The 66,287-nt window shown below is 34.8% G+C and overlaps 5 protein-coding genes across 5 annotated transcripts; 2 read left to right on the top strand and 3 right to left on the bottom strand.

Moving 5' to 3' along the window:
• Positions 1–2,940: 2,940 nt before the first annotated feature.
• On the top strand, positions 2,941–5,530 carry LOC143551557 (cytochrome P450 CYP749A22-like). Its single transcript, XM_077041961.1, has 5 exons — positions 2,941–3,287; positions 3,367–3,590; positions 4,198–4,430; positions 4,501–4,882; positions 4,960–5,530. Exons 1-5 carry the CDS (start codon positions 3,014–3,016, stop codon positions 5,386–5,388), a joined length of 1,542 nt encoding a protein of 513 aa, XP_076898076.1. The 5' UTR covers positions 2,941–3,013; the 3' UTR covers positions 5,389–5,530.
• A 2,277-nt stretch (positions 5,531–7,807) lies between these two features.
• LOC143551556 (leucine-rich repeat receptor protein kinase HPCA1-like) lies at positions 7,808–14,682 on the bottom strand. The gene is made up of 19 exons (XM_077041959.1): positions 14,343–14,682; positions 14,113–14,239; positions 13,815–13,886; positions 13,654–13,728; positions 13,503–13,574; positions 12,334–12,495; positions 12,188–12,262; positions 11,711–11,782; positions 11,550–11,621; positions 11,401–11,469; positions 11,249–11,323; positions 11,087–11,158; positions 10,866–11,006; positions 10,165–10,664; positions 9,908–10,078; positions 9,520–9,656; positions 9,236–9,456; positions 8,841–9,093; positions 7,808–8,430 (listed from the first exon to the last, which is right to left on the bottom strand). The coding sequence occupies exons 1-19, from the start codon at positions 14,461–14,463 to the stop codon at positions 7,957–7,959; spliced, it is 2,961 nt and encodes a 986-aa protein (XP_076898074.1). The 5' UTR covers positions 14,464–14,682; the 3' UTR covers positions 7,808–7,956.
• Positions 14,683–23,247: 8,565 nt separating this feature from the next.
• On the top strand, positions 23,248–30,741 carry LOC143551537 (7-ethoxycoumarin O-deethylase-like). Its single transcript, XM_077041942.1, has 3 exons — positions 23,248–23,732; positions 28,470–28,861; positions 30,038–30,741. The coding sequence occupies exons 1-3, from the start codon at positions 23,249–23,251 to the stop codon at positions 30,644–30,646; spliced, it is 1,485 nt and encodes a 494-aa protein (XP_076898057.1). The 5' UTR covers position 23,248; the 3' UTR covers positions 30,647–30,741.
• Positions 30,742–36,125: 5,384 nt separating this feature from the next.
• LOC143551536 (uncharacterized) lies at positions 36,126–39,576 on the bottom strand. The gene is made up of 4 exons (XM_077041941.1): positions 39,455–39,576; positions 36,612–36,715; positions 36,378–36,516; positions 36,126–36,300 (listed from the first exon to the last, which is right to left on the bottom strand). The coding sequence occupies exons 1-4, from the start codon at positions 39,471–39,473 to the stop codon at positions 36,263–36,265; spliced, it is 300 nt and encodes a 99-aa protein (XP_076898056.1). The 5' UTR covers positions 39,474–39,576; the 3' UTR covers positions 36,126–36,262.
• A 4,450-nt stretch (positions 39,577–44,026) lies between these two features.
• LOC143551535 (agamous-like MADS-box protein AP1) lies at positions 44,027–54,666 on the bottom strand. Its single transcript, XM_077041940.1, has 8 exons — positions 54,269–54,666; positions 46,352–46,427; positions 46,114–46,178; positions 45,873–45,972; positions 45,746–45,787; positions 44,703–44,744; positions 44,499–44,620; positions 44,027–44,376 (listed from the first exon to the last, which is right to left on the bottom strand). Exons 1-8 carry the CDS (start codon positions 54,451–54,453, stop codon positions 44,259–44,261), a joined length of 750 nt encoding a protein of 249 aa, XP_076898055.1. The 5' UTR covers positions 54,454–54,666; the 3' UTR covers positions 44,027–44,258.
• Positions 54,667–66,287: the final 11,621 nt, after the last annotated feature.

Raw genomic sequence — 66,287 nt, 5'->3', positions numbered from 1 at the left:
GACATATGGACATCTGGTAGGTCAAATTAGTAATTCTATGGTATGCCAAACCAAAAAAGACTGAAGCATCAGTATTGATGCGGGCTGCTATCACGTAATATTTACGTGTCTAACTAGATATCAAATTTTGATCCAAACTAAAACAGAAAAAAAAAAAAACAAAAATATGTGAATTTGCTAGTGGAAATGTCACTAGCCGCTCGCTAGCGTTAAGAGTCAAGAAACATCTAGTTACTCTTCATAATTATTCAAACTTGATGTATTTGGCAAGACTGTAAATGATAGGTTAATCAAAATATGAACTTCAAAATGAATGTATGCATGCGTAAGGGGGTTCAATCCTTCCTCTTACACATACATACATACATATACACGACTCACATACACACACGTCAACATCTAGAATTTCAAACTTTCAAGCTCAATCTCAAATCAAGAACATCTAATCTAACATATTTAACCCTAGAAATCAACTTACGAACAAAACTTGTGTTCTTGAAGATTTTGGGATGAGGATGAGAATGTGGTGTGAGTGTGATGATCATTCCTCCTAATCTTCTTCCTAGTTGTTTAATCTTCAATGTTCTTGATCAAAGCTTGATTGTGAGTGTGTGTTTGATCAAAGAAGAAAGGGATAGGTTGGGTGAGTGTGATTATAGGGATTATGTGTATAATCCATGTTACTTACAACACAACACACTAGATTTGGGGTGCAATCATTGGGGCTTTGATGTGGAAGGTGATCATTGGAGGAAGAAGGAGGTGGGATGGTGAGGTGTAAGGTGGGCCGACCAAAGAAGGGGGGGGGGGGGTGGTTAGGAGATGAAGGATTGGGTTAATATAACTAATCTTGGTTAGTCGGTTTAACGTATTGCGAGATTTAGGTAATCAATCGGATCCCGATTTTAATAATTTTTGTCAGACTTTGAACGAAATCAAATTCCTGACAATATGGACTATAAAAACTATTTTTCTGAAAATAGTTCGTGTCGGGTCCTCTCCGGGTCCTATACTGGCTTTCGCTTACTTATTTCTCAGTTTTTTTTTATTTGAGCCTTCTAAAATTATATTTATACATTGTCCCCAACTTTTTAACATATATTTTAAATTTTTGGGATCATTTAATCATATTAATGATTTATTTACTTTCTGGCCCGCTGCCCAAGGTTATTTCGCGTTATGCTCGTTATTCATAAAATAATATTATGATGCTAATCATAATTACATTAGTGATAAATTTTGCCGAGTGTTACATTGTAAGCCGTAAAAATGAGTTTTGTTTGTGTTTTGGTGTTTCAGAGCAGTAATCGAAGGAATCAGAGCTTCAAATCATAACTGAGAGTAGTATCCAACGGAATTAGGGCTTGTTCTGCGTGCTTTGAACTTGTAACTAAGGGAATCGCTTCGATTGGTAATTAATTGGATCTCTAGCGTTCTTTGTTGATTGCATCTCTAGGGTTTTCGCTTTGAACTTGTATGTATGTACTATATGTCATGTTTATTAATTAGTGCGTAGAACAATTATAAAATAACCCCTGAAAATGACACACAAAAGTGTCTTCTGTGTTTTTTTTAACTTGTTATGATGTAAAATAATGACATTACAAAAATAAGTGTCCCTATTCCTTCACATCTTTTAAGAGATGACATTATTTGATGACACATATTTTTTGCATGTCATTTATTCAGGGAGTGTCATTAAAGGTTCATTTTATTATGGTGACGCGATTTATTTTGTGTCCACCTTAACAAAAATTTCTTGATCCGTCTCTGTTTAGTGACTCTTTTTTAATTAAACTGAAGCAATAGATAATAAATTAGAAGAAAAGAAATTCACGAAAAAAAATAACCAACTTTTATAATGCTTCACTTTTGTGTCAAATATAAGAAAATTAATCACTAAGTAATAAGTTAATCTATGTTTCATTTGTCATACATAATTAAAAATAAATCAACATTTTTATATATATACGAATTACACGAAGTACCTAAAACTTAGTGATTTTTGAAGAACATATTGATTGATTTAAACGAGATCCTTAGAAAATGGCTATATTATTCGACAGAAAGAAGACCACAACGAAAATCGTATTTCTTTTGTCGAACTTGATTTGTTTTGATTTCTCTAACGCGAATATTTGTCAGATTTTCTAAATTAGTGGGCGCATTCTTAGTCATCAGGATGGGACCACAAAGAAAGAAGTAAGCTTTGCAGTCTCTTTCACTTACTAGTCATCAAACCTATAATCTTTGAATATATTAAAGTTACAAAAATCTTCATATGCACATAACTTTACAAAGTGCTCACCTTCTGTTACCAAAATGGTGACTTTCTTGGGTGTTTTGATATGCACATAATCTATGTTTCATTTGTCATACATAATTAAAAATAAATCAACATTTTTATATATATACGAATTACACGAAGTACCTAAAACTTAGTGATTTTTGAAGAACATATTGATTGATTTAAACGAGATCCTTAGAAAATGGCTATATTATTCGACAGAAAGAAGACCACAACGAAAATCGTATTTCTTTTGTCGAACTTGATTTGTTTTGATTTCTCTAACGCTGAATATTTGTCAGATTTTCTAAATTAGTGGGCGCATTCTTAGTCATCAGGATGGGACCACAAAGAAAGAAGTAAGCTTTGCAGTCTCTTTCACTTACTAGTCATCAAACCTATAATCTTTGAATATATTAAAGTTACAAAAATCTTCATATGCACATAACTTTACAAAGTGCTCACCTTCTGTTACCAAAATGGTGACTTTCTTGGGTGTTTTGATAGGCCTACTATGAATTGAACTTGGACTGTGACATTATCTATTGTATAAATTGTTGGAGGACGGAGCCAGAAAGATTAAAAAAAATAATAATTTTTAAAGCAGAAATCTTCGTAGTCTCTTTCAATTCGTAGTCATTAAAGCTAATATATATACATGTATATGTTTACAAAAATTCATCATATGCACATAAATCTCCACACTGCACACCTTCTGTTACCAAAATGGTGACTTTCTTGGGTGTTTTGATAGGCCTACTATGTTCTATAGCCTTCTTAGCTCTATTCAAGTTCTTTCACAAGTTTTGGTGGGTTCCGATGCGCATAACACATGTAATGAGTTCACAAGGAATACGAGGACCTCCTTACAGTTTCATCTATGGGAACGCCAAGGAGATTTCCAACATGATAAAGAAATCAACAAGCTCTCCCATAGACATGTCACACTACATATTCCCGCGAATTCAACCTCACTTAGATTCATGGTTGCACATACATGGTTAGTAATATTCATTGTTCATTTGATGTACTCTTTCGAATAGGTGTCACATGTGTTTTAAATGTATGTTTTGATGCAGGAAAGAATATTCTATATTGGCAAGGTCCTCAAGCTGAGTTAGTAGTCACGGAACCAGAGCTCCTTAAAGAGATAATGAGTGTCCGAGAGATTTCGATGGGGAAACAAGACGCGATTCCTCTTTTGATCAAGATATTTGGAGGCGGTCTAGTTTTTTCTCAAGGTGATAAATGGGCAAAACAACGAAAATTAGCAACTCATGCTTTCAACGGTGAACGATTGAAAGTAAGTTCATACAAACCATAGAGATTTAATACCGAGTCAACTCATCGACCTGTGAGTTGAATGAGTTTTTGATAAGTCAAGAATATCTATTGGAGAAAAAAATATTGAGGGTTAATGAAATTCATAATGAAACATTGAAACCAATACTTTTATGCTGATTCACATGATCATTAGTCTTGATTTAGTATTTAAAATCACATGTAAAGTTATCAAAAGTCAAAACATATCATAGGAGTGTTATAACATCTATGCACGGATGTTTTTGTGCCACGTATACATGACCTTATCCTTGTGCACACATATGTTTTGAAATACAAAAAGGTATGATCCTTGAGTTGGAATATTATTGTCACGTATCTATGCTTAACTTTAATTAAACAATAATTTTGTTTATTAAAAAAATAGGTTGAGAGATAATCCAGTTTCATGATAAAAATTACATGTCAATGCATAGCCCATTTCCTTCTTATAGTTAAAGAATCAGGTATAAATGGACGAGTTGGGTCGGGTAACAATATCTGATTCGGGTTAGAACCAGCCAACTAAAGAAGAAGAAAAAAAAAGTTAATGACAATCAAAGTTACTTTACTTGTTTGTTTGGTTGTAGAACATCGTTCCAGCAATGGTTGAAAGCGTTAACTTGATGCTAAAACGATGGCAAGATGACGGAAACAAAGAGAAAGACGTCCATCAAGAGTTCAGACAAATGACATCTGAAGTCATATCAAGGATCGTGTTTGGAAGTAGCTATGAGGAGGGGAAGCAAATCTTCAAGAAGCAAGAGGCGGTAGTTCCGTTAGCAGCCAAACAGTTGTCCAAAACTCGGTTTCCTGGCTTTGGGTAAATCTACTTAATCATATGTAGGAAAATAACACAATAAAAATGATCATTTTTGTTTCAATCTTAACAGGATGATATTCAAAGATAAAGTAGATTTAGAAACCGACAAACTGCTAGTTGACATTGGAGATACCATTATGAAGATAATAAAAAGCAGAGAAAATATAAAAGCTTCAGGAAATGAAGACAAGTCCACAAATGATTACCTAGGGATACTTTTGAATGCGTATCATGAAGTTGATGACAATAATTACAAGCTTTCCATACAAGATGTTATTGATGAATGCAGAACATTTTACGTTGCGGGGCATGGAACAATCTCTCTTTTGCTCTCGTGGACTACTCTTGTTCTAGGAGTCCACACTGAATGGCAAGAGAAAGCACGCGAAGAGGTTCAAGAAGTATTTGGTAATCGAAACCCATCATCGGAAGGAATAGCAAGACTCAAGAAAGTAAGATTATTTATTAAAGGGAAACCTAAATTTCTAGTTTTGTTTACTAATTTTTTTTTTTTTTGCATATCATACAGATGAGCATGATAATCAATGAAACATTACGATTATACCCTCCATCAATATCTGCAAACCGAAAAGTCTTGAAGGAAACACGCGTTGGAGATCTGGTTCTCCCAGCAAACTTAAATTTACAAATACCAACATTAGCACTTCATCAAGACCCTGGAATATGGGGAGAAGATGCTCATCTCTTTAAACCAGAAAGATTTTCAGAAGGGATTGCCAATGTCGTTAACAACAATCCAGGAGCATTCCTCCCTTTTGGTTATGGACCACGAATCTGTGTAGGCTCCAATTTCGCGATAAATGAAGCTAAAATAACCCTCTCGATGATCTTACAACGTTATAGATTCACTGTCTCACCAAACTATGTCCATGCACCGGTTCAACTTATTACGCTTCGCCCAAAGTATGGTGTTCAGATAATGTTTCATCCTCTTTAAAACTTCACTTCTTGTGGCCACGGGCATACCCTAGGTGATCACCCAACGCCAAAGAAATTTCGTTTTTCATGTATAATATATATACAACCAAAACTCGAGTGAAACCCATTGTTTTTCTAACAATGACCCCCATAAAAATGAAAGAACATATTTAATATATCAAGAGCCCTGGGCTTGTATCTAAGCAACGTGTGTATGTGTTTTTTTAATATTGTTTTGACATATAATATCCTTTCTTAACGTAAATTTACATATAAGTCCTAATTAAGTTTATAATAGTTTTTTGAGCTACAATACTTTGTTTGGGGTGTTTGTGATTGCTTATTTTTAGCCTCCTTAGAATTTATTAGCTTTTTGAAAATATAAAAGTTGTTTGGGATCTACTTATATAATTATGAGGGTAAAAGTTGACTTAAGTCACAAAATTGTAATGTTAACTTTTCTCAAAAATTACAAGGTAAAATAAGGAATTTCAAACACGCCCCCTTAACTTAGTTTAAATCATTTATAATTTTATTATTGTACACTATATTATCTTTTCATTTTATTTGCTTCAATATTAACTAACATTTTTTTGTTTTTTTCTCTTTTTCAAAAGATATATACTTGAATCACATTTATCTTTATCATGTATCGAATAGTAGTCAAACCTGGATGTGTGTGTGTGTTATATAGGTGTGGAGGCTTGACTAAAACGAGAGTATTTTGTGAAAACCGTATAAAGACTTTAGATGATTGAAGGATTTATCATTAACCGGATAATTACATGAGAATCTCACATACACACACTTACACATAAGCCTGTCCACTTCTTAAGAGCTCTTTTCAGAGAGGAGACTCACATCATAAACATATAGGGGGTGTTTGGGATTGCTTATTTTTACTAACTTATAACTTATAAATTTTTTAAGAAGTAATAAGGTGTTTGGGATTGCTTATATTGTGAGAGGAAAAGTTTCATAAATTATACTTTTTTAACTTATTAACTTAATAAAAATTTATAAGAAGTAAAATAAGAAATCCCAAACACCCCATAGTTACAAATGAACCAAGACATTCTTTTTAATAGTAGAAGCCTATAGTCTTCCATGCTAGCCCGCTAGCCACCTCAAGTGAAGACTTCATTTAAGTGGGGTAAAATGACTTTTACACCCTCGAGGATAGATCATTAGTAACTAAACCTTTAATCCTATATATTGCCTTCATTCGTAGTTGCGCAACATTAGTAGTTGCTCGCATCATATCTATGAATGAATAAAATGTTCATTCATATATAGTTCCTTACTTTGCCGGATTAGACCATCATTCGCACATAGATAAGTACGCATATGTCACATGTGCGAATGACTATCTGCAACTACAAGTAGTCAAATACTTAACCAAATTCATCATCTACGATTGAGCATTTCCAAATGTAGCATGTACGAGTAAATTTGATTGCTTCCCTCAACTTTAGCTTTCACACACACACTTGCACGCGCGCGCACACAAACATATATTAGCTCCTCAACTTTATTTTCACGTATTTACTTTTTAGCCCCTCAACTTCGATAATGAACCTTTTGCTATTCTCACTTACATTTTTATTTTAGGTTCCTCAACTTTCATAATGAAACTTTTACGAAAACAATTTTACCACAATAATTAAACCGATATTGGTTAACTTCATGCTGCAACACGCAGTTGCTTTTGAACTTGTAATGTATTTAGCCTGCTCCGTCGAACACGTGGATAGAAATACTTGTTATTATGAATAGAAAACGTGAAAAGGTAAATGTGACTTGATCCTGAATGGCACGCATAATGGAAAGTAGAAGGTTTGTCGAACTCAAGAAATGATGTAAAAAACCTACATACTAAAGCTTTAAAAACTACAATTACTTTTTTTCTACTAGCAATCTAACATAGTGAAACACAAGTTGTGGTAAACAATATTTCTAAGAATCAATAAAATTGAGGGGAAAAAATACAATGTTGAATCAAATATTCAAATAAGATCATACAAACTCGTAATTTACTAATCACAATGACCACCCGTGATGGGTTTATAAATATGAACTTCATTATGCATAAGTGCACGCTATATTAATTGTTATTGTCATCTTAAGCTTACTTAAACCTAATCCAGTAGGATTATTGACTTTGTGAGTTTTATCTCATGATAACCGACAAGTAATTATGGATTTCGATTGAATTGCATAAGAGCTCATACATAAGCGCACCTCTTATACAGGAAACTGACTAAACGACCACCCTGTACTAGTACCTTAACCGAACATATTAAGTAGATTTTGTGGAGATAGTTAAATAACACCAAGATTTCTCTCACTTGCAATTACTCATGTGTAGAGGATTGATTATCTAGCAGACTAGCAACCTAATTCCAAGCAAAAGGTCTTCTTTTCAAGGTACAATTAGACAACTGATTGCAAGATACTATTAAGTAAGCCGATCGTACTTCTATTCACCACCAACAATAACAACCAATTATTCTACAAAACAACACAGACATACATATATAGAAATATATTTATACATATTGATACACACATGCGAAAACAAAGAATGCTACTTTGGATGCAATTTCGGTGATAAAGAACCTCCACTATAAGAAAATAGGCTATCATTGCTATAAGGATAGCTGTGGTCTTTACTCGTTCCTTCGTAACTTACTGAAGTTGATGATGATTCAGTTCCATGGCTAAGTCCCACCAAATCCATAATGCTCTCCAGCTCTTTCACGACTTCACTCATTGTTGGTCTTTGCTGTCCCGTATCTTCAACACACATAAGAGCCACATCAACGAATCTCTCCATCCCTTTGAGTTGGCTACTTAAACCAATAGTTGGATCAAGAACATCTTGTAAGTCATACAGTTCTTTATTCTTGTCCATTATAAGTATCACTTCCCTCACAATGTACCTGCCTTTTTCAATTGGATTTCTTGCGGTTATTAGTTCCAGCATCACAACTCCAAAGCTATATACGTCACTCTTTTCAGTCAATTGTTGTGTCATGTAATACTCAGGATCCATGTAACCCTGCATCAGTCAATACAGTCACAAATCACTAGAGGATGCAATTTGTACTAGTTTACATACAATTAAATTTGCACTAGTTTACATACATCTCTAACTTGTGCTAAAAGTCAACCACAACACATATTTAATTCAAAAGGGGGTGCTGACGTAGCTTGTTGCCCGCTTACCTGCCACTTTATTGTAATTGGATCCTTTTATTTGAAATGAAAATCAAAATTTAATTATTAAAAAAATCTCATAGCCACATTCCACCTCCAAATTTCATGTGTATTGACTAGTAATCCAATAAATTCATTTGTTCATATATATTATTAGAGTCTTTTGTTAACATATATGTTGAAACCACACAAGTATTAGGTGTGGGGATACTATACTAGAAGGAGCATTGTGTGTAAGAAAGAGTTACTAACCATGGTCCCTTTGACTTGAGTGGTTACATAAGTCCGATCAGCATCACTCAAGGGCTTAGATAGTCCAAAATCGGAAACTTTTGCAACTAGTCGTTCGTCTAGTAAGATATTATTTGTTTTAACGTCTCTATGTATGATCGGAGGATCAGCATGATCATGTAAATATTGCAATCCTCTTGCCGCTCCTAGGGCTATTTTAAGCCTTCGTGTCCAATCCAACCTAATGCCTGATCTCCCTGCACATATAAACGCTCTGAACCTATAAGACCAGAAAAATTAGGTGGACCTGTAGCCAATAAAACTGTTGAATATATAGAGTTTCTTTTAACCATAAAAAAAGTACAAATAATAAAAGCTCAAAATACATGAGTAGATAGGACTTCAAATATGTGTACCTGGAAAGACTATCCTTGAGTGTACCATTCACGATATATTCATAAACCAACATTTGTTCGCCTTGATCAAAACAGAACCCGATAAGACCAACCACATTCTTGTGATGAACTCTTGAAAGAAGCTCGATCTCAGTTTTAAACTCGAGCCCACCCTGTGAAGATCCTTCTTTAGCTCTTTTGATGGCAATCAACTGTCCATTCGGAAGACTTCCTTTATATACCTACACAATATTGTTTGATCATTAATGCATCTAAATCATTTTATAAAGTGTACTAACACTAACCATCCCGTATCCGCCTTTTCCTATGTTGTTAGTCTCTGAAAAATTGTTTGTGTATTTCTGAAGTTCTTCATAGGTAAAAGACCGTATTCCTTTTATCTGAGGAACAGCACCACTCCCACTGGCAGGATCCCAGAGTGCTGCAAGAGTTTTACCAAATAATTGGTCGTATGCCAAGAACACCTTTGGAGTTAATTTATTAACAAAAAAAAGATATTTGATTTATACAATTATAAGTGCAAACGTTATTTTTCATGACTACGACTGTGGGCGAATTTTGTCTAAACATGTAATTATGTTTACGTTTAAAGTGTTGACAAGTTAACAGCCATTTCTATGTGGCTAAGAGATATTAACTTGTAGTTTTGTTGAGTGTGTTTATGACAATTACCAAAGGGTTGGCTCTGTTGTGTCGCTCTTTCAACTCCATCTTTCCTACGAAAAGCATACATTCCTGCAAGAACTAATAATACCACAAACACACAACCACCAACTACTGAGCCTATGATAATTCCAGTGTTAGATGACTTATTTTTGGTGTCTTCAGTTCCTAATAGTATCCCTGCTAAATGGCATACAAGTACAAATTTAAACGCACTTCAATGATATTGTGCAAGTTTAAAGTGATAACATGAAGAAAGACATTACCTGAACAGAATTTATTATAGCTCTCAGCATCGAAAACGTAGGTGTTGAAATCTTTTTTTGGCTTGAATGTTTGATTGCTAAGTGCAAACCCGATCTCGAGAATCCCAGTCCTGTTGAAGCAACCTTGTGTGCCCAACGGGAAAACATCAAGACGGACCATAAGATAATCTTCCGAATTTCGGCTAAGATTATTTAATGATATTGAATCTATGGGGAGACTAGCGTTTTTAAAGAACCCCATCAATGAATCATGAAGGGAGATGTAAATGGTGGAATTTACTGTTGAAGAAAAAGAAGGAGCTTTGAAGGTAAAGAAGCCCGTGTATGGAAATGCACATTGACAGTTTGGGCTCGAAACACGGCCATCAACACATGAAGTAGGCGCGCAGTTGTTAAATGGTGTTGAATACGATAGATTCAATAGATCAGTGTTAGTTGTATTCGAGCAAAAGCTCTCATTATTCACACCAGATTCCGTACATATCAGATTCCCCTGCAGTCTGTAGTCACAATTTTATATGTTTTAGTCAAATAATGAGAAAAAGAAACAGAATAGATTGGAAAACCAAACCCTATGTAGTGAACTCGGAAGACACTAAATCACTTTCAAACCCCTCCTTGAAACAATATCATTTTTTTGCTATACTACCTCGAACTTTAAAAAAAAACAGAACGTACTGGTATGTAGTTACAATACTTACATTAAATCAATACTATTAAGATAATGGCGTCGTTGGGTAAAGTCCGTAATGTCATTTGTTTGAAGATCAACAAGTTCAAGTTGTGTGCTAGGATTGGAACTAATGTCCAAGGTGCCATTTATTTGGTTGTTACTTAAAACACTGTCAAAAGAACGTTTTCGAGTTATTAAACATTAGCAAGTAGAAACAATTTTTACCAGTCTAATAGATGATGTACTAACACATGTTGTAACTGAGGAAGGCGGAACAAGGCAACGGGAATTTCTCCTCCGAGGTTGGTGTTGTGCATCTTACTGCCACAAAAACATATTGGGATAAATCAATTATCCATTTCGGGCCAAGTTATATTCACTATATATCTTTAATCCAAGAACAATGATTACATGGTTGTCAAAGCATGTAGAGTTGAAAGCCATGAAGGAACATCGTATGGATCAAAAGAATTATCGCTTAAATCACTGCAGATGTGTGAAGAAAATGTGTTTATTAAGAATTTTCTTTTGAAAAACAGATGCTACAATATTTTGAGACTTACATATAGTTCAGGACGCTCATGCCTGTGAGATCGGGTATAGGGCCGGTCAATCGATTGTTTGACAAGAACCTATGAAACATAATTTATCAAACCCCATATTTGAAATGAGAACCAAAGTAAACTTATTGTTTGAGGTTACCGAAAGTTACATCTCGGTTGTATTGGTAAGATTGTTGATGTTTGACGGGACACTGCCTCTTAATAAGTTCTTATCAAGTCGTCTGATTACAAACAAGACATTCAATTAGCAGTCATATTCCAAATCGAATAGCGAATGCAAAATTAAAATCTAGTTAAAAAAGATACTCACACAACTGTAAGAGACGTGACAAGCCCGAGGGTTGAAGGGATAGTGCCGGTAAGGTTGTTGTTTTCTAGTAACCTGATAGATCAAATCAAATTAGTTCATTTTCTAGTAATCACTACATGCACTTTTCTTGTACTAATGATACGGATCTAGCTAATCGGAGAGCTAGTAAGACTCTTACTTGGATTGGCCGTGTAGAGGGAAACACGAAAGAAAAGTACCAAACACAAAGCGACTATAACTTGTCTATAAGCAGCGGATAGAAAGTACTCTAACTTAATTAACACGTTTATTTATGCCCATAGTTTAATTTGGAAAATATGGTAGTACCAACCAAGTTCAGAAAACCATATAAAAACCGCACTCGTATAATATTTTCCTCATTCAGTATAATGTCAACTTTTTTTAAGAATTCCATCGTGATTATTTTCATGTTTCCGCTCTATGCCAATTAATTATTTAAAGGATAAAGAAACTTACAGATGAATTAGTTTCATATTAGAGTTGAAGAGCCTAAGTGGAATATCACCTGAAAGCTGGTTGTCTCCCAAGTGACTGAAAAGGGTAAAACATTAATTAGTGACCATTTGTTTTACGATCAACGGAAAGATGAAGCTTAAACATACAAGTGTTTCGCGTGAGTTAGGTTATCAAGACCGGGCATTGTCTGGCTTGAAACTGGTAAGCTCTCATTGAGATTGTTCGTTGATAGATCTAACCAAACAAGATTCTTTAGATTGCCAACTGAAGGTGGAATGCGTCCAGTAAAGCTGTTTGAATTCAGAGATCTATGCAACACGTACCCATAGTCAAGACTTATGTATGAGCAGATAGTACTTACATAATAAACAGGTTGGATCAACTAGTTTCATTTTATACAAGTTTGTTTGAATTCATCTAAAATATTGTTTGTATAGTTAGTTTATTAATTAGTATGCATATGGTTGACCGACCTTTGGCAATGCCCACTGGTTGAAGTAACTACTTTTGATTTTTCTTTAATATATGACTTAAAACTATTGTACTTTTTAAATAAAATATGAATTCAAAATTAGTTTAATTCTTTTTTGTCAATATTATATTTTATAGGGTTGGGTCAAATACAAATGAAATTAACGTGCTAAACTTGAGAATCAAGTAGAGTAATTATATATACAAGTAGAGTAATTATGTAATTACATTATTTATCATAGAGTAATTATATAAATACTTACATAAATACTCTACTTGTATATATAATTACTCTACTTGATTCTCATATTTAGCACGTTAATTTTATTTGTACGTATGTTAACATTCCCCTATATTTTATTCAAAAACTAAATTAATATATTACGACGTGAAAATTATTTTATTTTGCAAAAAGTTGGTTATAATAAATTTTGAATGTTGATAAAAATAATTAACAAAACTATATGTTCAGATTTTTAGAAAGAAGTTCAATACTGTAAGTTAATTATTTTGTTAAATAAATTATTCAGTGAAAAAATAAATTCTATATCCGAATGTTGATAAAAATAATTAACAAAACTATATATTCAGATTTTTAGAAAGAAGTTCAATGCCGTAAGTTAATTATTTTGTTAAATAAACTATTGAATGAAAAAATAAATATTGAATTTTTAAGTATTCTTACTTTAATCTAAATTTAGTTCTCCTAAAACAACAAAATTCATTTATTTTGTGTATATTATCCATTTCTTTTTTGCTGTTTGAAATAAAACTCAGCCCCACCCCTCAATTCAATTAATTGATTTATTTTAACGGTTAGTAATGCATAAAGGAAATTTCTTACAAATAGACAAGACTTTCAAGGTTCCTAATGGTTTCTGGAATTGGACCATTGAAGCTGCAACCAACTAAGATTCTGAAAATACAAGAGTAAATGTTGAACTTTATTATTAACAAACACTGCTTATTTTTATTTTTAAAAACAAATTACATACAAGTTTTTTAAGTTCTTCAGATTTCCGATTTTGGAAGGGAGTAATCCACCCAAATCTTTATTGTAAGATAGATCTCTATATACCAAAACAATACAAAAAGATTGCGGAGATGATGACAATCGAAGTACCCGATCGAAACTACATAAAAACTTATGACTCACAGAATCTCTAACTCGGTAAATTGGTCGATGTCTTCTGGAAGCTCACCGCTCAATTGCATGCTCGACAAGGTGCTGAAAAGTTATGTCAACCAATAAATGAATTAGCATAATCACACTTTTGTTACTAAATCACTTAATAGGTGAATGTTAAAATGGCATCTCTTTGAACTATTTTGAAGATAATTCAAATGTCTAAAATCAAATATTTTTGCATAAGTTCTACTAAAATTATTACACTTATGAAATTTAACACATTAACTATAATATTTGCCAACTCTAGTAAAAAGAAAGGCTTCACATTTTAGTCACACGACCGTTTGTGCAAGTGATGCCTTTCCAACTGCCAACAGTGCACGGATCCGAATCATCATCCCAGGTGGGTGGTGTGTTCTGCCAAGCATTCAACAGAGTCTGAAGATTGCCAACTAAACCGTACGAGTATAACAATATTGTCATTCATCTAACTGATACTTGTTAAACACAAAATCGGTAAAACGAAGAGCAATAAAGTAAAAGAAATGAACTTACGATCGCTATCCTGAGCTGATAGTATTGGAATGATTATGCATATGATTAGAAGTAACTGCTCAACTTTTGCATCCATCTTTTGAAGTAAATGCATATTGTTGTAAGAAAACCTTAACCACATAGACCTAATAATGCATATTCCAAATGACAAGTTTTTGTTACTAACACTAGTTTAGTCCACAGAAGATACAAAATGGGAAAGACTTGGGTAGTCAGCTGTGTTGGCTTGTTGTAAGAATTTGGAACAGCCATTTGTGTGTTGACATGTGGTGAAAACTTCTAAACTTATCCCATGTGCTCTGGAATGTGTGGAACTTTGCTGTTTAGGAGTCATTTATCAATTATTTTAGGAATAATAAATTTCGGATTTGTAATAAGTGGTCATATTGATTTTTGAAATTTTATACATCCCTTTGAAGGATATAAATGAGTTAAATGGGAGGTCTAGGATATAAATCTCAAATAAAAAGGGTATATACTTCCATATTATATAACACTTATTAGATTACATAACAGATTTCTAGAAGACATAATGAATTGTAAAGATCCCCCAAATTCTTGATTACACCAAAAGAAGTTTTATGAATTGTAAAGATCCCCCAAAGTTTAGTGGCCTGACTTTTATAGCTCAAAATATTAATAAAAAGAAAGAATAATCGTGGATATTTGATTGCGGAGCCACCGATACATTGAGTTATAATTATCAGATTTTACCACACAAACAAAGCCTACAAAATCATGTATACATGCCGCAAATGGAGAAATAATGAGAGTAAAGAGCATGGAAACAATTGAAATTTCTTCAACACTTAAACTTCATAATTGTCTTTATGTTACTTCTAGACCATCACATAAACTTCTTTCAACAAGTCATGTAACAAAAGAGTTAAATTGATCGGTCCTCATGCATCCCACTTTTTGTATTTTACAGGATATTATGACGGAAACGATCATTGGGTGTGGCACTAAAAGACAGGGGTTATACTATGTGGATGAAGTGACTCAAAGTGGTATCGCAGTGTTATATCATGGAGCGTACAGTGTGTGAAGCCTTGCTATGACATAGGAGATTGGGACATCTGTCAACCAGTTACTTGCATATTTTATTTCATGTTTTATTTCCTTTTAATCATAAGACACGTTTTGAGACTTGTGTGTTAGCTAAAAGATAGATCAGAAAACTTTCAAATCAAATAATACAAGGGTTGGCTTACCTTTTTCGTTACGTATGGGGTCCAGCTCCAGTCATTGGGGAAAAACCTTCGTTCTTTTGTGATTTTTGTGGATGATTGTACACGAATGATCTTGGTGTACCTATTAGAAAATAAATATGAAGTCTTTGAGAAATTTAAAATTTTTTATACCATGGTCTAAACCTAGTTTACCTAGTTTAAGACAAATATTCAAATTCCAATCAGATAATAAAGGGAATAGAAGGTATAATCATCAAACCACATGCCCTCACTCTAGAACAAAACAGTGTTAAGGAACGAAATAATCAACTAATGTTGGAATAACTCGAGCCCTCCCAATAGAATCAAGGGTTCCAAAGGTCTTCTGGACTGAAGCTCGTGTTTCTGCCGCTTATCTTATTATCATCTTGCCACTCAAATCCTAATAAAAAAACCCGTTACATGTCTTTTCAGAAACAACTAAATCTCCTCCTATCCTTAATCTTGAACCCAAAGTTTTTGGATGCACTGTTTTCGTCCACATACCCGAATCCAAAATAACTAAACTTGATTCATGTGCTGAAAAAAGTGTTTTTGTTAGATATTGAGTAAGTAAAAAGGATACCGATGTTACAACCCAAAAACTCAACACATGTTCACCACTATGAACTGTGATTTTCTTGAAACCGAATATTTGACCCTAATCATGGGATGTAATGCAAATGATAGCCAATCTCGCTGACCCTTAAAATATTTTCATTGTTTCATCAACATATTCATTCCGAGACTCATTCTCCGTTTGAACCGCTTGCATGCTTTATCTGAAAATATATGTAATAAAATATTAGTAAAATTAATTGAGTACATAAGTTAGTTATTATATTTAAAAACACTAATATTAAATTGTAAATAGAAACACACAACAATGCCTAAAACTCCACATTTTTTATAAAGCCAATATGCCTTTCAACATACCATTATTGCACCTCATATATTTGCATCAGTTATGAGTTTATAATGAGTGTTAGGCAGTTCACTATCTTTCCAAACATTTCTTGATAAAACGACCATATTTCTGGCCTGGTTCTAAACATAATTCAATCAAAAACTTATATACACTTGCATAAATGAGAAAATAAATATAGAAAAATGAATCAAGAAGCATACAAGCCAGTACACCAAGAACTGATAGGTGCATGCTTTCCATAGATCAATCCAATGTCTTATTGAATGTTTTTAACTATTGGCTTCTTTCCATGAACCTAAAATAAAATAAATGCAATATGTAGCCTCTTTGATTCATTTGGATTGCTAGTCTGTGATTTATCTCAAAGAAGTCAAATCATGAAAACTAATGAGTATATTTCACAAATGGTCTTTGTAGTTTGAAGCAATTTACGAATTTGATCCCTAAACTTTAAAATTTAAGAATTTGATACCCAATTTCAACGGTTTTTTTTTTTTCAAAGATGGCCCCTTATACAAAGTTGGTGTCTAAACTTTAAATTTGGTGGATTTCCTCTGATTGTGTTTTTACTTTCAAAGATTGTCCTTGTGGTTTGGGGAAAACTACAAGTTTGGTCCATAAACTTCAAATTTCACAGCTTAGCCCCAATGACATCATTTTTGCTTTCAAAGATGGTTTTTACTAGGGGTGTTCAAAAGTATCTGAATTTATATCCGAATTATCCAATAATCTATCTGGAAAATTTATAAAAAGGTTGTTTTTTATAGGTTGAATATAGTTGGTTTGTGTTGTGGTTTTAATGTTTTATGTGATGATTGTAAGATGAATTCGAGCTAGGGAAGAAGTTGGGTGACCGAGCTTTTGGTGTTGTTTGGTAGCATTGAAGATGGTGGTGGTATGATGGTGGAGGTGTATGGTGGAGATGGAGGTGGAGGTATTGAAGATGAAGGGATGCAAATTAAATGTTTCAGTTAATGTTATATGGATGTAATACGAATGTGATAAAATGACAATATAGTCATTTCAGTTTTCCGTTGGATAGAAGTTAGAATGAGGGGCTCAAAGATACGTGCCGATAAACCATAGGGACTCATTTCGGTCATTTTAACTTTCATGGACGCAATGCGTGCACGCCTAAAAATCACTGGGACATAGTGTTTCTATATTTTTGTGATTATGTTTTAGATTTCTCTATGAACTTTATTAAGTTATATTTTAAAATTTATTTTTCGAATGTTTATAAGAGTTTTGCTATGGAATTAATTAAATTATTTTCAAAATATTATTTTCTAAGTTTTGCTATGAATATTGATATGGGAAATTATAAACTATTTTAAATATTGGTTTTCTCGTGTTTGCTACAAATTTTGCTACCTTATCATACAATGTTCAACCTATTTTGAAATATCAATGTTTTCGATTTAGTTACGAATTTTTCTACGGATAGTTACAAACAAGTTTCAAATATTAATCTTTTCAGTTTCACTACGAATTCTGCTACCGATTTTATTAATTTATTTTCATAAATTTTTATTTACTCACTTCAATACGAATATTACTACAGATTGTTATAAACTATTTTTAAAATATTGATTTTCTAGATCTTGCTATGAAATTTTGCTACAGATTTAGCTTGCATTTTATGGAATATTCGTAGTTAAACAGTAGCAAAATTTGTCCATGGCTAATTCATTACAAAATCATAACAAAATTTATGACAAACTTTTTATAACGCCTTTAACTAAGGGAATCTCAAAAGTTGGATTTACACATGCATCATAGTTCTTAAACTTTGAATTATACATTAATATAACAGAAAATATAACATAATTGTCATAAACTTGTCTGAAAGTTAACATAACAAAACTAAACACAATATAACACATTAACAAAATTGAAACGGCTAAAATTGGTCAAAAGTATATGAAGACACCGAGAATTTAAAAGAACCATGCTATGTACGTTTACATTTAGTCTTAATTAATTATAATTAGTTAATTAATATTACATCTTTATCTCTCATATTAAAGTAACTTTTAATGTTTGCAATTTCTTACAACCGAAAGTCTACGGCCTACTACCTAAAGACAAAATTTCATGAAGTACGTTTTTGACTATTCACCATTTTGAGCTATACCAGTAAAAAATTGCTTGCTATGTGGTCTTAAGTGACAGTATACTAAAAAATATATACATTTCATACATACATAGCAATGGTTCTTTCAAAATTAGCTATGTCTAAAATGTGAAAATACATTTAATTAATGAATCACTTATTTTTCATTTTTATACAATTTTTTCCTACATCTTTCAGGCTTGCGAAAACAAAAGAAACTTCAGGTTTACGGCAAAGTCAATCGTTTGTATTTGCAAGTGGCATCAAAATGGTATCGGCAAAAAAAGGATTGTATATCTACAGGTGTCCTATAATGGCAATTGTTTGTATTTGCAAGTGGTGTATTAATTGAATTGATTGAATTGATAAATCGTGTATGATTGAATATTTGAATATATAATGTATTTTTATTTACTTTGAATTGTTTAAAGAACTAGTTTGAGGTCTGCGTATTACACGGGTAATTGTTGAAAGTTTTAAACTTTAACAATTACATTAAGTGAAATACATTCAATATCATGATCATATATTGTTAATACAATTACAATTTACATTAATATTATAGAAATCACATAACTACGATTACACAAATATGTTACAAGAGAGTAAAACTTTCCTTGTACACTACATTTGTGATTGCACTGGTCGGTATGCACTGGTTATCAAAAATTAAAATCTTTAGTTATGTCTCTTTATAACTTTTGATAAGGTAACATATAGGTCTGCTTATAACTTTTCTGTGTGACAAGTAAGATTCTTCAAGTACACACCAATCCTAGATAAATGATAATGTGACAAGTAATATCCCAAATGATTTCTGAAAAACGAAAATAGTTGAATGAGACTGAAACGGATTTTTTGGTTTAACGTTTTGAATGCTTTTAGTAATTAATTTGTCTGATAAGGTATATTAAATTAAATATATTTAGATGTATAAAAAAAGTATAAATCAAGCCATAAAATATATATTTCTGAACCATTTTGATCTGAGTTATGGAAGAAAATATTGAAAATTTAATATTGATCTTTTTATTGCTAAACCCCTTTATACTACAAAAAGATATATAAATAAATAAAAAATAATTCATATAGTAAATCGTTATACATATGGATTATATTATAATGTTCAAGATATATATAATAGGTATTTTCCATGTTTGCAATATTATACATAGTGTTTGAAGAAAAATAAGAAAAATACACATTTTCCTGAGTTCAAATGCGTACGAGAAAAATTTAAATCCAAATTTGAAACCAACCATATAAAAAATTATGCACTGCTGTTCGAATCTAGTTTAAAAACTATTTGTAATTTAACATACAAATCCAAATTTTTCGACAACGATGCACCTTTACCTTATTTAATTTGCAGTTAGGTGTGAGTTTAAAATTTTATTCCAAGAGGCCTTCAACTTCAATTTTGATTTTTTATTATTTCATAATTAATGTTAATAAATGAATTGATTAAGATTTACATTTAATAAAAATATTGAATTGATATATTAAAATGATTTAAAAGATAAGGACCATATATTGAAATGGTTTAAAAGATAATAACCATAAATTAAAATAGGTTGAAAAAAATGTGAGGATGGCTAAAACATTGACAAGTGACAAGAATGAGGGTTATTTATTAGAATAGATAGATATTTGATTCCGCCAACTAACTGCCTTGTGCTAGCAATCAATATTTAACTAGCCTTGATAACATATAATACATTTTTAACATATATTTAACATTTTTTTACGTGTTAGGAAGGTTTGTTATATGACATGTCATTACCTATTTTAATTGGCAAATTGTGCTTAAAAAGTAAATTTTATGAGATTTTCTCATGTGGGGTATGTATTTTTTATTAACACCATATGTATCAAACATTTTCATATTGTTATGTCACGGGTGAGTGCTTCTCTCATAACTTTAAGTTTCATCAATCATACACTATCATGTCATTTATAAAATCTTTTAAACACAGATAGCACCGCTTTCAACTACTCTGACATCATTTCTATTTTTAAACATAAAAATAAACATATAAAATAAAATAAACCACTACTTTATTAATATTTGAACATTACATTCATTAAATTTTCGAATATTTATCATGTCATCAATCATAGCACAAGGCTATTATAAAATCTTTTAAACATAGATAGCACCGCTTTCAACTACTCTGACATCATTTCTATTTTTAAACATAAAAATAAACATATAAAATAAAATAAACCACTACTTTATTAATATTTGAACATTACATTCATTAAATTTTCGAATATTGTGAATTTCCTATGAAGAATGTTAGTTGTTAAAAAAAAAATTTGTTGCTTGAATTTTTATTTTTGCCATGAAAAATGTTGGTTGTGTGTGTATTATGGTTTGTGTGCGGAGAGAGGTAAAATTGTTAATTGGTTTTAAATAATTTTTTTTTTATTTGTATTACTCCGTAATATTCAATGGCTAGCAAATAGCAACCCAGCTCCAACGGCTATTACATCGAGTACATATACACGTTTTATATACCCGCTTAACATACTTGCAGAGAAGGCGCTTGACATGGTTATACATACCCATGTTCATAATTCATGGAGAAGCTCAACCCATGTTTTCATGCATGCACCATTAGTGCTAATTCTCAATTATAGGTAACGTGTGTTATATTAGTATAGCGGGTGGTTCTTTGTTTAGCCTATAAATGGTTTGTTCGATTAGGATTATAAAAAAATGAAAAATATGAAAAAAAGAATAAAAGAAAAAGATCACTATAAAAAAATTAATCTAAGGCAACATTTATTTCACAAAAAAAGTTGCATTAGGTGAAGTTGCATTAGATCTAGTGCAACCTTTTTGTTAGATAACGCAACTGTTTCTTACAAATGCAACACTTTTAAAGGGTTGCATTTGAAAAAAACAGTTGCATTTTCTAATAAAAAGGTTGTACTAGATCTAATGCAACTTCACCTAATGCAATTTTTTTGTGAAATAAAGGTTACCTAAGGCCAACTTTTTTGTAGTGGTTGTTGTAATCTCTAGCTTTTTTATTTTATTCTTTGGAAGCGTGTCTTATTACAAAAGGTCGTTATATACACCGTGTAGCTGACTCGGTTACATACCTGATTAGTGGTTACCGAATATGCCCTTCCTCCTAGTTTACTCCTTTCGTTCCATTAAAAGTGTTCATATTTTCTTTTTTGTTTGTCTCATTACAAATGTCCATTATTAGTCAATTTTCAAGTTTACCCTTTAAACCCACCCAACTAAGATTAATAAACAATATTGATGAACCCAATTTTCAAGGAACGCAAAGAGGATTAATTTAATAATGTGTCAAATCTTTTACATAGAATTATATTTGCTAGAATTTTGTTTATCCAGTAATGGATAATGTAAATCAGATGCTCGAAACTCAGTAATGAACTTCTGACCGCTAATATTTTATAAAAAAAAACATTTTATTATTACGATTAATAGAAAAGTCTGATTTTTGTTTAATTGCAATATTTGTTTTTATTCTGTATTAACAATCCCTCGTGAAAATAGTAACCAATAATGGTGCAACATGACATGGCATACCAATAATGGGCTATGCAACGGTTCAGATACGCAAGAACCAAACTAGAATCGAAACCGAAAGAATATTAAAACTAGAACCGAAACCTCTTATAGTAAACCGGTTTGGTTTCACAATGGTAAAGTCGGTTCTCGCTAATCAGTTCTGGCCAGTTACGGTTTCGTTGTATATTTATCAAATGAGTTGTGCAACATTTACAAATTACAAAACAAGTTTATATAATTGTATGTTCTTTCATAGTAAAATTAATTTAAATTACAACATGAACATTCGTTATGTTTTTTTATTAAAATCTGATTGTTAAACTTAAACAAATCATTAGCAACGACAAATTAAATGAATATCATATCATTTTATATTAAATTACCTTGATTGCTTAAATCAAAATTGATCATGGTTGCTAGGTCTTTAACTTAAAGAAATAAGATTTGAATTAAATAATGATTTAATAGATGCCGGTTGATAAGTTACTCTTTAAAAAATGGGAATTGGTAAATTTAGTTAAAACGTTTTTAATATTCTGGTTTTTCTTCCAAGTTTAGAACCGCCAGTTTTACCCAGACTCGAACGCGAACCATTTAATGTAAATTTTGAGATCTGAGAACCGTAAAGTAACATGGGTTAGCGATTCTGAGGTACCGATTCGATTTCGGTTCCTTGGTTCTGACGGTTACAAACCGTTTTTCTTTCACCCCAGCTACCTGACATACCATTTCACATTTTACTATTTTAGCACCACTTCCAAAAGGTTTTGGCATTAAATTGATAAAATAAAAACAAAAAACAAAAAAGAACAAACGCGTTTTTGGCATAGGAAACTAGTGATTAGCTCCATTTTCCAAAGGTTTTTGACTTTACTTGGTTAATAAACATTTTACAAAAATTAATGATTCGCACCATATAGAAAAATTATATATTTTTAATCACCAAATTACCAAGGTTTTTAGTATTTTATTGATTAAAAATGTTAAGAACGTCAGTGTCGGTGTTGACTTTTAATTTCCATTAATTTTTCGCTAATAAAAGTATACCAAAAACAACATCTTGCACAACACAAGCTGCAGCAATAGGACACCCCAAATATGGAGCTTCTAATTATTTTGTATCTACTCTTACTTTACATCCTTATCCGAGCCACTTTCTCACTTCTTGGGTTCCACAAACCCAAGAACTTACCTCTAGGACCGGCACGTCTTCCGATAATCGGAAACCTCCACTTGCTAGGAGACCAACCGCACCGGTCCCTAGCCAAACTAGCCGAAATTCATGGCCCAATAATGTCCTTAAAACTTGGCCGTCTCACCACACTTGTCATATCCTCGGCCACTGCGGCTAAACACGTGCTCCAAAAGCAAGACCTTGAATTCTCCGCACGTCATGTCCCTGACGCCATGCATGCCTGCAACCACGCCCACCACTCGGTCGCATGGCTCCCAGTCTGCACCGAGTGGCGCACCCTTAGAAGGATTCTAAATTCTAACATCTTCTCCAACTCATCCCTTGAAGCCAACCAACATTTAAGGAGCCAGAAAGTTAAAGAGCTAGTAGCATACTGTCGAAAAGCTAGTGTAGAATTGATTAATTGCCTGTCTATTCCATTTACAATAACCGTATATAAAGATACAAGAGGATCTCCTATTTTTGGAGATAATGCCTACCATAAAACATTGATTACAATACTATAAATATGAGCATGATTTTAGGCGTGATTTGAGGCATCCGTTATGTCCATTACACCCCCGCAGTCGAAGCAGGAGGCGAACGTATGCTTAGACTGGAGCGAAAATCATCGAAGAGAACCCGGGGAAGACCCTTGGTGAAGATGTCAGCTATCTGAAAACGGGATGGCATGTGAAGTATACGGACCAGGCCTATTTGCACGTGTTCCCTGACGAAGTGAATGTCGAGCTCGATGTGTTTGGTTCGTTGGTGCTGGATCGGGTTGCCTGATAAGTAAATAGCACTGACATTGTCACAGTAGACTAGGGAGGCTTTGGTCAGGGGACGGTGTAGCTCAAGTAGTAGGTTTCGCAGCCAACATATTTCTGCGACAACGTTGGCAACCCCGCGGTATTCGGCCTCTGCACTAGAGCGGGAAATGGTGGATTGTCTCTTAGAGGACCAGGAAATCAAGTTGTTGCCGAGATAGACACAATATCCGGATGTTGAGCGGCGAGTATCTGGGCAGCCTGCCCAATCAGCATCAGTGTAGGCACGAATGGAGAGTGCCGAAGAGGAGCGGAGATGAAGACCGTAGTCGGTGGTGCCTTGTAAGTACCTGATGATACGTTTAAGGGCGTTCCAGTGAGCCATGCAAGGAGAGTGCATGTGCATACATATTTGCTGAACGGCGTATGCTATGTCGGGCCTTGTGAAAGTCAGGTACTGTAATGCACCTGCAAGGCTTCTGTAAGTGGTAGGGTCATTAAATACCGAATCTGGTTCACTGGCCAATTTGCTCTGAGTGTCAACTGGTGTCGCCGCAGGTTTGCATGAGTCCATACCCGCGCGATGAATGATGTCTTTTGCATATGCTTGTTGTGACAGGAAAAGTGTGTCACCCGTTCTAATAACAGAGATGCCCAAAAAATAGGATAAGGGGCCCAAATCCTTCATAGCAAATTCGTCCGCAAGGACCGTCATGAGCCGTTGGCGGAGTTGGTCAGAAGAGGTGGTAAGTATAATATCGTCTACGTAAATTAGAAGATAGGCGACATCATGACCGTGGTGATAAATAAATAAGGAGTTATCCGTTTTGCATTGGGTGAATCCATGCTGAATCACAAAATCAGTGAACCGTTGATACCAGGCCCTGGGTGCCTGTTTGAGGCCATAGAGAGACTTCTTGAGTCGGCAAACATGATCAGGATAGTCCCGATGGCGGAACCCCATGGGTTGATGCATGTAGACAGTTTCCTGTAGGTGGCCGTGTAGAAAAGCATTTGTGACATCTAGTTGATGTATGGTCCATGAGTTAGAGAGAGCCATCGTGAGGACCGTTCGTATAGTGGTTGGTTTTACCACCGGACTGAAAGTGTCTCCACAGTCAACCCCAACTTGTTGACTCCGACCATCGCATACCAACCTTGCTTTGTAGCGTTCTAAAGAGCCATCGGAACGAAATTTGTGCTTAAAAAGCCACATACTACGGATAATGTTCATGTCGGGTCGTCGTGGTATTAATTCCCAAGTGTCGTTTTTAATAAGTGCACTAAATTCGTTTTGCATGGCATCGTACCATTCCTTGGTGGACAAGGCAAGGTGGGGATTTTTCGGGATCGGAACAAGGAAAGTAGTGTTAAGGTTGAATAGGTGTTTGGGTTTGGAGATACCGTCCATTGCTCTAGTACGCATGGTACGGGTCGGTTGTTGAGGGACCGAGGGGGGAGGGGTGGGTTGAGTTGGAGTTTGGGTGTTAGATGCAGAATTCGATGGGTGTGCAGGTGGAGAAGGGGCTATAGGTGTGGTTGTTGGGCCAGGGTGAGCAGATTGTGGGCCTGGTGGTTGGATAATGGATGGTGAGTGTGGTTGAGGAACAGTTGGGCCGGCAGAATTTGGGCCGAGAGGAGTGGTTGGGCCAGCATTAGTTGGGCCGAGTGGTGATGGATTTGGGTCGTTGGGTGGAGTAGTACGTGAGTGGGAGTGAATGTTATCCCACAACAGTGGGTTGAGAGGGGAGGTAAGAAAAGTGTAATCTAGGGTGGTATTAGAGTGTTGAATGGAGAATGGATAAATGGATTCTTCAAACTGGACGTGCCGGGATATAAATATTTGATTATTAGTCATATCAAAACATTTGTATCCGCGATGGTTTGAGGGGTAGCCAAGAAAGACACAAGGTTTGGAGCGGTTGGTGAGTTTGTTTATGGTGGTGGAGGGGGTGGTGGGATAGCATAGGCAACCGAATACACGAAGATGTGTATAGGTTGGGAGAACGTTGTATAGAAGGGTAGTGGGAGATAAGAATTGGTGAGTTTTCTTGGGGAGAATATTTAGGAGGTAGGTGGCGGTTTCAAGTGCATGGTGCCAAAATGAGGGAGGGAGTGAGGCTTGAGATAGGAGTGTACGAATCATGTTGTTGATGGTTCGTATTTTTCTCTCGGCTTTGCCATTTTGTGAAGAAGTGTGGGGACATGAGAAACGAAATTGCATTCCATTTATGTGACAAAAGTGTTTAAAATTGTGGTTGGCGTATTCGGTGCCGTTGTCGCATTGAAATTGTTTAATCTTTCGTTCAAACTGTGTGTGGATGTGATTATGGAAATGCGTGAAGGTATTGTAAACTTGAGACTTATTGGTTAGGGGATAAGTCCACAAAAAATCAGTTAAATCATCAAGAAATAAAATATAATAGCGGTGACCGCCGGTGCTTATAACCGGGGAGGTCCATAAGTCGCTATGAATGATATCAAAGGGTAAATGTGTCTTATTCATAGAATCATAAAATGGGAGTTTGACACTTTTGCCAAAGACACATGATTGACAAAGTGTATTGTTCGGTTTACAAAAATTAATAAAGGAACTAGACTTTAACGAATGCAATAAAGAGTTTCCCGGATGCCCAAGTCGTTGATGCCAACGGTCTTGAGTGATGCCGACTAAAGCAGTAGGTGTGGAGGAAGGCTTGATGAAATTGGTAGTAAGAGGGTAGAGGTCTTCCGAGCTATTGCATCGTAGGATAGGTTCCTTAGTTTTGAGATCCTTCACAAGAAAACCAAACGGGTCAAATTCAATGGAAAGTAAATTGTCAGTTGTTAGGCGACGTACAGAAATGAGGTTTTTGATGAGGTTGGGAGCATAAAGAATATTGTTCAATTTTAGTGGTGGGAAAGGCGGTGGTAAAGTTTTGTTGCCTTGTCCAACTACGGGAATGGTGGTGCCATTGCCCACGATTATTTGTTTATTAGTGCAAGTATTAAAATTAGACCGAGAATTTATACCGGGTTGTTCCATGTGGCCAGTAGCGCCGGTGTCCATGTAGCCTATTGGGTTAGACGGTTGGCTCATAGATAGGGTGTAAAGCGCCTGAGCTATATCAGTAGGCGTCGGGCTGTAAGTAGCCAAGTGGGCTTGTGCAGGACGTGGGCCCAGAATTCCTGGAGAGCTGTTTGGTTGAGGAGTGGATGGGTAGGGGCAGGGTGGTGTGTGGTTGAGTTGTGGGCTGTAAGTGTTGTTGAGTAGGGAAGCCCATTGAGTATTGGCCTAATTGTTTGGAAAGATGATGTATGGATGTTGTGTTTGGGCTGTGTAAGTTGTCTGCCCCCTGGAACGGTTTGGCTGAGAAGATGAGGAGCGGCCTCTACCGCGTCCGCGAGAACGGCCACGTCCGCGGGTAGAATCTGATGCGTTGTTTGGGGAGGCATTGTTAGTATGGTCTGAAGGGGGACGGGTGTGGCTTTGAACGTGAAGGGCGGTTGCGGCCTGTTGAGAGGAGTGAAGAGCTTGATTAGCTTTTGTAGTTTCATTCATGCATAACTGGGAGCGGACCTCAATAAACGTGGGCAAGGGTTTGGTGTTTTGGAGAATGGTGCCAACGGTTTCATACTGTTCGGTGAGGCCGGTAATGGTTTGTAGTACGAGATCGTGTTCGTCAACCGGGGCATCCACGTTGTTCAATTGATCAGCCAAAACCTTAAGTTCTTGGCAATATTCGTGCATGGAAGAGAAGTTTTCAAGACGAGTGTTTGTGAATTTTTGTTTGAGAAGGAGGGCTCGGGTGGCTTTGTTGTCTTGGAAAAGGTTCTCGATGACCTTCCAGGCATCATATGCGGTGGTGCTCTTTTTGATTACGGTTTTTAGGAGACCGGTGGAGATTGTGCCATAGATCCATTGGAGGACTATGGCATCAAGACGTTCCCACGAGTCGGGAGAGGAGGCCGAGGACGAGGTGGCAGCGGGTGAGGAAGGACGAGGCTTAAGGTGGTCGGCTACAAGAAACGGCGTACAATGGATCCGGAAGAGTTCCGACCATGTGTTGTAGTCGGAGGCTTCATTGTCTAAGATGATAGGGATGAAGGTTCTAATGTTTGAGACGGTGACGGCGGGATGTAGCTTTTGATCGGCCATTTGGAGCTTGAGGGAAACGATGACAGTGAATAGGAGAGGAGGGTGGGGAGATCTTTTAGGATGATACCATGTAGAATTGATTAATTGCCTGTCTATTCCATTTACAATAACCGTATATAAAGATACAAGAGGATCTCCTATTTTTGGAGATAATGCCTACCATAAAACATTGATTACAATACTATAAATATGAGCATGATTTTAGGCGTGATTTGAGGCATCCGTTATGTCCATTAGCTAGTCTATCAAATGATTGGGTAGACGTCGGTCGTGCTGCATTTAGAACCTCATTGAATCTTTTGTCCAACACCTTTTTTTCCATTGATCTAGCAGATCCCTATGAGGATTCAGGTAAAGAGTTTAAGGAGGTGATTAGTAACATCATGGTGGAGGCTGGAAAACCAAACCTTGTGGACTTTTTTCCGATGTTGAAGAAGATTGATCCACAAGGTGTCCGGAGAAGATTGAACCGTCATTTCGGGAAGGTTTTGGAGATATTTGAGAAGTTAATTGAAGAGAGGTTACGGATGGGGAGATTGAAGCAAGATGATGTGTTGGATGTGTGTTTAAAACTTAATCAAGACAACCCAAATGAGTTGAATCACACACACATAAAGAGCTTGCTTTTGGTGAGTAAATGATTACATTCTCTAATGTTTTTACCAGCATTTGTTATCGTATATAATTATATATCTAATATAATATTTGTATAGAGTAAATTGCATTTTTCGTTCTTGTGGTTTTTCCAAATCTATGGTTTTAGTCAAATAGTTCAATTTGTGATTTACGTCCATGTGGTTTTATTTCACTTGCAATTAAACCCGAATACACTAACCCAGTTATGTCCTGTCGTTAAACCCATCAGCGTGCCCCACACAGTTTTGTAGTTTTTCTCCCCAAATAATCCCCAAGCCCTAATTCGCAAGCCCCCTCACGTGAGGGGTTGAGGTGTACATTGAGGAATAACGACAAAACTGCCTCTCACGTGAGGGGCACACGCCGCACACTGATGAGTATAACGACAAGACATAACTGGGTTAGTGAAGTCGGGTTAAATTGCAAGTGAAATGAAATCACATGGACGAAAATCGCAAATTTGACACTATTGGACTAAAACCGCAGAATTGACGTATCATAGGGACGAAAACCGCACTTTACTCATTTGTATAAATTCCGGTTCCCTTAATCTCTCTCCATTTCTTACTTAACTATCTTAAATTTCACCGGCCCCTACTCTTGTAAAAATTTCTTTTATGCCTTACAATTCAACGAAATTAATTTTTACGCATTAAATTCGACCGGTTTGATTTTTCAGCTAAGGATCTGATGATGTGATAGCTAGTGAACATTGTCCCATTGTAGTGCCGATGAAGCCTTCCCTTCCCTCTTCCAATGCTCTCTTTGCCTTGATTAAGTCCTCGTTTTACAATATCGCCATTTGATCATTTTTTCATCAAGATGATGATGAAATCCAAGGAAATTTTAGTGGACGTTATTCACGTCATACACGCAAAATTGCCCCTTTAACAAAGAGTCAAGAAAGGGGTAATGGGTAGGATAAATGGAGGTCTAGGCTTAAGACGAGTCAAGATGTTTATCATATTTTTTGTTAAAAAATCAAAGTTTTGTTATAAGGCCCCGCTAAACCCAATTTAAACACACTTCAAAACTCATGTCACTTTTATGCCACAAGAAACATAAATATGAAATAAACTAATATATATTTTTGAAAGTTTCATCTATTTCTTGATATTTTTATCTCGTTGTCTTAGCTTTAACATATATATATCCATGTTATGATCTAGGATATGTTTGCTGCCGGCACTGATACAACCTCAAGTACCTTAGAATGGGCAATGACAGAAGTATTATGCAACCCACACACCATGACTAAAGCCAAAAACGAGCTTGAAAAAGTCATTGGTAAAGGTAACATCGTAAAAGAAGATGAGGTCTTGAGGCTACCCTACTTATCGTGCATTATAAAAGAAACCTTAAGACTACACCCACCAGTTCCCTTACTCCTTCCTAGAAGAGTTGATAAACAAGTACAACTCAATGGATACACAATTCCAAAGGGCACACAAGTTCTGGTGAATGCATGGGCCATAGGAAGAGACTCATCAGTATGGGATGACTCACTAGAGTTCAAGCCAGAAAGATTTTTAGAGTCTCGGCTTGATGTCCGAGGTCAAGATTTCGAACTAATACCGTTTGGTGCTGGACGAAGAATATGCCCTGGTTTGCCACTTGCAATCCGTATGATCCCAATCATGTTGGGCTCATTACTCAATAACTTCGATTGGAGTCTGGACACAAACATTCAACATGAGGCTTTGGACATGAGTGAGAAATTTGGGATCACCTTATCAAAGGCCAAGCCTCTTTGTGTTGTTCCAAAACCACTAAATTAGCAATTTAGCATCCGTGCAATCATCTATTTATCCTCGATATTTATGTAAGGCGTGTGCTTTTATTTTCGTCTACTATGATTTGTTTAAGCGACTTTAAGGGGTTCTTCTCTTGGAGTTTGATGCATTATGATGTACTTTTGGTTCACTTTTGTAGGGGTATGGTACTAAAACCCGGTTCTACAACCCTAAATTTATTATGTTTGGGCTTATTTTATTATATGGACTAATACATTGTTATTGGGCCGAGGGGGTTTTGTGGAGGTAACCCTAACTGGGCTAGGCCCATTAGGGTACCATGATGGTGGCCATGAGACTCCCTATATAAGCAGGTCTCCACCTCCTTATTAGGGGTTGGCCATTCTCAGTAAGAGCCACCACCATATTTTTGTGTCTGTGAACAAGAGAGCTTCAAGATCATCTTAGCGGTCACCTCCACACCCCCAAAAGGCTATTGCAGGTCACAGCAGCCGGACGAGAAGACCCAGATGTGGTTCGTTCATCTCGAAATCCGTGGAAACATCGTCATGGATCAGGTCAGATTCATTTCATGCTTCGACATTTGGCGCCATCCGTGGGACGGCAATGAACTACACTTCTCGTCTCGGCCCTCCGATCTGTTCTTCAATATCTCAGGTCTGCGGTTTGTTCTTCCAGATATGTTCTATGGAAGTCCAAAAATCCGTAGATCCAAAGAATATTTCAAGATCCGGAAATACACAAGAAGAGATATCCCCGAACTTTTGGGGAAAAACCCTCAGATCTGGAAATCATAAACTCTAGTTATGATTTTCTCAGATCTGGGTTCGTTTGAGCAGCAGCCACACTTCATACTCATAGATCTGTAAATCCTATTAGATCTGTTGGTTTTACATAAAACCTACCTGATATGGATATTCAAAATCTTTGGATCACGCGCGCCACAGCGGGTCGCATACGCGCCCAGGCGATTACTCTTCGCCACAGCGGGTCGCATGCGCGCTCCAGGCGATTACTCTCGCATGCGCGTTCACGCATCACGTGTGCTCATGCATCAGATGCTCACACATCTCATACGCTCAAGCATCACGCATGCTCACGCGTCACATGTGCTCACGCATCACGTGTGCTCACGCATCACGTGTGCTCATGCATCAGATGCTCACACATCTCATACGCTCAAGCATCACGCATGCTCACGCGTCACATGTGCTCACGCATCACGTGTGCTCACGCATCACGTATGCTTATGCATCAGATGCTTACGCATCTTATACGCTCACGCATCACATATTCTATCGGGCTTCACGTATGCTCATACATATCAGATGCTCACGCATCATGTATGCTCGCGCGTCACATCTGCGCGCGAGCATGATGGTACTCATCAGACGAGACTAGTCTAATTCAAATCAACGAATGAGTCAAACTTAAAGGTTGGGAATCCTCATAATATCCCATATGGCTTCGCGCCATACTTAAAGGTTGGGAATCCTCATAATATCCCATATGGCTTCGCGCCATACTTAAAGGTTGGGAATCCTCATAATATCCCACATGGCTTCGCGCCATACTTAAAGGTTGGGAATCCTCATAATATCCCACATGGCTTCGCGCCACACTTAAAGGTTGAGAATCCTCATAATATCCCACATGGCTTCGCGCCACGCTTAAAGGTTGGGAATCCTCATAATACCCCACACGGCTTCGCGCCACGCTTAAAGGTTGGGAATCCTCATAATATCCCACACGGCTTCGCGCCACGCTTAAAGGTTGGGAATCCTCATAATATCCCATATGCCTTCGCGCAAAGCTTAAAGGTTGGGAATCCTCATAATATCCCATATGCCTTCGCGCCACGCTTAAAGGTTGGGAATCCTCATAATATCCCATATGCCTTCGCGCCACGCTTAAAGGTTGGGAATCCTTATAATATCCCACATGGCTTCGCGCCACGCTTAAAGGTTGGGAATCCTCATAATATCCCACATGGCTTCGCGCCACGCTTAAAGGTTGGGAATCCTCATAATATCCCACATGGCTTCGCGCCACGCTTAAAGGTTGGGAATCCTCATAATATCCCACATGGCTTCGCGCCACGCTTAAAGGTTGGGAATCCTCATAATATCCCATATGGCTTCACGCCACGCTTAAAGGTTGGGAATCCTCATAATATCCCACATGGCTTCACGCCACGCTTAAAGGTTGGGAATCCTCATAATATCCCATATGGCTTCGCGCCACGCTTAAAGGTGGGGAATCCTCACAATATCCCGTATGGCTACGCGCCAGACTTAAAGGTTGGAAATCCTCATAAAACCAAACGGCCACGCGCCAATATAGGCTGGGCACACATCATAATTTGCCCGAGGATGGGAACATAATACATCCACCCTTAATCTATGTCTTTGCAGGTTCGGCTATGAGCCGCACAAGCACCCATGACATCGTTATTATTATTGGGCCATTTGTGCCTCCATCACTATTTTGAAGACTAGCCAGGACAGTCACCCTGCGCAGAAGAGGCCCTTTTAGGCCAGTCATTATCATCATACTACAGCTCGTAAGACGCTTCTCGCGCGCAGACTTTACTATTCTTATAGCTCGTAAGACGCCTCGCGAGCAAGCTTTTTATTATTCATGCAGCTCATAAGACGCCTCGCGCGCAAGCTGTTATTATTCTTACAGCCCGTAAGTCGCCTCACGCGCAGGCTTTATTATTCACACAGCTCATAAGACGCCTCGCGCGCAAGCTGTTATTATTCTTATAGCTCGTAAGACGCCTCGCGAGCAAGCTTTTTATTATTCATGCAGCTCATAAGACGCCTCGCGCGCAAGCTGTTATTATTCTTACAGCCCGTAAGTCACCTCACGCGCAGGCTTTTATTATTCACACAGCTCATAAGACGCCTCGCGCGCAAGCTGTCATTATTCTTATAGCTCGTAAGCTGCCTCACGCGCCAGCTTCATTATTATTCTCAAAGCTCATAAGACGCCCCTCGCGCGCAAGCTTTATTATTCTCACAGCTCGTAAGCCGCCTCACGCGCCAGCTCAATTATTATTCTCAGCTCGTAAGACGCCTCTCGCGCGCACGCTTTATTATTCTCACAGCTTGTAAGCCGCCTCACGCGCCAGCTCAAATATCATTCTCAGCTCGTAAGACGCCTCTCGCGCAGGCTCTATTATTATTCTCAAAGCTCATAAGACGCCTCTCGCGCGCAGGCTTTACTATTCTCATAGCTTGTAAGCCGCCTCGCGCGCCAGCTCAAATATCATTCTCAGCTCGTAAGACGCCTCTCGCGCGCAGGCTTTATTATTCTTAGCTCGTAAGTCGCCTCTCGCGCGCAGGCATTATTATTCTCATAGCTCGCAAGTCGCCTCTCACGCAGGCTCTATTATTATTCTCAAAGCTCATAAGACGCCTCTCGCGCGCAGGCTTTACTATTCTCATAGCTCGTAAGGCGCCTCACGCGCAGGCCATATCATTCTCAGCTCGTAAGACGCCTCTCGCGCGCAGGCTTTATTATTCTTAGCTCGTAAGTCGCCTCTCGCGCGCAGGCATTATTATTCTCATAGCTCGCAAGTCGCCTCTCGCGCAGGCTCTATTATTATAGCTCGTAAGCCGCCTCACGCGGAGGCTTCATTATTTTTACAGCTTGTCACCATCATGGGGAAAACTTCCCAAAACTCAGACAATAAAGACAAGGCCAAAGAAAAGGGAAAAAACCGCCTCACACTTTAGACGCTTGCGCGCCCAAGAGCAACACTGGACTTGGGGGGCTTGTAGGGGTATGGTACTAAAACCCGGTTCTACAACCCTAAATTTATTATGTTTGGGCTTATTTTATTATATGGACTAATACATTGTTATTGGGCCGAGGGGGTTTTGTGGAGGTAACCCTAACTGGGCTAGGCCCATTAGGGTACCATGATGGTGGCCATGAGACTCCCTATATAAGCAGGTCTCCACCTCCTTATTAGGGGTTGGTCATTCTCAGTAAGAGCCACCACCATATTTTTGTGTCTGTGAACAAGAGATCTTCAAGATCATCTTAGCGGTCACCTCCACACCCCCAAAATGCTATTGCAGGTCACAGCAGCCGGACGAGAAGACCCAGATGTGGTTCGTTCATCTCGAAATCCGTGGAAACATCGTCATGGATCAGGTCAGATTCATTTCATGCTTCGACAACTTTTAGTCTCAATATATGCTAGTTTCGGAATGATAACATTTTCTAGTAATCGTTTTTGTTTGTAGACTCCTTGTTAATGGTTATATTTTAACATTAGGAATGTTTATTCCTATGCTATCATTATTAATTTTAAAAATTTTATCTAGTTAAATAGTAACAGATATAATATCTTGAACTTTAGATAACGCAATCTGTCTCTAAAATTGAACACTTGAAAAATGAAATAAAACTCGATAAATGGTTTTTATAAACATCGGATAGGTGGATTTCATACACACCAATTCCATGTATTGTTTATATATTGTTCATTTGCTCATTTGCATAGTATCGCGAGTATTATAGGCATGTGATGAGATACTATGGCATGACACCTCGAGTATTATAGATATGATGAATGTCATCGCATAAACCCACTGCGGATCAGAAAGATCAATTTTAAAAAGGTACAATGAGTCCAACCAATGTATATCTTACTATGTGCTTGGTTCATATATTTACATGATTTTTCTCTAAGCCCATTGCCTTGCAAGTGAAGAATTTATACTTGTAGGCTCTTGGGTAAACAAGTATTCAAGTGGTATTAGAATGAATCCTTGCCTTATCTTGAAAACCAGATTTCTGGGTGCCTTAAATAGTGTAGTGCATGATAAATATAATAATAAACTTAAACATAAAAACTAAGATAGATTAACCAGTTCGGGTTTAGAGTGGAAAAACAATATCACCTATCGTGGTTGATGTATGATTACGTGTTTGCTGAATTGTTGAAATTTGCTGTCCTTTTGATTATGGTTCACTGCAAGTTCTTTCTCAGGAACAAAAATTATTAATTTAGTGGGATAGTTGATGTGGGTTTGATTATACAAATTAAACACCACTTTCTTTTCCCCATTTCCCGGTCAACTCTTTGTGTCATTAAAAACATTTTTCTAGTCGATGGAGAACGGAGAGGCCTCTTTGAAAAACCATGATCGGAAAAAGGTATGGCTGTCAAGATAAGAAGAGATTGGAGAAATACACGGTAGTAAAGATTGTGGCGTTGGAGTTAAATCTTGTGGCTTTGGATGTGGATGGGGAAGAGGTCGTCAATCCATGAAGAGTAAAGATGTTAATGAACGATTCCAGCAGGATGCCATGTGAGATGTTACAGGGGTGGTGAAACTGATTCTGGTTGAACCAAGAAGAAGGCGACTAAATGCTGCTGTGAGCGAGTTGTAGATAAATAATTAAGGGAGTGATCGATTGTTGGTTGAACCAGTGATTGTTGGTTGAACCAACAATCTACATCAAACATAGATTAGTTCATAAGTACAAAAGTAACACAATAGTTAAATCACAAAACATGTTACATTCATAAATAGGTATACATATATGTTACTCAAGCTGGTAGAACAAATGAACAACAAAATTTCAATTTCAACATCCTGAAAGTGTGACATATATTATTTAACCTCCACAGCAAGATCCACAAGCCGGAAGAGAGCCTAGAGATCATCAAATAGTACCATTAATATCGTCAAATTTTAAAACCGACTATGAAACAATGTAATAAGGAACTTACTGTGGTCTATGCCTCTAACATTGTCCAGCCCACGTGGTGGTCCGCGTGGACCACCACCATACGGGCCGCCTCCAGGACCGCCACCGCCCCAATTCTTGCTGCCACCAGAGCTCTTCTTGTATCCATCAGATTTCTCCATCTACAAATGCAGGGATATGAGTATGAAATATGTAATAACATATTAATCAGTAGGATATTAATAGGAAAAGATTAGGAATTATAAGTTGAGATTACCGAAAACATAGTCATGAAGAACACATGAATAAAATTAATGATAGACCAAAAGAAATCAGTGACAGTTCTCAATCGCCATATGGATCGCTTGGGTTTCACAACACCTGAAAACGGATAGAAATTAACACCAGAAGTAAGGGGCGTAAATGAGCCGAGCCCAAACTCGACTAGGCTCGAATTGGGCTCGTTACGAGCTCTTTTTCCAATGCTCGAGCTCGGATTACGAGTCGTTTTATCAAGCTCTCAGTTCAGCTTGTTCATTATGTATTAATTTTCAAATTTATTCACATTTATTATTATTATTATTATTATTATTATTATTATTATTATTATTATTATTTTAAGAAAAACCTTAACGAGCCAAAGCTGGGCTCGAGCTCGTGTTTGTGTAGCACCTTAAACAAGCCACATCTCAGCTCGGCTAGAACTTGGCTGTGCGGTGCGAAACTAATAAATAGAAGTTTAAAAGAGTTGAACTAAAATAAACACTAGGCTCGTTAAGACTCGATAAGCCTAAACAATCTTCTCATACAAGACTCGACTCTTGAGCTCAAGCCCGATAACGAAACGAACACTATGTGAGGCTCAAGCTCGGCTCTGGCTCGTTAAGGCTCTGCTCGTTTGCACCCCTAATGTCCATAAGTTGAATAAATGTGTCTAATTATTGACACAGACATGAGACAATAAATCATGCCTTGATCAATAATAAGCAACCAAATTCAAACACCTTAAAATATATAAGCTTTTCTGATATTAATATCTATAGCATCGAGTTTTATTTCAACTATAAGAGCGGACGGGGCGGTGCGTGGTGGCCTCCCCGTCACGCGTGATGAGGTAGGCAACACCGCCGCCGGTCCTATGGTCACGCACAAATATCAAATTTGCGTGATGGCCATCATGCTTGGTGGGGGTGTTTTCCAAGAAGAAAGAGCCGTTGGGGGGGTCAATGTAGCCGTTGGGTTCGGAAAATTAAAACCAAACACAATAAACATTATAGATATATCTTCAAAACATACACAAACCCAACTCAAATCCAACTCAAAATCTTCTATTACACACACCATTTTTAACATATCAAATGGAGGGTTCTAAAAAACGTTGGTCGGGTTCAAAGAAAACCCAAACCCGACCAAAGGTTCGACAAAATCTAGGTGAACCGACGAGATTTTGCTTACCAGACGAACCCGACACAAACCAACCTCCCGAACAACAACCTTATTATCCCCAACCTTTTCAACCGTCCCAAAACCAACAACAACGTTATTATCAACCGTCCCAAAACCAATCTTATGAAAACCGACCTTTTAATCCACCTTTTTCTACCCAAAATTACCCAAATAATGCTTTTCAAACTTTTGTATCTCAACCGTCTCAAATGTTTGGCTCTCAACCGTCTCAATTGTTTGGCTCTTAACCGTCTCAAATGTCCGTTGATCCCCTAGACAATAACGATGTTATACATCAATTTGCAAGTGCTTTTCGTCACGATGTGCAAACTTTGGATGAAGATGAATCCGAGGATGAGGAGCCGCATCAAAGAGGTGCTCGGCGTTGGTTGCCCGATGAGGAGGTCGCCTTGACCAAGGCTTATTTACATTGCTCCGAATCAAAAAAACGCTCAAACCAACAAAAAAAAAAGACGCGTTATGGAAACGTATTAAAGAACATTTCTCGCAACTTCCCGGCGCAACCGAACGAAACAAGGATCAAATGATTGGCAAGTGGGGAGATTTGAATCGAAAAATGTCAAAATTTAACGCTTGTTACGTCCAAGAGGTAACTATTTTAGTTTATTTATTTTATAATCTAGTACTTTATTTTTTCAATTTGTTATAAATATATTTTTTTAAATGTTTTGTAGACCCAAACTCCACAAAGCGGAGCGAGCGAGGCGACTATGATAACGAACGCTTTGCGCGAATATGTCTCAGTTTACAAATGTAAGGATTTTCCCCACTTGGATGCGTGGCAGGTTGCGAGACGTCACGCGAAGTGGGTACCGATTCCGTTGGTCGATTTGAACGGACCAACAGCTCCAAGGAAGAAAAGATCTTGTTCAAAAAGATTAAAAACTTCCGAGTCCGGGGACTACACGACGTCAACCGGCGGCTTGTCATGCAACATGCCGAACATGAACTTGAACGAAGAACCCGAAGACAATCCCGACGAAGACATACCCACACCCACACGTCCGAATCGCAAGAAAAGCGGGGAACCGTCAAGACTTGGAAAGGAAGCGGTGGCCGAAAACTTCGCCGAATACAAGTCGGCTAAGATGGAGGAAATGGCCGAGACGAAAGAGCGAAAGAAAGAGGCTCATCTTTTAAAAATGAAGCGTGAGGAGGCGTATATCAACCATTTGAATGAAAAACAAAAAAACACCGATCTACAAATCCTCCTACAACCGCACGACCATCTTGATGAACCCGTTAAATCGCTCCTACTTCAACAAAAACGCGAGATATGCGACAAGTTGGGTTGGGAAGGGCCGTAGGTTTTTTTTTGTCGGTTTTTTTAATTTAGTTGTCTTTGTTTAATGTAATTTTGTTTTATTTTTTATGTAAAATATTATTTTCTTTTTATTTAATTTAGTATTTATTAGAAAAAACGATCACACACCGTCAAACCACATCACCACCCTAGTAAAAAACCATCACATGTGATGGATTTGGGGTTGGTGATGCGGCACCATTTGATTGGATCACACCACATCCACCACTCCTCCCCCTAATAAATTCATCTAATTTATCAAATCAAACACAACTAGTCAATTGAAACATACAGATATGGATAGAAAACACATTATTTGAAGATCATATAGAGAAGAAAAAGTAGCGTACCTCGTTCGACATAAGCCATTGAAGATGATATGCGTGGACTTCGAGAGTCTTCTGTCTTGAACTAAATTGAAGACCCGGTTTAAATACTAAATAGAAGTTTCGAGGAGGGAGAGATTTAACGTGGCGAGTTATTATTGGTCTGGCTGACGTGAAAAGTGGGGGCTTTTTGTACAGATAATGCTAAATTGCCAACCTTCTGTTTTCTTATGTGAATTAAATAAAAACATTTATACATTTATCACTATTTTTCTCTATAATCTACCAACAATCACTTTTAACAAATTAAGGTTTAGCATTCTGTCTCAAATACTTGTACTTTTATCCGTACATATACCTATATTCGTACCGATTTAGCATATTCGGTACGGGTATTTGTTACTCATTTTTGTTGAATTTCGGTACAGGTACAAGCGGGTACATGTATGGGTACGTTTGGTAATTTGTGAATGTTTGGAATATATATGGTTTAAATGGGATTCTTCATATTTAATATATAAAATAAATTTTTCAACCATACTATTATTGAACAAGTACCAAATGTTTCTTCAATATTAAGGGGGTGTTTGGCTAAGCTTTTTCTTTTTGCCTTTTTGTTTTTGGAGGGGTAAAATATTCAAAATACCCCTCCAAAAGCTCCAAATTAAAGCTTTTTTGTGGGGTATTTTAGACATTTTATCCCTCCAAAAGCAAAAAAGCAAAAACAAAAAGCTTAGCCAAACACCCCCTAAATAATATAACATACAAGACTCGAACCAACCAACAAATCACTTAAAATCGGCGATCAGATTAGGGTTCTTCAATACCATCTTATCATTAAATCGGCGACCAATTTGGTACTTGTATTAATTTGGTACCCGTCACGTACATGTGCAAGTACCGATACTAAAACTAATTCAGGTTGTTTGTTACTCGTACTAATATCGGTTTCAAGATCGTCGAAGATTTGAAAATAAAAAAGCAAACTGGTACAAAAAAGGGTACCATACCAAAATACCCGTACCCGCACCATAGGAATGAGAGCGGGACCGTACCGGTACCGAACGGTCCCGGTCCCGAAAATCGCAGATTCTTGGTACCGGTACCGGTATTTAAGGTAAAATTTCGGGAAATTTCGGGAAATACCGGTCCCGTACCGTACCGGTACCGGTACCAGTCCCGAATTTGCCCATCCCTACCGAAAAATTTGGTACGAGTATTGGTACATGTATTTATTGATTTTTGGTACGAGTACAATGGGATATAAGTACAGTACGGATACAGGTGTTGTCCCAAGCTCATTCATATAACATATATTAAAAAAATTTGGTTTTGGAAAACTGTTTTATATTGTTTTTCCAGTTTTAAGTTTTTGTTGTTTTTGGCTTCCGTTTTCTTATGTTTTCCCATTTAAGCTTGAGCATTTTTCAGTTTTGACTTAATCGTTTTTGTTAATCAATAACTAATTGTTTATGAAACATTTTGGCTAAAAGTATAAAATACATTGTTTACACTGTGTATTAAATTTTTTAAATAATTTAAAATAAAAAATAAAAAATAAACTACGTTTAATTCGAGTTTTTGGGTTTTATTTATATGCATAACCAAAACCAGACCAATAGTGTGGTTTTGACGAAACATAAACCAAATTGTAGGTTTTTATTTAAGTTTGGTTATTTCGGTTGAGGGTTTCAGATCGGTTTTTTGGTTTTCTTGCACACCCCTTGATAAGCGTAATTTTTTATACATATCATTTTAATTGTTAATTTTACAAATCTTACAACTTACAACTCATCTTGAGACGAACCATTTTATCATACAAAACCTATCCGTTTATAATTATCTTATCGTTCAAAAAAAATTTATAATTATCTTGGTAACTAGGGAGAATGGTAAAATACATTGGGCTGGACTACTGTATGATTTGCTTTAATAGGTCCAACTGTCCAACTCCAGTAGGGCTCGTATAGATTTCAGGCCCAAATATGATGGATATGTTCAATGTTCGTAACTTAGTATATATATATATATAGGAGATTGATCAAATACAAAATTAAAAACCGTACTAAACTTATAAATCAAAGAATTGGCCGGTGGCAATTTTGTAATTAATCAAACACAATTTTATAAGTCAACAATCACATGTAATCTTATAACTAAAGTAATAAAAACATACAACTAGAGTAATTTTACATGGAATATCTTCTTCCCCACATCCTTTTTTTGCTTCTTCTCCACATCCTTTTTCACCATATCTTTCTTTTGCTTCTGTTTCTTCATCATTACATATTTAATAACCTATTTTTTCTTTATCAGTAGCCTTTTTTGATACTCTAAGGGCATGTTTGGGATTCCTTATTTACACCTCCTTATACCTTATATAGGGAGTTTTTTATAAGTTACAAAATCTCAACTTATGAAAACTTCTTATTCCTTCTTTAAAATGTTTAATAGTTATATTACCCAAACACTACTTTAACCTATAAAAGTGAATAAGTTATAAGGAGGTAAAAATAAGGAAACCCAAACACCCCCTAATATTTGCAATGGTAGCTTCTTCTCCATCATCATCTAAAACAATAGGTGATGATTCATCATTGGAATATCTACAAGCCATTTTCACATATATTATTTCACTCTTCCTCCTTTTCACGATTTAATTAACATTACAAATAGTTAGTTAAAAACATTTTAATAATTACTCTACTTATACATACTAAATACTATATATACAAAACAACTTCTACAACTACACTACAGCCTAAGAACATATTGCAAAAGCCATAACAGACAAGTTGTACACAAAAAACAAATACTTAGAACACATGCTAATAATTACTTTACTTATACATACGAAATACATTATATACAAAACAACTACTACAACTATGACAACTACTCTAATCACGAAAATAAGTACACTATAGCTATTACAAAAGCCATAAACAGACAAGTTGCACATAAAAAACAATTACTTAGAACCCACGTTAATAATTACTCTACTTATGCATATTAAATACACTATATACAAAACAACTATTACAACTATGACAATTACTCTAGTAATGAAAATAATTACACTACAGCTAAGAACATATTACAAAAGCCATAAAAAACAAGTTGCACACAAAAAAACAACTACTTAGAACACATGTTAATAATTACTTGATATACATAGAAATATACATCTTTTCGGCATCAAATAATCTCGAAAACAGTAATTTCTATCAAATAACATAGCATAAAAGACTACTTATCTTAATAAAATATAATTACAGGTGAAACCAAGCCCCAAACGAAGAAACAAGCAAAAAAGACGAAGAAAAACAGAAGAAAACTGACACATGTCATAAAAATACACGGGACCGTGCATCAGCAAGCACGGGGCCGTGGTCACCTTTCAGAAAAGATAAAACAAATCTGGCACATGTCATACAAATACACGGGGTCGTGCTTACGTAAGCACGGAGCCGTGCCTCACACTCCATATTGCCTATAAATAGTGGCTCATTATGCATTCATTTGGTGTGCCTTGAAAAGAGTTCTATCCGGTTTAGCATCACCCAAAAACAACAACTTAAAATGCTACTTGACAAAATTTAAGCAAAAAATATACCGATATTAAAAAGAAATATATGTTAACAATCTACCTATATAATAAAATAATGGGTTTTTCAAAAACTTTTACTTTTATATTTAACAAGGTTTCTTTAAAGTGTCACATGGAAATCCATAATCTATTTTTAAATATTTTAATTCCAATTTAATTCCAATTCAAATTTTAATAACCCGAATCATGTTCAAGCACACAATTAACATCTTCTAATCCCAGCAATCATCTAAACAGGTAACTATCAAGCATTTGTAATTCAGTTCACATATTGAATTTTCTCATCTAAACAAATTCAATCCTATTTTTGGTTTCAATTGGATTTAATCGATTGACCTTCACATCACAGGTTCAATCGATCAAGCTTTGCAATTCTGTTCACATGTTCAATTGATTAATCTTCGCAAATAAGATTACATGTAATTCTAATTATGTAATCCGATTCACTTATTTTATTGACCTTGGAATTTCAGTTGAAACCATAATTCTAGAATCAACAATATCAATTTTATAATATAAATCTGACTCTAAACCAACCGTAAGCTATGAGAAATCTAGTATTGCTTCTTTGAATAACTATTGCCTATTTTTGTGGGACTCGAGCTTACATCAATTTGAAAGACAGCTACGGGGTGCGACAGTAGTCTAAGAAACATTAGTGCGCAACATGTTATATAACTTGGGTTATATCATGGAGAAACTAATAAAACACTTTTCTTTGTAATTACAATATGGAGTATATAAAACCCTTTGTCTTAGAAACCCGGTTTCCTTTTAAGTTACAAACCCTGATTTCAAATAACCGGTTACACATGTGAAAATGTTATTTAGTTGTTGATATTTTGTAGTAGTGTGCATTTATGTTATTTTGCACAGGCTCTATTTAAAGTTGAAAGGAGAACATGCTGGAATGACAGATTGAATAATTTCTACTTCATGTCCACAAGTAGATTGAGCACACCATAATAATAAAACGTCACACAACATACAACAAATAAATCCTGTTTTATACATACCTTAAAATCTTACATAGTAGTTTTTCAGCAAACATGGTTTATGTCTTTATGATTAGATACAATAGCCAAATAGTCTTGAGCAAGCATACCACACACTTGATTGTTGGTTTTTTATTAGTTTCTTAATTTCTTAATTAATATATGATTAACATGATCATTATCCATAATCGCGTAAGCGTTGATGGGTCACCAGGTGAGCACCTTAAGAAGGAAAGCACCTCATGTGGCATGAATATATCGGCTGCAGACTTAGATCAAGCTCATTAGTCCTCCCATCAGGTCCTTCACTACTACTACCACCACCTTGGTTGTAATCTCCCCTACATCACATATATAAACAAATTAAACATAATTAAGACATTCCTGATTTTGGTATTAACTAAAAAAATAATATCAAGGTTTTCTCACTAGAAGAGCATTTGTTATTCAAAAAGATGACTACCCCATATTGATCGTGGGAGGTGGCTGCGGCATGAGGAAGGTTGTATCGTGGTCGACATAGTTATGCATTTCCCATTGAGTGCTTTGTGGTGGTATTGTCTTGTCTTTCTCCTTCTCCTTAATCTATTCATTTAATGAGGGTTTAGTATCATTAAATTGCAATATGAGACAAATTTCGGATAACATACATTGGACCATAACTCACTTTCTTTGTCAAAGTAGTGTTCTGCTCCTGTATGGCCTTTCCCTGGTGGTTGTATTCGTTATGCATTAGAATAAGGATGAAGTACTTAAAAACCATATATTGAAAATGGATATTTGATATTATATCATGCTTTCCTTTTCTCAGTGTATCTTTGTATGTTTTCTTCAATTGTTGTGTTGAAGAGCATATTTCAATCTATATATACAAATTTTTGCTAGACATGATTCATGATGCTAATGTAAGGTAAATAGCCAGAGTTTCAAAATTACGAATAAGCTAGCATATGAAGGTGTTTACTAAAAACAGGTAATTTCTACGGACAATATGGTCGCAACTTTTGCTACGAATTAGCTACTACGAAACATATATTGCTATGGTTTAGCTTTGGATACTTCATCACAAATGAAATTCATAGCGAAACCATGAAAATAAGTATTTAAAGAAAACATCAACAAAGCCGTAGCAAACTTAAGAGTTTTGCCACGGCATGAATATATATCCGTAGCTACAGTTTAGCTACGGATACTCCATCGCATATGAATTTCGCAGTAAACTCTGTAGCAAAGAGAAAATAAATATTTTAAAAATAATAAAACAAAATCGGTAGCAAATACTGAGAAATAACAATTTCAAAAATGTCAAAAGTAATTTAATAAAATCTGTAACAAATTACATAGCAATATCAAAGAAATAAATATCTAAAAGTAATTAAATTAAATTGTTTAATGAAATGTGTTGTAACCTTATAGAAGTTTTTATTAGAAATACATAATTAAAAATAATATAATATATTTCTTTGCAGAATCCGTAGCAAAATAGGAAATAAATAATTAAAAAATAACTTATGTATGTATATGTATATTATGTACTCACTACATAGGGAATTATGAAGTTGTTTTAGACTTTTAAGTTGAGTTGGGACAATGTTTAAGTAATTACTAGTGTATTTTTCTTGCCTAAAATATACATTATTGTTTGTATTTTGGTAACCCTAACAGGATTAGCTACTTATTAAATCAATAAGAAAAGAAAAAGAGGCACACCTTTTTCTGAAGCTCGGAGATTGATTCATGCAGGAGTTGGTTCTACAAGGCAAAACACCGTCAAATGAACCCATCATCTAGAAATATACAATAACAAAATAAATATTTTACATGTGTACATACGAACCTTTCGTGTTCGAATATTCTTGAGACCAGTATCAAGCTGTTGTTCCAGATTTTGGATTTCTTTCAAGCTCAATGACTCAATATCTTCACCCATATAGTGCCTAAACATTTAAATAAACAACCAACTCCAAGCAATTAGTTTCTTTCCTATATCAATAAAACCTTTAGTTTTTACAAAATAAAATTGCTTTTGAAAAAAGAAAAAAATTAATCTCTTTTAACAAAATAAAAAATAATGTTACCTGTGATTTCTTTGTAAAAGCTCAGCCCTAGATTTGAGTTTGTTGTACTCTAGAGTCCAGCTTCTCTGTGAATATATAAAGATTTAATATCATCAAGTGAAAGTAAAACAAATTGCTAAATTTAAAACTCATTTAAATGTAACTAGACAAAAACATCAGTCATGAGTGAAATTCAGGAATCAGGTACAAAAACTGATTTTTTGTAGGGAGAATAACTGAATTTGAGCTAGGATAGTACCGGAGTAGTATCTGCTGCGACTAGTTGTCTCTCAGTATAAGAATATCGCTCATATCGCTCCAAGATGCTGTCCATGCTGTGACAAGTCATAACCGGAATGTTATATGAATTTACAAGTCTAATTTATGTTGTCCTAAACAATGGTATATGATCGATTGACATGAACACGCACAAAGATTTTTTTAAGCAACCTGCATCAACTCTTTTACTTTGTTAATATATTCAACGACTCAAATTTTCATGATAATTACAAAGTTCAAATCAGTGCATCTTGATGTGATGTTGATGTAGCATATCATGATGATCACATCAAGATGTTGATATTGATATCAAAATAATCAAAACAATGTTGGTACTTGGTAGTGACAAATGATTGTGAGCTTGAGAGGTTTTCATTAATGCATCATTGTCATCAAGAGAGGTGAGCATTAGCCATAGCTATTGGCCTCTTGTCAATATAATCAAGAGGCCGATCCATTATATAGACTTCTCCTTTGACATGGAGTTGGGCGTTTTCATGATAACTCTGAGGTTAATGTTGATATGACATATCAATATATTGAAACTGATAACTGAAGAGACATATCTTGGATCCTTTTATTTATATTGTTATAAATTATATATAAAGAGGATAAAAAAAAACAAACTGAAGAGAGGAAACCCGAGTACCCAACCATGTTGAATGTGACAAACAAAGTTAGCATGGTGGGAAGTCATTAAGTCAAAACAATAGGTTATGAAGAACACGGGTATGAGAGTAGAAGTGGAAGTGGAAGTGGAAGTGGATAAACTAACCAACACATAAGTGTTAAAAATCACACTGGAATTGAAGAACTCACATTATTTTCTTTTTAGGTGAGAGAATGATGAGTGAATAGAGTAAAGAGACCAGTCCATAGCTTATAAACAAAATCAATACCATTCTATGTTTCGTTGCGAATATATCATTCTTTGTTTATTTAAGTTAAGAATAAATATATTTTGACTACATAATTCATATTCTGATTGCATTTTCTTTTTCATTTAAGGTAATAATAAATGTGTGGTAACTGAACTTAGTATTTCAGAAATCAATTATTTAAGGATCTTTGTAATGTTTGATTGTTTGTGACGAGGGCTACATACGAGACGCGCCGAGCTCTTCGATCTATATTTTTAAAGCTTGAGCTCGACTCGTGAGTGGTATTTCAAACTTGAATTTGGCTCAGGCTCGATTCGTTTACTATTTATTATTTAACTTATATACTTCTTAACAATTTATATGTAATTTTTTCAATTAAAATGTAATATATATTTAGTTATATTTTGTTAATTTATTAATTATGATATACATACATTTACATGTAAATATATATATATATATATATATATATATATATATATATATATATATGTATGTATATACTAGCTTGTATCCATCGTATTACGTGGTTGTCTTATATTATTCATTTTCTAATATTTATATATTTTTTTAGAATTTAATTTTATTTATTTTAAGAAAGTTAATAATATACTTATAGTGTTTGATGATGAAAGGATATCACAAATAAACGAAATATTATAACCTGTTTAAAAGATATCTAAGTTTGATGAGACTCATTACCCGTTTATAATTTTTTTTACTATAAGATTGTTTCTTAATTATAAATAATATATTTAAAAAAACGAATATTAATTTTTAGTATATCCCAATTTTATAGGATTTTCATATCAAATATTTGGTAAGATCAATTTTTAATTTAATGAGATATAATGACCCGTTTAAGGGCTATCTACGTTTGGTGAGATCCATATACCCGTGAATTCGGGTTAAATGCATGAGAAGCATCTATTTACAAATAAATCAATCTAGTGATTTGAGAGAATTTGGGAGCAACCAGAGAGCTTTTAAAGGTTTCGTTTATATATAATTAAGATATTATAGGAATTGTATAAATGACAAACTGGTTTAGGCTTGCGAGCCGGCTCGAGTTTGTTAAGTGAAGCTCGAGCTCGAGCTCAGTTATTAAGCGGGCTTACTTTTAGGCTCGAGCTCGTTTAAACTCGGCTCGATCAAGCTTTTTCACGAGCCGATCTCAAGTAGCTCGCGGACAGCTCAGCTTGTTTGCACCCCTATTTGTGACAAGTTTTGGTGGATGCTGCTAAACGTTTGTTTTAACGACTATTAGAAAACAGGGCTTCATAGACGGACAATTCCGTAAAATTCCACCTATGAAAGTTATTACCAACAAGAATATGTCTGTGATGCTCCAACTAGCGGATACTCTTTTCAAAGAGAAAACCGATAGATTTTACTGACGCCACGTCTTTGGCTAAAATTTAATCGTTTCCCAAAGTTTTTCTTTTCGGTGATACATCAGTAACTAGTTGTTTTTATATATACATAAAATAAAATTTGAAATTTTAGCCTAAAAAACCAATAAAATCTTCAAATTATATATTATTATCAGCGTTGTATACGAACCAAATGTTTAATGAACAGTTCATGAACCGTTCAGTGGAAAGTTCGTTTATGTTCATTCGTTTAGTAAATAAACGAAGATGAACAGAGCCCTCGGTCGTTCAATTGTGTTCGTGAACGTTCGGTAATGTGTTCATGAACGTTCGTTCATGTTCGTTTGTATATTTTGTTCATGAAAGTTTTCTATGCATTTATTTACTTTATCTAAACACTTTATATTCTTTACTTTACTACCCGAAACCATATTCTCACATTGCTTTTGCGTTGTTTCCAATTTCTTTCTCATTATTCACATTAATGAATGCATCGATCTCAATCTTTAGTCTTCGAAGGTTTTATTTATGTTAGTTTGTGTTCGTAAACACAGTATTTTTTTAGCAAACAAAGCCTTGTTCGTGTATGGTCGGTTCTTTTATAGCCCTAACTATTACGTGTAAAGTCATCCTTGAGTCATTAACTATTACTTTTTGTTTGCTTAATTATGGATATCAATAGAGTTGAAGGAATCTGTTCAGAATGAGGATAATCAGAATAAAGTAGAGATCAAACAAACTCAATAGGACACGGAGAAATAAACAACACAAAAAAAATGGATTATGTGATTGAACATGGTCATTGAAACTTCACTTGAATTAACTCAACATGATACAAATAAGTCAGACATAAATCACTGTTGAAGGAATATAAAATAAGAAAAGCCAATGGACTTGCAATGATGATCATCATGATTGTATGTTCCATAGTTGAAGAACACTGACACAGGAATAAGGAATCAAAAAACTACTGTGTCTGCATGAAATATCTATCCTTCAACATCAGCAATTAAGGTAGATGAGAGAATAATAGTGGTCCCAGAATTTAAACCACATGTTATTAGGTATATATTAGTATATTACCTTTACAAATATTGAGTTGCGCACCGTTACAACTATGATTTTGCTGTTTTAAATTAAAACATAAAACATCAGGGGTATAAACATGGAGGCGCTTAAGGGCTTTCTATGACTGGGTTGGGCAAGGTGATGGTGACCGTTTGCTATTGGGTCACCCTGTACAAAATACCTAAATAATTCTCTATTTGTTGTTCGTTCAAAAAAAAGTGGTATAAATACCCAAAACAAACAAGGAAGGTGTCCCTGAAGGAAAAATAATAGCTATTTCATTATTAAAGATTAACAATGTAAGGCTTTGAGACTTGTGATATCATATGGCGAAACTTATAATATATTTATGGCCAAGATAATAAATAAAATGGGCAGGAAATCCGGATACGAGACGAGAGCTTTGGTGTGCGCGTTTAGCTTCAACGTGGAGGAGATCTTCTAATATTTGTGTTAGGTTATAAATAGAGACATGTATTATCTATGTATGTGTGTGTTTTGTATGGTGAAATCACCGACTCAAGGGGAGCTCATCTTAGATGGGGTTGGTGTTCATATTGATCATTTTTACTGATTATGAGATCGATTGTTTTCTGTATTATCTTTATATATTTTTTGTCCGGTCGTATGATTTCACACACTCGTCTTGAACATTTATTAAGAACAAAATCTGTTCGCTGTCGGATCCAGTTTCGGGACCTACAAAGAATATATATGTACATAACTAAGGGAAAGGGTGGAGGACGATAAAGGCGTTGTTCATGTTATTTTTTGGGTTTTGGGTTTTTACGGTTCAGGTTATTCGCCTTTTTTGTCAAAAAAAAGTGACCTGATAATTGACTCATATACATTCTGGTTCGTCAGGTTCGGGTTAGGTCCGGGAAAATGTAAAGTGAAAAGAAAAGTATATTTATTCACAACATATCATTATGCTACTAAATTAATATCATAAATATCCAAACATCATATAATAATTCGATATTAGTTCAAAACGCCCAAAACTAACTATAAAACATAATATTTCAAGTACCGAAGACTCCGAACCAAAATACATCCATAAATTACAAAAGACAATTAACGTTGGGGTTGTTTTCAGGTTTCGTGTTTCGGATTGTTCAGGTCGGGTAGCTCGGGTTTTTTGTTAAGAAAAAAAGACTCGATAACCAACCCATTTAAGGTTCGGGTTGGCTAGCTTTGGGTTTTCGGTTCGGCCGGATTTGGGCAGCTACGGTATTCGGATACAGTTAAAAAGCACACCCCTAGATGACGAAGAAAAATTGAGAAGATGCCGATGATAAAATAAGTTTTTTTAAATGCCAATAGAAATGAAGAAAATACTTCATCCTTCCCATTAAAAGTATCCATATTTTTTTGTCCCATTTCACATGTACACTTTCAAAATTAATTAGCTAATTTTCAAATTTACCCTTAAACGCACACAACTAATATTAATAAACAATATTGGTGAACCCAATTTCCAGGAACATTATTGTCATTTGGTAAGCAAATAAAATTAATCATTCAATCTAAAATAAACTTTGTGTTTTTCAAACTATGATACTTTTAATGGAACAGATGAAGTAGTTACTTTAGAATTAAATCTGGATGTTGGTAGGAAGATACATGTTAATGGTTAATGCATGTATAGTAAATGTAGCGATATTAAATTATCATTAGGCCACTCATATATTAAACTAGGTCACTTGACGTCTTGTTCTTGAGTTTTTTAACCAAGGAAAGAAAATGAAAAGAGAGAGAAGGATAAGAAAGGGAAGGGAATGAAATTTTTTTTAATTAGGTGTGTTCTTGAGTTAGAAGGAAATTAGAGGAAAGGAAAGGATAACTATGTTATCCTTAGTAATCATCTAATTTTTTAGAGGATAATTTATTGGGCAAAAACATCAATTTAATCCCTTCTAACTCATGCTACTTCTTTCCTTTCCATCCTAAAAAAAAAACTCAATAACACCCATTTTTTTAACTATCATTAGTTTTCCTTTCCTTTCCCTCCTTAAAAAAACTCAAGAACAATTTTCAATCATGTTTAATTTAGAGCTTTTGCACATTATCTAACAATTGTTGTTTTCTTTTTTTTCCCTCACAAACTCCATTGTTTCTCACCAAAAACCGGTGTAAACATGGCATAGTTGGTGATTCATAGACTAGTTTCAATATATGTGTAGCCAAAATGTTGTAATTTGACTACTTAAATCGGATGCAATAAAATTATCTTAGGTCCCATTCTTTTAACTTGAGAAATATTATAATTATATGACAGACTTTTGATTTTCAAAATAACTCCTTGGGCTTAAAGCGAAAAGGCGACCACTAATTAAGACGATGGGTATAACGCTTCAAGCGTATATATAGTATTTCAAAGGGAGAAAAGTTCGGATCGGCTACCATATCTCTCAATCAACCCATAAGAGAGATGGGATGATGAGAAGGCTACAGGAATTCACTTGATGGAGATGTAGATGGAGAAAGTTGTGGGACACAATAGAGAAGTTGGGATGGAGAAATGGATCCAGGACTGCTTTAAACAATAAAACTCTAAAAGTGACTTCCTTTGTGGAAATTATATGTTCATGATGTAGACAATTCTTGTATCTAAGAGGTACTTAATATGTCATACCTAGAACTTTTTTTGTATTTTTATTTATTTATCTTATTATCTTATTCTTTATTGTTTAAAATTTAACAAGTGTCGGGTTTTATCCGGTGAATCCCTCAATAGGTGGACACCTAGGAGCTTCGTCCGTCCGGACTAGTGTAGTAGTATTTTCAACACCTAACTCTCCCCATACGTGAAGCTTTTTGGCTTTGATCCCGACTTTTGAGACCAAAACGTTTCAGAAAGCCTATCGCTTTTTCAAAATAAGACGACACTAGAAGAGTTCTGAGGGATATATATATACGAATACCATGGTACACACGAATACTAGGATGCTATTTCCCAGAGATGGTCATCTATAGAGGGGAAGATATCCGGAAACATTGGATATTATCTACCAGTTCCTTTTAACATTTACAACCAAGAAAATATCTAAACAAAATAAAGTGATCACAAGCATCAAGAAATTAAGGCGCACACACTAAAATTCTAGTTCTTGAACAAGAGGAAAACAGACTGTATAGAAAGTTTTTTATAAAAGCGAAAAATGTCCGTATAAAACATATGATCACTCCTAATGAGAAACTTATGCTAAATCAAGAAATTTATTCCATATCATTTAGTTTTGAAATTATCTTATATTGATGTTGCCTAATCTTGTTTATCAAAAAGGAATAGTGTAAGCCTGATCCCCTTTCTCTTCCTAGTCTTTTTTTTAAGATTAGGCGTACATATATATATGTAACGCTTATGATGATAACCTCTTTTATACTAAAGTTTCATTAGTCATTAATCTTTTTTTAAATTAATAATCTCTAACAAATATTATGTGTACAAACACGTCCCAGGTTGCTAAATATTGACTCCTGGAGTAGGTCTAAAATATGTACAAAAGAATATACATAGATTCTCTTTACAAGTCACAAAACCTTCAAATCATAGTCTTAAAAAAATTGTCTAGTAAAAAAATGACATGAATTTCCAACTCAGCTTTTAATACATTAAAAGTGAATACGGAGTAATGGATTCAAGATGAAAAGATAGATCATCAGGTTTTATTTATGGTCAAAAGGGTTTTATTTGTAAAAGAAAATAATAAACTGAAACTTGAAATCATTTGATTTCTTGCTATATAAACAATATTAACACATATCAAAAAACTAAAATGAAATTTAGAAAATACACAGATACAAACATATATATGTATTTGTGTATGTATAAGTATTTGGTTTACATCTGATATTTTTTCCCTTTTAGATGAAACAAATCAAATCTGCTTTTTATCATAAAGATGACTCTAAACATGTAAATGCAACTATTTCGTACGAGGTAATTCGTACCGATTCTTTCTAAATTTTTCATGAAGATGGTAAAGATATACCAACTCATAAAATAGAATTTTTCATCAAAACAATTATTAAATCAGGAAACTAAATCAGAAAAAAAGTAAAGAGATTAAACTAAACTAACAAAAAAGCTTTTTGTTTGTGATTATTAATCTCTGAAAGAGATCAGATTCTTAAATCTTTAATCAAGATATTCATTTAAAAGTACGTACAAGAAAAGTAAAAATTTAATGAAAAAGTTGAAAACCAAGTGAAAACTGAAGGTTGTATATATTGTCCACTGTTGGATCAGTTTATCCATCAGATCACTGTTGGATCAAAACTAAATTGATAGAAGATGATACATAAAATACAACAGTACATTGAAAACATAATAATTTCCTCAGATCTGAGCTGATTGGACATCTTGTTTATTTATGATCAAGAAAAATTATAATAAGATTCAATTATTATTTAATTATTTGTTTTTCTTTTTAGGTTTAATTGTATTTGTTTTTGGAAAGAAAAGTGTATATTGATAGAATATTGTTGGAATATTGTTACAGATTTAGAACCCTAATAGAAACAAGAATACACAAAAAAAGTAGATTTATTAAAGAGGAAAAGAAAGTGTACCAAGAGTCAGTTGAAAACTCAAAGAGCTTTCCTTTGTTGGAGAAGACAATTAAAGCAACTTCAGCATCACAAAGAACTGAGATCTCATGGGCTTTCTTCAATAAGCCACCTCTCCTCTTTGAGAAAGTAACTTGCCTGTTGATCTTGTTCTCTATCCTCCTTAGTTGTACCTTACCTCTCCCCATCTCTATGTTCAGAAAACCAAACAAACCAAATCCAGAGACTAAAGATACTCTTGGCTACAAAAGGAAAGCTGTTAATTTGTTGTTGTTGGGTAAGTAGTTGCTTTTCGTGTTACACTGAACCCTTACTTTTTTCACTAATGAACTTGGAACACCCTTGGGTTCTATGTTTCAGCAAAAGGGGGAAGAAGTTATTAAATAAATGAAATGTTTTACACCTGATCTAACAACTTATATGCCAAGGGAGTTATGTCCTAGTATTGTTGGCAGGTATCAACAAATTACATCAAGAATTAAAATTTTGCTTGTTCCTTACAATAATAATAATTGTACTCTAAGGGATAGGTCTAGAAAAAGATGTACTCACCTTTTCAAATGGGTTATTTTGTAATGGTAACTTGGTTAGAAACTGGACTAAACTAAAACGAGTATAACTTTGGTATAGTTTAAAGTTACGGGCGATTAGATATACAGAAAATGTCTTAATGAGCCGGACGCTTGAAAAAAATCTCTTGACGAATTTAGACTTTCTTTATAATATCTTTTGTGCTTTAGAATGTTGTGCCTTGTGTCATCAAGTAAGGCTAAGCATGCTTGTCTCAATGAGGCATGACCCAGTTACCAAAGGTAATTCATATTCTTCTGAAATATATGTACTCATGAGACTCATTTAGAAAAACGATAGGAGTAAGTATATCCAAAAACAAAAAATTTCGATAGGAAAGATCTTTTCTCTAGTTTTAGTGATAGGTTCTATAGGAACTGCATGATCTTATTTGGTCAAATACCTAGCGAAAAACTCCTATCTTCCTTTTATTACGGTATTTCTGAACAAATTCCTGGACAAAAATTTTTAAGGTTTTGAAGATATTGATGCTAGCGGAGAATATTTATTTTGGTTTGGTTTTATATGGTTTGTATACAAGTTCTCAGTTATTTCCATTCAGTTAACTAAAATTTCCTAGTAACAATGTTACATACTGAATGTTCCCAATGATTCCCCGTTGCAGGAGGTCTTATGACAAAAAAAAGTTTTACGTCAATTTTCTTCCATGAGTTTTTAAACGTCACATGTTGACGCAAGATGCAAGTGATATAACAATTGTTTTTGGATAAAATGCATATAATAAAGTTTATTAGAGCACATGGTCAAATGTCACTTGCCAACTAAGCTTAAAAACGGCTGGCACATTACATGTAGCCGTTTTCGAAACATGGATTGTGCCAATTTCTTTTTTACCAATACAATAAGCCTCTTTCTATATACTATTTTAGTAAATAACTTGGTAAGTCCAATCAAAGTAACTACTGTCTAGACTCCAGAATGAAATTTAAAATATAATCAAAATACACTGGAGTTAATTTAAAAAAATAATATAAAAACAAAAATAAAATTATAAAAAAGGTTTTTTGATAATAATTTTCTAAGTTTATGACATTACTTATTAACCTTCATCAGTACTCCCGCTTTTCAAATACAAGTCGCCCGTTTTAATTATTTATCAGCCCTACATCATTTTCCATTAATGGAAAAGAACTCCTCCTTGAGTTTTAGTAAAGAGTTTTAATTGATGAGTTACTTTGTTTCTCTAGTTTCAACAATTTCATCAATACCACAACCACATTTATATCTTAATCCACTCTTAGTATTGTCGATGGCTTAGTACCCTCCACACTAGGAACAAAAGCATACGATATGATTAAGTTCATAATCGTCTCCGTTCTCTTCAATATTCTGATTTCACGTACAAAGTTATGACACCTGATCAAGAGGTGACTATTTGGATTTCAATTTAGAAATAAAACGTTCAAAACATAATAAAAGTTTGTTCAAACTTAATACAAGTCCCTTTACTGAAAATTATGTCATTAAAAAAGGTGTCGACAGTTATGATCAAAATCGTTACACAATCGATGTCATGATTTATTGTATTTCCTATTTTTGTTGAAATTTGAAAATTACTCCACCAAAAACCTTGACATATAGTTGACACTCTAATGGTAAGATTGAGTGTTTTTGAGTCCTTGGATTTATTTTGGTCTTTAATTTATTATGGTGTTTTATTTAGTTTCACAAGTTTTAGGGTTTCTAATTAACGTAGAATAAAAGGAAAAAAAAAACATAAAAAGTAACCTTTAATTTAAATATATCTTTTGTGAAAAGAGTAATATTAATATAGAACGATTTCTAAGTTGGTACATAACACCAAACTTTCAAATTTAAAATTGATAAAATAAAAAGAATTAAATTAGACAACTCGATACATGTTTGAATTATTGGCATTGACGATACCTATGAATAGAGAAAAAAAATCCACGAAGCCGAAGTTGGTGTTCTTATTAAAAGAATAGAATCGTACACAAAGATAATATCTAAAAAGTCAAGCAATTTTCCAATATACTTCATGATATCAGACCAATTTCAATCTCTGATTTGAAACACTAATTACCTTCTTCAAATTCTTTCTTAATCTCCAAGTTATTGTGTTTTTCAATCCTCCCCTTCAATCATCGATCACTGTCATCTATGGATAAACTGCATCCTGCAGCCAATGCAACCAATATCAATAACTTCATACCAGCTTGTTAGGCCTCATTTTCTTTATTCTTGTATCAGGCTTATGAAATTTATCAGTTATTTGCTTAAATTGCTTTCGTTTAGCTAAGTTGTAATGGGTCTGAGGCCGCAAACAATGTATTTGCCTAGTTGGACCGACCCATGAGGCCCAATGAATATACCTAAGAGACATTGAGTATAAATAGAGAATTATACTCCATGCTCTCCAATGAATTATATCTCTCCTAGGTCTCCAATGAGGCCAAGTTCAAGAAGTGAATGTTGTTTTGAGCAGCAGATGTAGCAGAACCATTTGAGTTAAGGCCCGAGTCACGATAGTAGGCATAGCAGCAGCAAATTCTTTGTAACCCTAGCAGTCAGATGGTGGTCATGAGAACCAGATGAACGACGTTGGTTACGACGATGATTTATTAGAGAAGACATTCTGCGAGGACCGAAAATGAAATTGCATTAGATGGATGGATAGTTGTGTAAATTTCATGGGTTGATGTAAAATAATGTGATGTGAGACAATTAGGAGAGTGCATAAGGTTTGTTTAAGGGTTAAAATTATTTAAATGTGATAACTATTCTAATAAATTCACTTCACAATTAAATAGCGAAACATACCTTCTGAGTTGGCCTCCCATGAGCGTTCCATGACATTTTAAATTGCCCAAATAAAATAATCTAACATCAATTGGTGTGTCGGACCTCTCATGATCGTTCCATTGCATTTAAATAGTCCAACAATTTAACGAATTATCAAAACGATTGAGTTGGAAGGCACATGAGCGTTCCATGGCATTTTAACTGTATCAACTAAATAACAAATAATCAAAGCGAAAGAATTGGACGGCCGGTGAGCGTTCAATGACATTTTAACTGCACAAACTAAATAACGAATTATCAAAGCGAAAGAGTTGGACAGCCCATAGCGTTTCGTGACAATTTAACTGTCCCAACTAAATAGCGAATTAACGAGATAAAAGTATGGGTAGTTGGAGCATCTCGTGAACCACCACGAAAGATTATGCTCCAACAAAATATATAAAAATGAACTAAAATATAAACATTTGGAATTTTTCCGAAGTTAGCCACGAACCACTGTGAATTCGGCTTTTATATCAGGAATGTAACCATTAGCGAATTAACGAGATAAAAGTATGAGTTGGTTGGAGCATCTTGTGAACCACCACGAATGATTATGCTCCAACAAAATATATAAAAATGAACTAAAATATAAACATTTGGAATTTTTCGGAAGTTAGTCAAGAACCACTGTGAATTCGGCTTTTATATCAAGAATGTAACCATTTAACCGGTTACGTTGACCGCTTAAAGTTCCGGTTGTATGACGATTGTTCCGCTTTGGCCTATAAGCTCGAGTCTTATGGCCGGGTTATCCTTCAGGTAAGGAATAGTGTCTTATCTTTGATTCTCAGAATCATTGCCAAGGCCAACTCACAGTACTCTCCCCCTTCCAGTTACTACAAGAACTTGTCATACCCCTCCACCCCCCCCCCCCATGCTTTAAGAGCGGGTGTAAAAATAAAAACAAGGGAATTCTTAAGAAATTTCCCATAGTAAAAACAATCTACCAATTTATAAAAAAACTTTTGAGAATGATGAATAGCCTTGGAGTTTGTGTGTGTGCATGTTAACATAAATAAATAGATAACTAAATAGCGAATTAACGAGATAAAAGTATGGGTAGTTGGAGCATCTCGTGAACCACCACGAAAGATTATGCTCCAACAAAATATAAAAAAATGAACTAAAATATAAACATTTGGAATTTTTCCAAAGTTAGCCACGAACCACTGTGAATTCGGCTTTTATATCAGGAATGTAACCATTAGAGAATTAACGAGATAAAAGTATGGGTTGGTTGGAGCATCTTGTGAACCACCACGAATGATTATGCTCCAAAAAAATATATAAAAATGAACTAAAATATAAACATTTGGAATTTTTCCGAAGTTAGTCAAGAACCACTGTGAATTCGGCTTGTATATCAAGAATGTAACCATTTAACCGGTTACGTTGACAGCTTAAAGTTCCGGTTGTATGATGATTGTTCCGCTTTGGCCTATAATCACGAGTCTTATGGCCGGGTTATCCTTCAGGTAAGGAATAGCATCTTATCTTTGATTCTCAGAATCGTTTTGCCAAGGCCCAACTCACAGTACTCTCCCCCTTCCAGTTACTACAAGAACTTGTCATACCCCCCATGCTTTAAGAGCGGGTGTAAAAACAAAAACAAGGGAATTCTTAAGAAATTTCCCATAGTAAAAACAATCTACCAATTTATTAAAAAACTTTTGAGAATGATGAATAGCCTTGGAGTTTGTGTGTGTGCATGATAACATAAATAAATAGATAATTTATTAATTAAATAGGTAAGTTGTAAACACATAAATAGAACACATAAGGTAATCAAGTAAGCACGAATGGGTCCTAAGCATATTACTAGGGCACCTCTAATGACCTATCTTAAACCTTCGGTTCTGATACCAATCTGCCGCATCCCAAACTACGATGGAAATACCGGGGTGCGAACCGTTGGTTCACAGCTCACAAGGTACTATCATGCAATATAATATGACAATATCTATTTAATTATTTTTAAATAATCAAAACATCATCCGAGTACATCAATTTCAAAAGAAGTATAATTCAACCCAAATATCTCAACAATAAAATCAATAGTCTATATTAAATTTTAAATCTTAAGGTATCTCTAAGCAGTGGCGGACTCAGGATTTTTTGCCGATGGGGTCCAATTTTTTTGGTTTACAAAATTTTCAGGTCGGTCGTTATTCGGGTCGGGTCGGGTCGGGTCGAGGCGAGGAACATGATAAAACACGAAAATTTTGGGTCATCGGAAACGAGTAAGTGGAGACAATCTTGATTAGACTTTTAACTTATTTTTATTCATATCCGAAAAACATAACAGAAAGCTATATATATGGTCTTACACATATACATGACCAACACATGAAAAAATAACTTTAACACAAATAAATAATTAATTATAATATATACAAACAAGATAAATAATAAAAGAATATGGAAAACTCATGTTGCCATTACATATGGTGCATGGTGATAACGACTATACGGGATAAACTAAAGAAAAACACAAATATCCTAACTAAATAACTAATATTGACTAGGATATAAAAAACACAAAAAAAACAACAAAAACATAGTATGGTGAGGCTTGAAACTGCAACTCTCAAAGAAAAAACAAAGGACTTTCCCCAATACCAGTTCAGTTTTAATAGTATGGGTTCCAAGTATTAATTTTTGTGGGGTCCTTATAAAATTTAATATACCGCATCTAAGTAATTTTCAAAAAACATTGGTGTCCCGGGACCCGATCGGATCTATGTGGGTTCGCCCGTGTCTCTAAGTGTCATTCACCTTAGCTTGTCAACACTAGTTTGAGTGAGAAAATCACCAGTTGCATGTAATAATAATATATAAATAAAAGAGCAAAACTGGTATTGTGAGCAATAATTAATCAAACCATGAGCAAATAAAGATGTTGGCTAACCATCGCCTAGCGAATCGGGCTTTGGATATTATGACTGACGTATGATCATACTATAATGTGATTATGATGGACCTCTCCGAATGTGATAAAGTAAAACAAATAAACAAGTAGCAATTAGTAATTCAACTGATAAACACACAATGTACATAATTTGCTAGTGCGCATATAATATAATATGTAAATAGTTTGTAGATATGCATAAGTCCCCAAAACATTAAAAATAGGTAAAATAAGGGGAATGACTTCTCACCCTATTACTTAAGCGAGATTAGAAAGTAATAAAAATAACGAGGAATATAACTTTAATGCGCTAACTTAGATAATCCAGACAGACCTGAAATTTAGAATTAACAAACTATGATTAAAGCCGAGAACAGCTCAATTGGAATCGAGTGAATCGGATATGTAAAACTCTAGTTATAATATTTTTAAGGTTTAAGCGAGCTTGTACTGTTCAGAATACGAACTTCGAGTAGGGAGTCAGATTTTGACCAGCACACTCAAAATTAGATTTTGAACAAAAAAATCTTCGGGACCGAAAACTAGTTCCGACCAGAAGATAGATAATTAAGCTTGACTAAAACACCTTAAACGGGTCCAAATTGACCACTGAACTCCCTCAATCAGTGAAACTTGAGGGCTTTTGTTTATTGAATTAAAATCTAAAAAATTACATAAGACAACATACCCAAACGAGAAGAGGAACTATGAGGAAATTATGGTCAAAGATGTCTTGAACTTCAAAGTCAACAAACCTTGAACAAGCCTATTAAATTATTGAAGATTAGGAAGGTTGAAGGAGGAATTTCGTTGGAAAAGCTTGATAACAGCTGAGACAGATTCTTTAGGGTTTAGGGGAAGCATTATGATGAATATCATAGATGTTAGAGGGTTTAGTTAAGCATTTAATCGATTAAAGAAACTGATGTATTAATGACCAAAATCGGGTCTTTTGATCAATATAATCTCAAGGAATTAGTGGGTAATGAACCTAAACATTATACTATACTAGATTACTTTTCTTGGGGCTCAAAATTCATGATTTGGGCTTGATTATGAATAATTTAGCACTTAAAACGAATTAACGAACCAAAATAATAACCAAATCTGCACAGAAACCTAGCCGCGCCACCCGACAAGGTTGGACCACCCTCCCCGCGAGCCGCAGAGTGGGGGTGTGTCCAACACTTTTCCAATTAGTCATTTTAGTCCATGTGGTTTCAAAAATGCATTTTTTGCAATTTTAAGCAATTTTAAGAGTTTCTATGGGCTATTTATCAAGATTGAAAGTTAGGGAATTATGAACTAAGTTAAACACAAATAAAACACTCATAAATGCACGATTTTATTGATACGAAAGATCCGAATTACATTCTCGAACGGATAAACAAATACGAAAACGAATACGAAAGATCCGAAATGTAAAAAGACTCGTAAGGAAGTTTTCTACCATCCTTTCTTCTGAAAATATCTCTCCGAGTGTGGCAGCTCTTGATGAGTAGCTCGATAACGTGGCTGCATACTCATCAATCGTCCCTGTTTCTTTCATCTTCAACCCGTCGAACTCTGACTATAGAGTTTGGAGCTTCACCTCCTTCGCCCTTTCTGCACCTAGATGCCGAATTTTTAACGCTTCCCACATCTCTTTCGCTATGCGCAGTTACCAACTTGTAAAATTTGTGCTTCAGGGATCGATTGAGAAATCAAGCGATTGAGATATTGTTTTGCATCGCCGTTACCCGGATCAATCGTGTCCCACACAACATGCACATTCATCAGCACACGAATGTGCATTGCCCATATTGTGCAATTCGTTGTTGTTAGTTTTGGACATTTAAACGAGTTCGGGTTCATGTTCGTTTCTTTGGCCGATTGATCTCCCATCTTCTATTAAGTGTTCAAAACGAATTATGGTGAAAAACCAACTATTTTACGAAAAAAAATACACAACTTTGTGTTTTTTTCTTTCAACTTCGGAGTCGGTAGGAAAAGAAATCAAATGTAACTTTCTTTTTCCTTTTGACTTTAGTTTCAAAACAACCAATCAAGAATAAGAATCACGATTCACGAACTGCCTTTCAAATTGATATTAATTTAATTAATATCTTGAACCAAATTAAACCCTCTCCTCGGTTCGATATCCAACCCTTAGACACGGCTAGATAGAGAAGCAGTTGATCATAAGCATATGATTATCCAATTCGGACGAACTAGTATTATCCTTTGCTCGTGACCAAAATATTGTGTCTCCTTCTTTGAATCGATGTTGCCCAATCACGATTTTAATCGATACATCTCCGGAACTGAGTGAGGATCTTCTGATTCACTGTTTCCTCAATCACACGTTTCCGGTATTCTCGATCGATTAAATCACTGCTCCGATACCAATTAAAGAGGTTAATCCCTAATCTTTATTGATCAAGAAATCTGACTAAAAAACTTGATACACATTCCATACCCTAAACACAGTATTTATAGTTAACCTAGCACGTTATACTATAACTGGGATTCTAATTAATCAATTCCATAATAATTATCTTCCCAACATGTATCAAATAGGAAACTAGATGATAATCCATAAATTGATTAATATTATTTAATCATTAACTTGCATGCCAAGTAATATCCTAGCCGTCCCCACGCACCAAGCCACGGGCCGACTCGGGGATTCCCGACAAGAGCTTAGATCTTGCTTGGTTTGATTATTACCCGAAATGGTAAAGGAAGAAGATAAGGTTAAGAGAGAGAGAGAGAGTTTGTGAGAGTTGGTGATTTTGTCAAAAGGTTGTTGTAGCATGTGCATGCTTACTTCTATTATAATTGGCCCAATGGGCTCCAAGTTCATGGCCTCGGGCCCAAACGTTATTACAACACAAATCGAAAGCTAGTTAATAACGTGTAATAATACAAAAGACTACAAAACAAAATTGGGCTCAACAATCACCACCTTCGTCAATTTGGTTTGACAACATGGGGATGATCGTATGGATTACTATACAGATAATTAAATAACACAGGTATTCGAGGATTGAATAAACAAGAAAAAGACTCGAGGACAGTTGACTTATAAGTTAAACCTTGATTTTTAGCACCAAAAATGATAGTAAGGAAGCTATTGAGTGTAAATTGATGTATGGAAAAGGAATAGCAGAGGTAGAGTGTGGTTTATATAGCCACAAATTTGTTAATAACAAGGGAGGACGAGTTAGTTTTTGAAGCTAGTCAAACGACTAGTCTTTTGGGCATAAAACAAAATAATAATTTAGACGAGTCAAGAGGCGAGAAATCGAGCTTGCATGAGACCGGTTGTGTGATCAGCTCGCAATTGCAATACAACGACATGCGACACGTATCGCGAAAGACTGAGGACACACATTTTGCGATGCGCAACCCAAAATGATCTTATCTATTCTTAACAATGATAGCGTATCGCGAAGGGGGAGGGTGAAGGATCTTCGCATAGCCCGACCCAAACAAAATCCGGGTTTGAGCCCCAAGATTTTCGTGTGTCATAAAATCCCGGCGGGCTGATCTTCGCTAGCGCGACACGTCCAAAAAATTAGAAACTTTAGATTTTGACAATTTAGATTCTTAAACTTATATTAATTGCATTTGAGGCATAAAATAGTGATATTAACGAATGTAAAAGAGATTGAGGCACAAGATGACAAAATCAAATAAATAGAATTTTAAATGGGTTTGGTTCTAGTAAACGTATTTTGACATATGTCACATGAGTTGTCACACCCCAACCTAAGACAGAAATGTCGGGGTGTGAGTGAATTGCTCACAGCTCTAAATGTACTATGATGCAATAGTTAAAACTATAATATATATTAATTTAAATTAAATAAATCTAACAATTTTCAAATACCAATTACATAAACCATAACTAAGATAAGTAAAGACAAAAATAAATTTTAAATTCTTGTTTCTTCTATCTAGCATGCAATCCTAATTTTTTTTCAAAACAAGCTTGAGAATCACATCACACGATGACATGCATATGCGTTAAAAAATACAAATAGGTATTGTCAACACTAGGTTGAGTGAGTAAAACACCATATTTAAGACACTATAATAATAATATAAAAGGGAAAACTATGTCAAGTGAGATAATCAATTTAACCAATGAGCAAGTAAGTATGTTGTCGGTAAGCTCGATGCCAGATGAACTGAATGATGGCTAACACGACGGGCGTATGATATATGAGAATATGTTGGACCTCTCCGAAATGTATTCAAGTAAATCATATAATCATATAACACGTTAGGCATAAATTGTTAAACACACATGACTAACGGTTACAAGTTGAGTAATATATAGTAATAAAATATCTACGAACGCATATGTTCTCAAAACAGTAAAAATGAGTTAAAAAGAGGGGAGTGAGATACTCACCTTAGTAGATAAGCAAGAGATAAAAGAATACGGTAGCAAATAAGACTCGCGCTCTTCGAGAAATACCGACGGGAAAACCTAATAAAGAATGGTTGCGGGAATAAATATGATTTCAACGACAAATATAAACTAGATAGAGGATCGGGAATTTGAAGATTGAGCGTGTTCTTACGAAAGTTAAATATTACGAAGATTTATTATTACTTAAATAAAGAGTATATTTTAATTAATAAAATCGTTAAATAAATATCTATAAAATCTTGGATATATTATAGAAAAAGATTTTCTTTAAATTTTTAATTTAAATTAAAAATACGTTTAGTGTATTTATATCTATTTTTATTATTAATGAATATTTCTTTTATATTAATGTTGTAAATAATAGATTACAAATAATAAATAATAATATTTATACAAAATATGATATTTTAATAAATACGTAAACTATATTTCTAATACGTGAATAAACGAGTTGAATTTTAAATATATATTTAAATTAAAACCCTTTAGCAATTTTTAGTAACTAATATATATATATATATATATATATATATATATATATATGTTTAAGTTCAAGAGAGAAATGATATTACTGCAAGAAATGCAAGAAATGAATATGAGTCACTAGTTTTATTTTATGTTTTAAATATTTAAAAATAAATAAAAAATATGTAAATGCAACAATAAATGCACTATCTCTCCCTCCAATTATTACAACTAATATAACCATAATAAATCTCTCTCTAATTAATATATCTAACTAATTTAACTATAATAATTAAAAAAGATAAAAACACTAATTTAGCTTTATTTTTTATTTACACATTTTTCATTTTATTCAACATAAATACAATTTATTCATATAATACTATTTCTTTATATTAAAAAAAATAATTTCCACTCATTTTATTAGCATATATCAACGTGTTTTTTAACACTGAATATTAAAACATAATATATTTTTTTAATTGGTATGCCTATAAAAATTATTGTCATAAATAATGATAAAAAAATATCATACAAATGTGTTCATTAAATGTAAATAATAAGTATATAACCTACACAAAGTTATATAACTTACACTTGTTTTGAGCAATAAAAAGGTATAACTTACATATGTAATTCGACATTAACAATTATATAAACTACACAAATATACACATATCCTACACATGCGTAGGTTATATGTTTTCTTATTCTTAGAACAAGTGTAAGTTATACGCTTTTGTGTAGGTTGTATATTTTTATTGACATTTAATGCAAACATGTGTAAGATAGTTTTTTGTATTATTCATCACAATGTAATTACGTGTTTT

The sequence above is a fragment of the Bidens hawaiensis genome, unplaced genomic scaffold (assembly GCF_021521415.1).
Source record: "Bidens hawaiensis isolate Kalapana, Puna unplaced genomic scaffold, B.hawaiensis_p1.1 tig00016461_1, whole genome shotgun sequence".
NCBI lineage: Eukaryota > Viridiplantae > Streptophyta > Magnoliopsida > Asterales > Asteraceae > Bidens > Bidens hawaiensis.
The sequence above is the reverse complement of the archived record's forward strand: the minus strand, read 5'-3'. Positions and strand labels throughout refer to the sequence as shown.

Excerpts from the sequence above, each read along its gene's own strand:
- LOC143551557 (XM_077041961.1), top strand. The coding sequence starts at position 3,014 with ATGGTGACTTTCTTGGGTGTTTTGATAGGCCTACTATGTTCTATAGCC. Across the intron at positions 4,431-4,500 it reads ACTCGGTTTCCTGGCTTTGG|GATGATATTCAAAGATAAAG; the intron begins GTAAATCTACTT and ends CAATCTTAACAG. Across the intron at positions 4,883-4,959 it reads GAATAGCAAGACTCAAGAAA|ATGAGCATGATAATCAATGA; the intron begins GTAAGATTATTT and ends CATATCATACAG.
- LOC143551556 (XM_077041959.1), bottom strand. The coding sequence starts at position 14,463 with ATGTGGTTAAGGTTTTCTTACAACAATATGCATTTACTTCAAAAGATG. Across the intron at positions 13,887-14,112 it reads AACGGTCGTGTGACTAAAAT|CACCTTGTCGAGCATGCAAT; the intron begins GTGAAGCCTTTC and ends ATAACTTTTCAG. Across the intron at positions 11,007-11,086 it reads CTTCCTCAGTTACAACATGT|TGTTTTAAGTAACAACCAAA; the intron begins GTTAGTACATCA and ends TTCTTTTGACAG.
- LOC143551537 (XM_077041942.1), top strand. The coding sequence starts at position 23,249 with ATGGAGCTTCTAATTATTTTGTATCTACTCTTACTTTACATCCTTATC. Across the intron at positions 23,733-28,469 it reads AGCATACTGTCGAAAAGCTA|CTAGTCTATCAAATGATTGG; the intron begins GTGTAGAATTGA and ends TATGTCCATTAG. Across the intron at positions 28,862-30,037 it reads ACATAAAGAGCTTGCTTTTG|GATATGTTTGCTGCCGGCAC; the intron begins GTGAGTAAATGA and ends GTTATGATCTAG.
- LOC143551536 (XM_077041941.1), bottom strand. Across the intron at positions 36,517-36,611 it reads TCTTCATGACTATGTTTTCG|ATGGAGAAATCTGATGGATA; the intron begins GTAATCTCAACT and ends CTGCATTTGTAG. Across the intron at positions 36,301-36,377 it reads TGTTAGAGGCATAGACCACA|GCTCTCTTCCGGCTTGTGGA; the intron begins GTAAGTTCCTTA and ends GATGATCTCTAG.
- LOC143551535 (XM_077041940.1), bottom strand. The coding sequence starts at position 54,453 with ATGGGGAGAGGTAAGGTACAACTAAGGAGGATAGAGAACAAGATCAAC. Across the intron at positions 46,428-54,268 it reads GAGTTTTCAACTGACTCTTG|CATGGACAGCATCTTGGAGC; the intron begins GTACACTTTCTT and ends GACTTGTCACAG. Across the intron at positions 44,621-44,702 it reads ACACTACTTTGACAAAGAAA|ATTAAGGAGAAGGAGAAAGA; the intron begins GTGAGTTATGGT and ends TTAAATGAATAG.